This window comes from Pagrus major, chromosome 20 (assembly GCF_040436345.1).
Source record: "Pagrus major chromosome 20, Pma_NU_1.0".
Classification (NCBI taxonomy): domain Eukaryota; kingdom Metazoa; phylum Chordata; class Actinopteri; order Spariformes; family Sparidae; genus Pagrus; species Pagrus major.
This window is the reverse complement of record NC_133234.1, coordinates 10,614,721-10,686,809: the sequence shown is the minus strand read 5'-3', so window position 1 is coordinate 10,686,809 and position 72,089 is coordinate 10,614,721. Positions and strand designations below refer to the sequence as shown.

The 72,089-nt window shown below is 42.1% G+C and overlaps 4 protein-coding genes across 4 annotated transcripts in view; 3 read left to right on the top strand and 1 right to left on the bottom strand.

The window, feature by feature from the left end:
* tex2l (testis expressed 2, like) overlaps positions 1 to 3,537 on the bottom strand; it is a 12,834-nt gene extending 9,297 nt beyond the window's left edge. The window contains exon 1 of the mRNA XM_073490171.1: positions 2,128 to 3,537. Within this exon, the coding sequence (XP_073346272.1) occupies positions 2,128 to 3,537 (1,410 nt within the window). The remainder of the gene's footprint in view (positions 1 to 2,127) is intronic.
* A 9,151-nt stretch (positions 3,538 to 12,688) lies between these two features.
* neurl2 (neuralized E3 ubiquitin protein ligase 2) lies at positions 12,689 to 14,800 on the top strand. The gene is made up of 2 exons (XM_073490332.1): positions 12,689 to 13,519; positions 14,477 to 14,800. The coding sequence occupies exons 1-2, from the start codon at positions 12,730 to 12,732 to the stop codon at positions 14,590 to 14,592; spliced, it is 906 nt and encodes a 301-aa protein (XP_073346433.1). The 5' UTR covers positions 12,689 to 12,729; the 3' UTR covers positions 14,593 to 14,800.
* A 1,105-nt stretch (positions 14,801 to 15,905) lies between these two features.
* msrb1b (methionine sulfoxide reductase B1b) lies at positions 15,906 to 18,693 on the top strand. Its single transcript, XM_073489538.1, has 4 exons — positions 15,906 to 16,051; positions 16,919 to 17,061; positions 17,199 to 17,316; positions 17,736 to 18,693. The coding sequence occupies exons 1-4, from the start codon at positions 15,997 to 15,999 to the stop codon at positions 17,750 to 17,752; spliced, it is 333 nt and encodes a 110-aa protein (XP_073345639.1). The 5' UTR covers positions 15,906 to 15,996; the 3' UTR covers positions 17,753 to 18,693.
* Positions 18,694 to 37,980: 19,287 nt separating this feature from the next.
* On the top strand, positions 37,981 to 61,571 carry LOC141015543 (heparan sulfate glucosamine 3-O-sulfotransferase 6-like). The gene is made up of 2 exons (XM_073489663.1): positions 37,981 to 38,783; positions 59,669 to 61,571. Exons 1-2 carry the CDS (start codon positions 38,305 to 38,307, stop codon positions 60,285 to 60,287), a joined length of 1,098 nt encoding a protein of 365 aa, XP_073345764.1. The 5' UTR covers positions 37,981 to 38,304; the 3' UTR covers positions 60,288 to 61,571.
* Positions 61,572 to 72,089: the final 10,518 nt, after the last annotated feature.

The following is a 72,089-nucleotide window of genomic DNA, read 5'->3' as shown; positions in this document are numbered from 1 at the left end:
CGAGGCCACTGTTTGAGACAGTGTTTTAACGATTAAATATATTTTTAACAAGGCTTCGGGACAATTTCCATCCATCTTATTCGTCGACAGAACCAAAACATGATCTTCTCCTAACCCTAACCAAGTCACAACATAACACTGAAAACTGAACCCAAAGAATCTGAAAGGTACAACATATAGAAAAGTAGTTTCAACATATCTGAATTTGCAGAAATGTACATTATTCTGCCCACTGGGTTGAGCTCAGGATAACGCTTTGCTCGTCTGAAATGCATGCTGAAGTGTTCATGATACATACAATGTATTATACATGCTTACATTTTGTGGTTTAAGCCTCTGGCCCTCCCTCAGATCAAACATCAGAACTGATCTGTCCTCTGATTACCCTGCAACCTTACAAACACCTCACAAACCCTTTGGTTGACTTTTACACTGTAACAGTCCTCAGACTGAAACCAAACTGCTAATGACCAAACAGGGGAATTATCTCGCAACACCGAGACAGTATAAAACCCCCATTTCCAACCATCACCATCAGCCCCATTCTCCTGCCTCCCGACATGACAGATTACAGCGTCCTCCTGTCTGTATCCAACACTAATTGCCTTTGGAACTGACAGAGTCTGGCTGGTAGTTGTCCTGCCCGGTTGCCCTGTGTCAAACTCAACCAAGAGGAGAACAGTAATTACCACTGCGGCTCCGGCAGTTTTTATTATCGAAAAGTTTTAATTGCATTCTGGGTACCTTATGCTACTGCACACCACTTTCAGGAGCTTTAATCTTTGAAGGAAACAGTCAGCAGAGACACTTAGGTGACACGCCGGCTTGACACCACTCTAACTGGTCTATTTGCGCGGCTGAAAACTAATTAGAGGAACTCTTGATGCTGTATTTCCTGTAGCCCTTAAGCAACCTTTAAAAGTTCACTCAGAAATCAGTCACTCTCACTAAGTAGGTATTTCGATGAGTAGTCTGCAGTTATGCTATTATGGCGCGGTCAGAAAGATATTAAATATCAGTTTGTTTTGAACCTTTTTTCACTTCAAAGGCAATTTCTGCAACAGTTATCTTGTACCTCTTGGTTTCAAGGGCATTACTGAATAGGAGAAAAAATGATTGCTAAGGTGTATTCATATTGAAGTTGCTATGGCAACAATACCAAACTGGCCATTCTTTTAAATGACTGTATTACTAAGCATGTCACTTAAACATCTGCTGAGGCCTCTTAGCCACTAGGGAGACAAAAACATCAGGTATAACCAATAAGACAGATAAGGAGAGTGTGACCCCAAAATACATATACAAACATAAATGCCATTTTTCCATCACAAATTTCCACATAGTTTTTAATTGTTTGAGGACTGTCATTCTGTTAATAAAGTCAGCTTGTTGCACCCTCTTCTTCTGCAGTGGTCTAAAGGATCTGGACAGGAGACTTAACGCCACCACCTGTTTATCTCAATGCACATCACCGCATTACAAAAATGGATGGAAACTCAATCAATCAACTTCCTTTTGCTGATTTTCCGAAAAATTAGTTAAACATTTGCATTAGATTTGGATGGAATCGGGACTAATCTAACTTGGAGAGAGTTAGTTGAGAAGATCAGTACCACTCTTATCTCTGTCCATTCAGTATGAAGCTGCAACTAGTTAGCTTAGCGTAGCATAAAAACCGGAAAATGGGAAAACGTCTTGCCTGGCTCTAGTGTGACTTACTGTGGACTGTTGGTATAAGCCTGACATGGAGAAATTTGAAATTCTGAAAAAATTTGGAGGCAGCCAGGCGAGCTACTACTCCCTGGCGCCATTCTTTGTGCTAAGCTGATCCTTATATTTACTGGACATACATTGGAGTAGTATTGATCTTTTCATCTCACTGTCCACCAGAAACTGAAGTATTTTTCCCAAAATGACAACTAATCCTTCAGGAGAAAAGGGCAAAAGGGTTGGGTGGAACAAAGAAATTAAATTCAAGACTTCATCACACCTATCAGTGCTTTCTCAGATGGTATAGATTGAAAACATGTTGAGAAATGTGTTGGTGTTGGAGTGAGACTGAGGTGGCTGAAAATAAGGTGAGAACAAGAGTGTGACATTTTCTTCCTTCATGACTCATCCATTTACCTTGAGGGTTTCAGGCTCACTGCTGACTGTGCCTCCTGTCAGAATCCCCTCCCCCAACAGAGTCTGCGGTGGTCTGTATGCAGTATCTGAGCAGCGAGATCTGGAGGAACCCATCCTGATGAGCAGCAATCCTAACAAGAATCCCAATGCTAATCCCAAAGCCAGGCCAGAGAAGTATGGACTGAGAGGCAAGATGAAGTAGCCGTATGACAAGACTGCCACGCAGAACAAACTCATGCGTGGGAGAGGATGAGGGGGCTGAGGAAGGGGAGAAGTCCTAACCGAGGGTGGTGCAAGGACCTGAGGACCAGCAGGTGATCTCCTGGCCGGTCGGTAAGTCTCAGTGGCTAATACTTGCATCGTGTCACCGTCTGTACATATTTCCAGCTCCTCATCTCTGTGGTGTTGTCTGTTGCGATGCACTGGGCAGTGGCTGCGGTAACCTCTCCCAGGATGTCTAACAGAAGGCCAGTCAAACACAGGCAAAACATCAGCATCCGTTTTTCTAGTGTTCCTCACAGGAGACTCAGAAAGAACCGTGTCCGTGCTACTTTCACGACCCAAACCTCTGGGGCTGGCCTGATGAGCCCCCTGGGTCTTCCCCTGGTGTTTGGGGCTGCCCACACTCTCCTCTCTCATGATCTTACTGAACATGCTGCTCAGAGGCTCGTGCACGGCCTCCGAGAGCTTCCTCTTGGTGTCCTCTAACTCCATTTTGAAGAAGCCCCCTTTCAGACCCTCTGCACTCGGGGAGAGAGAGCTAGGAGAAGGGGGCGCAGTGCGAGAGTCCCCATTGCTGCGAGTTTTTGATTGGGTAAGCTGTTTCCACAGGTGGAGGTTGAGGCGGGAGTCCGATTTGGACTGCGACACCTCGGGCTCTGAGCGGGAGATCTCTGTGGAGATCGACTTCACGAGGCTGAGAAAGGGCTTAGGTCTCAGGGTGGATCCTTCTTTAGGCTCCAGCTCTGTGGAGAGAGACTTGACCAGGCTTGCGAGGGGTCGGTGGGTGGGTGAAGAAGGACCTGGGGAGAGGAAGCTGGGGCCAATGGCAGAGCAGTTGCTGAGAGAGCCAGGAGACGAGGGAGAAAGAGGGACGTGGAAAGCTTGGGACTGCAAGCCTCTGTCATCCTCAACAGAGAGCTGCCTGTCCTTGGAGAGAGATATGGAAGGGTAGTCTTCATCATGGTCGAGGGAGAAGATAAGCTCACTGTCATCCAGACTGTCCCAGTCTCCCTCTGTCCCAGTCAGCTGGATCACAATCCCTCGAGGGAGATGCCTCTTAGTCCCAAGGGAGGGGGTGTTGACTGGTGAAATGCCAAGATTCGGGCTCTGGGGCTCCTGTCGAGGTCTGCCACCTCCTCTTCCTTTATCCTCACCTCTTCTCTCCCCATTTGTTCCACTCTCTGCCATTTTTTGACTTTACATCGCACAGCCAAGGCACCTACGAGTCAGTGAAAGAGAACAAATAAAGAACATGGTCAGCTACATTATTAAGCTTCGGAGGCAGAGCAAATAAAAGCAGTCAGGGAATGAGCCGTGGAGAGAGAGGAAAAGGCGTCTTTTCGTCGCCCGTGCGTCACTTTCACAGAAACTGCTTACCAGCGGCAACTACGCATTAACGTGTGAATGTCACGTAGTTCAGCTCAGAAGAGTTGTGGGAAATCAACACTATGAAGACTAGTGAGCCCGAATCCGATCCAAGTAAGTACCTCTCCCAAAGCTGTCGCTCCACATATTGAGTGAGTTTCAGAGGCAAGCAAAAATAGACAAGACAGTCTGTCTCCCCCAAATGTTGCACAAACTAGGGCAGTTCTGGCTCTAATGTCTTTTGGGGCTGATTGGAAGTTTAAATAGAATTCATTCAATCTATGTGGAGGCAGTTCGTCTGCACATGAACAAGATTATCATGTGAGTGAAGGAGGCAGCCTTTCTGTACAAAACACAGACATTATATTTATGGCTTTAGCAAAATTGTAATGCCCAAATAAAACACTAAATAAGCATCACCACATTCACTCTCTGAGGTAATATTCAGCCCATCATCTCCCTGAGGTGACGACTAGTGTCTTCCAGGCTCATTCCCTAAAGAGCTAACTGTCAGCCTTAAAAACCCAGAGTCTCAACCCTCCCTCTCACGTCTTCCGAGCTGTTTAAAGACTTACTTATGTAACCCTGAGATGAATAGTGAGGAGAGTTCAAAGATGCTCTCTGTCATTCCCCCCGAACTGGCTTTTGTGTGTCAATAGAGTTGCACGTTTCCCACATAACACATTATGCAGCCACCACTCTCTGACATGTCAAAATGATACCAACAAAACCCAACACAGAACAGAGAGGCGATGTGTATTATCAGCTGTCATTTTGTGGGAGAAGAGAGCAGTTCTGCATCGCTGGACACAAGCTGGAAAAGCAGCACAAAGGCCCGGTGGGGACCCTTTTCATTCGCTGCCTCTCTGGGTCAAGTGCCCTGCTCTTTATGCGAGTTAAACCCTACCTCTGACTGGTCAGATTTACGTAACTGTATTACAGCGCTGTGTGGCACAATTTCAACCAATTCCACAGCAGCTGGTGGATTCTGTCTAATCTGCTCTCACCCAAAATGGACGGTGGGGAGATAAACCCTCGCAGACACACATGCAGCCATGCGGCATTAGACCTTCCTCTTGGCTTTTTAACGGGGTGGGAAGAGGGGCCAGAACCTGCGAGGTGCCAGAAAACACAAACACACACGCACAACAGGAACGCTAAACTACTGTTAAGCTAACAATGTTTTGTCCAAGCTAATTACAGGACTGGAAAATGTTGCCATATTGTCTTGCTAGTTATGAAACTGCTGTATATAAGCTCCAGATGCTGCTAATCCAAATGTTTTAATATCAAATCAGTGCAGCTACAAGTCAGGTTGTTTTGCAACTGAATAAGAAATAAATCTTTTTCTCATAATGAAAGAACCAAATCAACAAGTGAAGGTATTTTTTTTTTTTGCCTTAAGTGGTAAAATCCACTGTGGAGTGAAAGTAGGCCTGGGGCTAAAACAGTATCATTCTAGCAGCTCTTTGAGGTACTACTCAGAAGTGCTTTGAGCTATCTAAATGCTCACATCTGAAAACTTCAAATTTTCGCAACGGCGGTGCTAACATGCTGATATTTAGGCAATATAATGTTTTACCATGTTCGCCATCTTATTAGCATGCTAGCTTGCGAAAGGAAAACTCTAATTAGCACTTAACATAAAGTGAAGATGATGGGAATGACATTTGTTTATGATATATTTCCAAATTAACTGAAGTAGTGGACAAAATGTCAGGATCAACAAAGTCAGTAGGATTAATCCACCGGGGACCATGAATGAGTGTGCAAAATGAATCGAAATTGTCTGGACCAAAGGGATCCACTGACCAACATTGGGCCACGCTGCTAGCATAGCTTAAAAATGTTCCTATTTCTGTTTTTAAGTTATAAATCAGTCTGTGTCTGGTATGCATCATTTACTAGTCCCTTTCAAAATGTTATATTTAAGCTTTTATCCCCAAAAGAAAAGAAAAAAAACCCCAATTTATTGTAAAGTGTTTGTGTGGGCTCTGCTGACTCTCCTAACTCCGTCCTTTGGGTTTTGGTTTAACTGCGTTGTTGAAAGAATTCAGCTGTGACAACCCCGGAGGCCAGGAAGCTGAGTAAAGCTCTGGTTTAAACAAGGACAACAAAGAAACCCAAGAAGAGAAGGAAGAGTGGGATGAATGTGGTACTGTATATTTTTAATCAATATCTGCTTGATTGTGGGACTCCATGGGCCGGTGGTCACTGGGGCTTAACATTCATGTCAGGTCCCTCACAAGTGTGATGCTTGGTGATAAGAGAGATGTGAACTGTTCCATAAGGCTGTTTGTGACATACAGATGGATCATGTGATGACCGTGGCACGAAACACAGCACACATCTGCTCTGAGTTCACTGCAATGTGTTCGATCAATCCTTTACATTCTCAATGAGTGATGGTCAGATAAGCCTAACAGCGTGTCTGTGACTGTGTGTGTGTGTGTGTGTGTGTGTGTGTGTGTGTGTGTGTGTGTGTGTGTGTGTGTGTGTGTGTGTGTGTGTGTAGGGGTTTGTGTGTGTTTGTGTGTCAACCTCTGATCAGACACAAACAGTAACAATCTCAGATTAACATTAATGCAGGGTTTTACTGTGAAATCTGACAAATCACGTAGCTGGATTAAGGTCTAAACCAACATTTGGTGGGGTGTATTTCCAAGCTTGCTCATCTTCATGACCCAGTGTTGATTGAAGTTATTATGACATCTCAATCCTTCAGAGTCCTTTTACTGTCACTGCGCTTATTCTTATGCTAAAAGACATATGCAGACGATTAAGGACAATTCCGAATAAACGAGCAAAAAAAACGCATGCAGATATTTCTGTACCGCACACAGGGCGTCCCTGAGTGGTTTGATGAGTTGTTGACCGATGGGAACACCTGCAGAAGATATTCAACTGAAATTAAATGTTTTTTCGCATCAATTATATTAGTTACAGGGTATGTGGGCTGTAAAAAAAAAAACAACATTTCCTTGTTCAGCCTTCTTTTTCAAGGTCATATTGATTGAACACTTTTGTATAGAAAAATCACTTTTCAAAAATAATATGTCTACAGAGCTTCTAGGAAGGCTTGAAAAGAAAATATATTTTTCTCGTAGTGAAAGGACCAAATCAAAAGGCAAAGGTATTTCTTTTGGCCTTGAGTGATACAATAAACTGTGGAGAGGACTTGAAATTGTTGGTTTCTGTGTTAGCGTTCACAATGTTAGCTAGCGGGCAAACTGGCAACCACTTGAAGGGGCAGATGATTCAAACAACAGCGGTGTTGTGACGTGAATACAAAATTAACACCTTTAAGGTTATTACAAAGTAATTATTGAATATGTGATCAATAATGGACTTTAAGCCGTTTTTTTCAGTACAGTCTTACTCTTAAACATTTGTATCCTTTTATTATTACTGAAGGATCCAGGCATAGGCATTCTGTATTTTTAAAATATATACATCTAAAATCTAAAGAAGTATCTGATCTAAAACTTTATTTAAATGTTTATACACTTATTTATTGAAAATATACATGTTATATAGACTTTCCCTAAAGATACTGTACGTTTAACCAATTGTGTATGAATCCTGAAATAGAAATAGAAAAGTTCAAATATATCCCTAACTAAATTAACAATAACAATAATAATCACGTGGCAGTTAAGTCATTTTGTTTGTTTACCAAATATCAAATTGTGTGTGCAGCGGGGCCCTAAAATAATCTGAACATATGTCTACTGTCATCTTTCCATTTTAATCCGGCCCTGCATATATGACAGTAAACCACTGAGTTTTGGACTGTGAGGCAAATAAAACATGCAACTAAAATGTGGTGGAGTACATTGACAATCCAATGTGTGGTAAACCTGGAAATAATAAGATAGTTTTGATTCAGCAAGTAAGTGAACGTGTCAGAGTCAGATCATGGTTAGACTCTAGGTTTCTAAGGGAGCAGTGCCTCTTTACAGAAACTGGACCAGTTGTATCCAGAGCGCGACCACACCATCAGCGGATCAAAAAATAAAGTCTAGTTCCCTGAGAGAAAGAAAAGCAAGTTCATCACAGATACAGAATTAGCTAAATAAACAACTCCAATCAGCAAAAGTCCTGTCAGAGAGAGCAGCTGTCTCATAATGATCTCAGAGGGCGACTAGCACTTTCTTAACTACTTCTCAGGAGGTGAAACAAGATCAGAGCTTGAGGATTTCACGGTGGATGATTAGAAAGAAAGTCTTATTCATTTATGATTCCAAGATAGAGATTTATAGCAGTAACAGAGGGCGTATGTAAGGAGATGGACAGGAAACATGGTGGTGGGAGTATTCAAGTCTGGGGCTGTGGGCACCTGCACATAATTGACTCCACCCTGACGAAGTCCATTCTTCAGAGACATGCTACACCCTCTGGTTTGCATCTTTTTGGAGACAGATTCATTCTGCAGCAGGATAATGAGCCCAAATACACCTCAAAGAGTCATTTTACAAAGTATGAATGCACATAAATACAGCATGTGGCCCCTAATTTGTGTGCTAACACCTCTTATCTTTCTCTTTACGCACGACTCATCCACACGAGACAAGTGAAGACAGGAAGGAGAAGTTAAAGTGACCGAGAAGAAACCGCTGTCAGTGCGCGCTGCCAATAAAAAGTGTGTTTCATGCGCACCAGACCTTCTCCATCTCTGACTTTTGGATACAAATACAAACATCTGCAGCGCTGGTGATGTTTTGCACAAAAGAGAAGAGTAACTTAAATGCAGATTAGGAAGATATACTCACCGGGAAAATATTTCTGTGCATGGAAATGTGACTAAACCCGCCGCTCCTCCGATACTTCCCTTTCCATTTGTGTGCGCAAAGACCGCGGACTGAGGAGTCTCATCGCCCTCGCTCTCTCTCCCTCTGACTCTCTCTCTCGCTCTCTCACGCAGTCACACACACACACACACACACACACACACACCCTTATAACCGACTGCCTCCATCCAGATGTGTCATGCGCTGCCGAGAATCACAGCTCACCAAACTGATTATAAAAAAAAGCATGGCCGCGCTGCATGGTAATCCAGATTAAGAGTCCTGCAGCCCCAACAGACTCATCCACACGACTCTGCATCCAGAGTGTAAATGCTGCCTAATTGTACAAAACATGGCGAGAGCTAAAGTTCAGCCCGGGGATTAAATAGTGTTGTTTTCTATTATGGTGAGCATCCGTGCAAAAACTGTGTAATCACCTTGTAATAGAGTGGAGAGAAAGAAAGAAAGAAAGAAAGAAAGAAAGAAAGAAAGAAAGAAAGAAAGAAAGAAAGAAAAAGGAGGGTAAAAGAAAGAATCGACCCCCCCATCTATGGCCCTCCTCCCTCCATCTTGGCCTACATAAAACACAGTGGAAGCCCCAGATATGACAATATGAAGAACGGGGCAGGGTGGTGCAGACTGCAGCTGGGGTGAGAGACAGTAACCCCCCATCCATCACTGACTAGGGGAGATGCTCCTGGGCAGCCTGGCTGGATGGAGGCATAGCTGACAATACTCACTCAAGACTGCAAAGTATAAAGTGTGGAGATTTTAATCACTTTCACCCTAACATTCTCTCTTTATCTTATGTTATTATCTGTTTACCTTCACAGGAAAACAGCAAACAACACATTTTTCTGATAAAAAAATAACTGAAGCAGATGGGGACTTTAAAACGTAAAAAAAAAAACAACTGAAAAAAATATATAAAGTGGTTCAACTCAAGAATCGAAGTTTAGTTGAAAAGATGTTATTTATACCTTTGACATGCGGTTGAACTCATGCACCCAATTCAAACCATGGACCAAGTTATTGCAGTATATTAATGAAAAAAACAAGTAACGTGCAGAAACTACAGACAGTCTTAAATAAATACATCATAAACACGTCATTATTAATAATGAATGTAGCTGCATGTGATACTTGTTGACTCGGTATTTGAAAAGGTGTGACAGTATTTTCATTCAAAGGGGAGGGGCCCACTCAGGCCTCATATGGGCCCCAGATTTTTGCGCTACACCCCTGCTTAGAAACAATGTAAATGAAGGCATTGCAGTGGTGACATTCTTTTTTGTATTATATGTTTAGTTCACTTCATAATCAAAGTGTTATTGACACTTGTGCTTTATTCCACGGTGTCTACACAAGGGTCGTAGTGTGATAGGATAGTAGCAGAGCAGCAGCGTCAGTCCACAATCTAATCACTGTGGATACGGGAGTAAAACACCTTGAGGTGCTGCTTAAACAGCAGGGGAGCGAGTGTGAGGTGAGATGTAACTGCGCTGAGTTGACGACAGAACTGCCAACGATGGCGGAGACTTGTGAAGGAGCGTGAGCACTTGCATCAGCTCAGAAGTAGAACTAAAATTAATAATGACTACATTCAAAAATATGACAAATTCTCCTCTTACAGGCCACCTTTAACTATTTCATGTAATTGCCCTATAAGACAAAGTGATTTCACGCTGCATCTCCCCTGTATCACCTGGCAGGTGTGACAAGGTGGAGGACTTGGCTGGCAATTAAGGTCAATAAGAATCATCCTGAAATCACTCGACAGCCCAGAGAGGAAATTGCCACCCTGAAGAGGTCTGGATCCAGATTCCTGCAATATCATGAAGTGGAATGGATTTTTCTTTGATGAGGATCACATCTAGCTTAACTTTGAACTCCTGGATCAAAGCCTGTATGCTTACATGGAGGACAGAAACTACGTGTCCCCATGGCAGAGATGACTACAGGCCTCTCCCACCTGAGGTCCAGGGGAATTATACACGCTGACCTCAGACCTGACAGTTTTAAGGTTGTGAACCAGACATGAGTTGAACTTACTGACTTCAGCTTGGCGCATCCGGTGTCTGCTGTTCAGCCTGGTGTCTGTGTGCAGACCACCAGAAGTCACGCTACAAATTAAATAGAATATGTGTCATGACTTCTGGTGGTCTGCACACAGACAGGCTACTGAGGCTGCTGGGTACTCGCTCTGTCCTGGGGAGATGGATGACCATGTGCTTCATTGTAGAAACTCAGGGCCAACCAGAGGAACATGTGCTGCACTGTGGATATGGAACATATTGGTACTTCCACAGACAGCAGAACAAAATACAAGATACACAAATCTCTAGCGTTTTGAAGACCTGATCACTGACAACATAGAGTAGTATTCGGAAAGGTGACAAGTAATAGAGCATATAATAGTATGCTAATGCTAGTGACCACGTAATGTCATTTAATCGCAGTATTTATGTTCATTTTGTTAAAGCTAACTAGCAATAGCCACCATAAGTTGGTCAGTACTCACTTATGTGAGTTAGTGTGTTTTATTTCTCAAAAATTGGTTTGAATTTTAAAGAATTTTATTTCCTTTTTCAGAAAAGTTGCATAGTCTCATAGTCTTCATCCGCAAAACAAATAAGGGGCAACATATCAGCAGAGTTACCGCTGTCTGCTGCAAACTGTAGCTGCCATGAGCGGGTTAGCTGAGTTAGCTGCGCAGCTAGCAGTTTAGACTCGGAACTTGGTGACCAGGGCCAGGACCAGGATGGCCAGGGCTAGCTGGCTAGTATTCTAATGCTAGGTAGATATCTCTGCAACACAATACACAGACGTCATAATGTCATAACTTCTGTTTCTTCACAGGCATTTTTGACTGATACCACTAAAATCTTTACACATTGCGCCTTTAAAGCTCCAATCCAGATCAGTGATCTCTGTCCCACATCCTGCACGGAAATCATTTCTTAGGATTGACAAAAAAGACAAATGACAAATGACTTCAAATTCTAACTGATATGAGTCAACAAAACTAACATTATAGCTCAGACACACCTAACCAACAGGAAAGACCTAGCTGTGGTAAAAGCTGACTGTTGCGTTGCCTCTTGTTGCCAGTGTCTCGGCCAAAAAGCTGCACTCGAACGCACCGCAAAGGCTGCAGCCAACAGCAGACTGCATGAGAGGGAACAACTCTCCATACCACCGGGCAGCAGTAGTTTGTATTTGTCACAAGACTCCGGACTGAGGATATACAAACCATTGTTATGGTCAGGGAGGACTTTTTGACACGACTCTCCCTAATATAGCCACTTCTAATCAAGCCTGATAAAAAGTTGCAAATGGCGAAGAGGCTCGGATTAATTCTACATGCTCAATCAGGCAAAAAGCCGCCGACAAGGACCTTTTGGTGCTGACGGTGCGGGACACACCACAACAACTGGGGCCAGAGATGCCCTGTGTGTCGTATCCCTTAGACACATATGACAGAACTTATATATATCAAGTGACATAGTGTGCAGGATTCTCCTTATATAATGAATATAAAGCATCTGCTGTGAGATTTTCCCTTTTTAAATATAACTCCTCTTCATACTCTTAATCTATAATTCCATTATCACAATAAATTTCCACAAACCTCTTTATCTTGCTGTAGTACTTCAATTGCTGCTTTACATGAGAATCAAATCCAGACTGTATTTGCATGGCACGACTATATTTAGAGTGGGAAGGCCTGCTGTTTAACATATCTCCCTGGCATATGGTAGTATGATAATTACGCAGCTATTACTTCACTACATGGGTTTGACAAATTGAATGAGCGGCAGGGCCCGGGGGGCTTTGTTGCTCCCCACCCCAATCTTTGTGCGTGTGAATGACTGTAGGCAAGTGCATGTTGGCCACCCCCCTCATCACATACACACACACACACATACCTTGCCATCTGTTGACATATGCAGCGGTTCAAAAATAGCCCTGTACCAGAAGCTTCTGTGAGTGGCCCACAGATAGGCAGAGCAGGGATCTTGTCTGTGCAAGTTGTTGCGTCTCCACTCGGACCATGTGTTGGCTGGCAAACCCGCTGCAAGACTGTCTGACTGTAGAGTTCTGGTGAGTTTGTGTCTGTTTGTTGTGTTGTTAGAGAGCTATCCAACTGGGTATTTCTTGATCATGGTCATTTCTTTCTCCAGAAATAGAGTGACTGCTTGAATTGGTGCGAACATAAGTGAAAATGGAGCCCTTTTGTGACCAGTTCATGGAGTTCCACCCCATCCATGGTACCAACGTCAGACTGGACCTCTCAGGAACCAAGGCCACCCGGGTGGAGAGCTTTGCAAATGGAGTGTGCTTCAGCAAACAACCTCTGAAGCCGGGGGAGATTTTCCTCATAGAGATCGAGGATAAGGAGCTGGGCTGGTGTGGCCACCTCCGGGTTGGCCTGACTGCCAGGGACCCCAGGGGCTTAGAGGTGGTACCTGAATACTCCATCCCAGACCTGACGGACTTAGGAGACAGCTGGGTGTTTGCCATCACTCGCAACCACAACAAGGTCATAGAGGATGTTGTAGCAGAGGCTCCAGAGGCTGGAGACGAAGGACTGGCTGGGGGCCACAGGCTCGGACGAGGGGACGTTGAAGATGCAGCTGGAGGTGGAGGCGGAGATGCAGGAGGAGGCAACGACAACAGTAAACCAAAGACTTTCTTCGCTGATTCTCACTTGTACATTGAGAATGTTCGGATCCCCAGAGACAAGCTGGTCGGTCGTAGCAGGCCCGGACGCTACAGCCACATTTTGGATGACTTGTATAAGACCAACGCCCTGCCTCCCACAGCCAGACGCAGCCGGATAGGAGTGCTGTATGTGCAGAAAGGGCGAGACCTGGCTGACATGCACATCATCATCAATGGTGAGGACATGGGAGCTTCCGCAAAGGGGATCCCGGCCGTCCAGCCTCTCTATGCTGTGGTGGACGTCTTTGCTGCTACTAAGTGTGTCCAAATCGTCCAGGTGGAGTATGGATGTGAGTGTCGCAGTGATACTTTTAGTCATGGACTGATAATGAAACAGTGGGCCCCTGGGCACAGACATGTTACAGTGTGCATACTGACAGAGACTCTTTCAACATTTTGCGGGTGAGCCAGAGCTCTCGGACACAAAAACAACTCAGAGATGTTGTTTGTAGTTGTTTAGCATCTCTTTGTGGTTGCCTTGTGTCTGCATGGTTGTTTTGTGCTTCTTTGTGGTTGTTGGAGTCTTATTGTGGTCACTTCACATCTCTTTGTAGTTGCTCTACATCTCTTTGTGGTTGTTTTGTGTCTCTTTGCAGTTGTTTTGTGTCTCTTTGTGGTTGTTTTGTGTCTCGTTGTGTTGTTTTGTGTCTCTTTGCAGTTGTTTTGTGTCTCTTTGTGGTTGTTTTGTGTCTCTTTGTGTTGTTTAGTGTCTTTTTGTGGTTGTTTTGCATCTCTTTGCAATTGATTTGTGTCTCTCTGTGGTTGTTAAGCGTCTTTTTGTGGTTGTTTTGCATGTCTTTGCGGCCATTTTGAGTCTCCAAGGTTGTTTTGAGTCTCTTTGTGGTTGTTTTGAGTCTCTTTGTGGTTGTTTTGCATCTCTTGCAGTTGTTTTGTGTCTCTTTGTGGTTGTTTAGTGTCTCTTTGTGGTCATATTGAGTCACTTTGTGGTTGTTTTGAGTCTCTGTAGTTGTTTTTATTCTCTTTGTAGTTGTTCTACATCACTTTACGTTCCATTAGCGTCTCTATGTGGTTGTTTGCATCTCTCTGTGATCACTCTGAATCTCTTTGTTGTCATTTGACTAACTTTGCATCAAAGAGATATATTAACTGGCCCAGGGACCCATTCACTAATTCATTCATGCTTCAAATACATTTCCAGTTATTTACTGCTAATTTCTCATGACAACTTTTATCCTGCTAATCCATTTCCTCTTTGTCTTTTTTGGCCTCCGTCTCTGTTGCTTCAGTCTCGTCCTTGCAGACGTTGTGTAGGAAGGCCATCCAGAAGCACATTGTCCACAGGATGGCCATTGACTGGCTGGAGCTGCCAGAGGCACTTAAGCACTACTGCAAGTACGAATGAAGGATACAGACCTGCAATGGACAGATAAATATCATATGAGCTCTCTCCCGGTTTCTACCAAGAAACGGATATTAATTTTCATGATGGAACTCTGTTTTATTTATAAAACAACATGCAAACGGGGTTATGCCGTTAATAAAAGTCTGGCACAGATAATACCGGCATTCATCTGGGATGACAGCTACTGAAATAAATTCATATTATTGGTTCAGTGTGTGTCTGTGTGATTCTACCTTCCCCTCACAATATGTACTTTAGGAATAACTGTGATATGAGTCATAGTTTCTTTCTCCCTTTCAGTAACCTTAAAGAACAGAGTACACATTACATGTTACATGATGATGAAAGTATATTTGTTTCTAAATGATCAAACACAGTTTACAACAGAACTGAATGCATGGTGCTTTTTAAAAGATCTGTATCATATGATAAGTAAATCAGTTCATCACATCACATGCACTTATGTTCTCTTAGCAGCTTCGATGGGGACCTGTTTTAAAACACGAAACGGGGTGCATGCTAACTCTTTTAGCTACAGCAGCTACAGTCATTTAGGCTTAAGATGGGGTGTAAATAATGTTTTCATATAAACTTGCCATCTCTGTGCTGATTGAGACTTTATTACGCCGGACATGGTTTATGGAGCCATAAGTCCCCATCTACTTCAGCTGTTTAGGAGAACGCTGCAAAGCTTGTTTCGCCGGGCCACAAAACTTCACGACTTTCCATCGGCATGAGGGTGAGTAGATACTGACTGCGTGATCATTTTTGGGCAAACTTATCCTTCGACCCTGAATGTGACCAGTCCAGATTCACATAGTTTTTGGGGGAAGTTTACATTTTTACATGAAATGTCACCTGAGGATTTGTGTTTTTACCAGAAATAACATGAACAAATTGACATTGTCAGAATGTTATATTAAAAGTTGAACAAGAGGAAAACATATGTTAGGGTAACAGAGACAACAGTCATGGTGAGCTTACTGGAAAATATGGACATTTGCTACAACTCAGGGAAAAACAATTAACCGTAAATGGATGGATTTAAGAGGTGGCACCTGATGACAGCTCAAACCCAGATGATATATTCTACTGTAAATACAGATGTTATGGTCCAAAATCAAAGACATAGTTGGAAATAGGAGGAACAGTGTGTTTTAGTCTGATCTTTCCCTTCAGTGTTTGACTGATCTTGGCTCCAGTTGTCCTCCTGCTGTCCCACACCGCCCTCTAGTGTCGGAGCTGATCACAGCGGTGGGCGGAGCTGCTGTTATTAAACCTCCAGCCTGGATCGCTTCACACGAGACAACAACACGGTGTCCACCGGTCGGCTGTCGACCTCCACCTGAAGGAAAAACTAACCCAGATACGGATTTATCTGACCTGCCTCTGATCTGTGCAGACATGTCTTTCTGTCGGTTCATCGGCAGCGAGATCTACAAGGATCATTTCAAGCTGGGTGAGCAGGCTGCTGATCTGGGAGCGGTGTTGTGATGTAACCTCCATAACGACGACGAAGGGCAGGTGGTGTGACAGCAGTCGGGGTTCTGGGCCATCCATGACGAGCAGTCCACCTTCACTTTGTTTTTTTTATTTTGTAATAAAGTTGTACTAGCCTCAAAGCTATAGTTAATGGGAGTTAAATGGCCCTATTACAGTGTTTCTAAGCTTTTCTTGGGAGTGTGACCCCTGAACATTAAAGGTGCAGTATGTGAAAATTGGCCTCCTGTCTGATTCAAAACAAATACGGGGCGGCATATCACCAGAGTAGCTGCTGCTAACTGTAGCTGCCCTTAGCTAGCTAGCTCAGTTAGCCGTGTAGCTAGCTCAGTTAGCTGTGTAGCTAGCGGTCCGGACTGGGAGCGCTAGCGCTGGAGCTTTTGACCGAGCTCCAGGCGAGGCTAGCTGGTTAGCATGCTAACTTCTGCGACACCTATATACAGACGTCATAATGTCCAACAAGGTTATTTCTTCACTTTCTGCTGACAATTTGAGTTCATTTTTGAATGTTTTAAACCAAAATTCTCACATATTGCACCTTTTAAGCAATTTGACACAAGTTTTAGCTTTAGTTTTTAGCTGTTCAGATGAAGTTTTTTCTCCCTCTCAGGTATTTCAATGAAAGAAATGCAAAAAAAAAAAGCTAAAAGAAAAAATAAATAAACACACCTTTGCTGGACCCCTCAGACTTACCTTGGCATCTATCTGTGTGTCCTGATACCCATGCTGGTAACCACTGCCCTGTAGTATTACTTTATCTTCAGGCATCTTTTTCAGGTTAAAGTGAAACAATGCAAAGACTGTTAACAGTAACTGTCCCCTGCAGGTATGTATGTGTGCTCCCAGTGCAGCCATCCGCTGTTCTCCAGCCGGTCCAAGTTCCCCCACTCATCTCCTTGGCCGGCTTTCACCGACACCGTCCGAGAGGACAGCGTCACCAAGATGATGGAGACTCTAACAGCCTTCAAGGTACAACTTAAGATCTCATATCTGCCATCAGTGGGTTTTCTGAGCCCTCTCTGTTTTACTGCTGCTGTGTCATTCACAGATTAAACATCTGTACCATCACAGGACATCATTGATGTGATTGTGTTTCATGCGTATAGGTTCTGTGTGGCAAGTGTGGGAACGGTCTGGGCCACGAGTTTGTAAATGACGGCCCACAAGAGGGAGTCTCGCGTTTTTGAATATTCAGCCACTCGCTCAAGTTTGTCCCCAGCAAAGGTAAGATGACCACAGACATGAGTGAGGCATAGCCAGGTGAGATGTGTTAGTTTTCCCAAATCATGACAGTAATCTCACTATCCCATCCCTAAAACATGCCCAGGGATACAGAGAACAGTTTTAATCGGGACGTGTTTTCATCCAGAAGTAGAAAATAATGAAAAATGGCTCCAACAAGCGCGTCAAATTCTTTCAGCTAAGCAGGACATTGTTTCTAGAAAGAGATGTTAGTTTTGTGATTTCTCTACAATCCTTTGTGCCCCAAGCACCAATGAAACACCACTCACCTCCATTGCTCCAGGGTTGTAGCAACAAAGTGTCAGAGTTCAAGTTTTGCTTTGATTGTGAATCCACATTCTTCTGACGTCACATGCTTGCAGAGTGGCAGTAAGTGTGTTTGTCTTTTGTCTCCGTCGCAGGCAACGACAAGCAATAAAGAGCGAGGTCTGAGTTTTCACTCCAGCTGCTGAATCTGCTGCTCAGTCCAGGATCAGTGAACAGGTTTGGTCAGCGGGTGACGTGGACAGGAGAAAGGCCTGAGAGGGACGACCTGTCCGCTGAAGAATCTTTGACCGGCCCGTGACACGGTGACGGGACCTCACACTGCAAATATTCCAAAAAAAGTTACATTCCTCGAATACCTCATCGTTAAATACATATTAACTTTGATTTATTATTAGTATTATATCGTCTTAAGAAAAGTATGAGTAGACGCATGTGATTTTAGCAACAAAACAGTTTTAAAAAATCATTTAGCAGGTTTTTTATCTGTTTTATTTGACATTATATTGCGTCATTTACTTTCTATTACTTCCCGAAGACAATTGTAACCACACACGTATGATATATGCACTGAAGAATCCAGATTTCTTGTCAGGCTGCACTTTTGTATGCTTATTTCACAATTATGCAATAGCAAAAAAAACACTGTCAATCTACTGAATGAATCAGCTATGTTTTTATTTCTGTTAGTCACCTATTGTAAGCCGGTTTACTTGAACCGATATGTTTTACCTGTAGAAGAATGCAAAATAATCAGTGACAGTGTAAATTGCGCCCCCAAGGTGCATAAGAATGTAAATAAGATGAAATTAACAGCCAGCCAGGCGGTTTTGACCATCTGTCAGTGTCCCACTCCCCCCCTTGCATTTTTGCAGCCACCCCATTTTCAGTGGCCCCCTCTGCCCCGTCCCATAAAAAAGATTTCTGGATGCGCCCCTGCTGTCAGACCTCTTGTGTATTTGCATTTTACTTTGAAAAACTCACACCTGAGTCAAGAGTTTAGTATGAAAAAAGGACCATTTGCATTTGTCCTCTACTGTCAGTGTATTCATATGGAGCAACAAACAAATAACAGAAATAAATTATAGTTTGATAGATTTTTGTTTTGTCTCTCATGATTTATTTTCTACATGTAGGTATTTCACTGCAACTCAGAGGGAAATATAAGATTTAACACTCAAAACAGATCATGTTTTCGTGTTTCATGTTTCGAGCTGGTCGAGACCTGATTAAATTGGACTGTTGGGCCTTGTCAGAGGTATGTGAGGCAGTCTTGAACTTTGAGCAGACGAACTGATGTTCTCCAGATTGACCTCTAGATGGAGCTCTCATCCTTCTACGTCACATCCACCCCTCCACAGATGGAGCAGGTTCCCCAGTTTTGGCCGTTAATGAAAACTCTGATTTCAACAAAGTGTGATACATGCATGTGGTGTACTACCTGCATGTTCCCACTGCTGCACGTGTAGAAGCTTCCTTTTATATATGAACACAGACTGTGTTTGTTGTCTCGCATTAATTATGATATTGGTTGTGTCAGTGGCGGACAGGGGCTCAGACTCTCTCTGTGGCCCAGCTGCAGGCCATATTCTCTGGGCTCCGGGGGCTGGCAAACACCCTGAGGTTTAGAGGAGTAGCCTGGCCGCCTGGAGAGAGACTGAGGGCTATCATTACAAAGGAAGTACACACACACACACACACGCACAATCCCAGGAAAACGTGTGCCAATCAACACACTGTCTGCCATACTCCTCTTGGACACCACACATCTCTCACGTCTCTCTTCACCTTAAGTTACCACATGCATTGATGTATTGATGTCTCACATACAGTACTCACACACACACGCGCTAAAACACACACAAATAGACACACAGTCCTCCGTTTTATTGCTCTCACCACAGACAAGTAAAGTTTGAAGCGTATTTTCTTTCAAAACATCACTTCTTGTAGTGTGCAATTACGAGAGGTCATCATAACATTCGTACGATGCCGTTGAACTCTCAGCATCAACAATTTGAATATTCTGGAGCGCCACTCCACATCCATCCAGCTCGACTTCTGCACGCTGCCAAAGGTATTCAAATGAATTTCAGCCCTCAGTGTGGTGGAGGAGCCCGACCTTGCATTGAGGCTGTCACGGCTGAGTAAATTTCCTCTTTTCTGTTGTCTTGGCAGGCGAACGCTCGGCAGTTTATTCTTCTAACACAGCGTAGTCCATTTGGTGGATGTTTTTTACCCAGCCTGCCTCGCTGCGCTGTGAGTGCATGAATTTTTAGCATAGGTGGTCCCGCTAGTAATCAAACCCACAACCTTGGCAGCGGCTGTGTTATGCTCTGCCTGTCAAACTCTACAGTAGCCCGGTGGCTGTGTGAGATAAGCATAAAGTGCGTACAGGGAGACGAGAGTGTGATTGCCACATCAGATAACTGAGGTGAATTCTGTAATTAAACACAACCCTTAAATCATCTCGCACTGTTATTCCATCAGTCTGTGAAGTTTGGTGCATTCCAGCCGCAATTCACTTTTTTGATGTACTGACTGTAGTTAAACCTGTCATTTATTTTAGGTTCAGTTCTGCTTCCCACAACAGCTTTCCTCAGGATTCTCACACCAACTCTGTCCCCCATTCTCCTACGGTCACCTCAAGGTGATTGTTGGGGCCTTTTGATGTGGGGTTGTATGAGGTACCCAGCTATCACTTCAAGGGTGTCCTTATCAATAAAACAACAAAAACAACAACAAAACAAAAGCAAGTTATTATTTTAATCCAAATCTTAATTTCCTTTCATCTAACTGGATAGTTTTGTTACCTTAACCTAACCAAACTGCAGCTGAAATATTTTCTGTTAAATACCTGAAAACAATGAATTCACTGGGTCTAAAAGTAAAATAAGGACCTCTACCCACACATGGGACACGATGTTCAACTACCTGTATGGCAGTCATGTGCAAGATCCACTCAACACAGCTTACTGTAAAAAATGTGCATTACTAAGGTTACTAAGGTGTTTTCATTATTTTTTGTTGTTTTCCTTCAGTCTCTACTTTTCCTCTCGACTCTGAATGTTCAAGTAGATTCATCCATGCCATTATGTTGCTGTGCTTTTCATTTTTAACTTCATCATTGTATCTCTACTTCAGTTTGTGATCTTCAATGATTCCCAGAATGCTTGACCTTTGATTCTTGACTAACCATTCTCTTTAATGATTTTCTTTTCTTTTACCCCCGTTGTCTTTTTTTCATTCTTTTTATCAACAGACAACTGACTATATTTTATTTGTATTATAATATTCTCAGGAAAAAGACAATACACACGTGTGTGACACGTGTTTTTTTTTTTTTTCCTCTCAGGTTGACATTGATAAATGATAGCAGCCTTCCCGTCACTGCTTTACAAGTCCATTTCCAGAATTCAAAGGGAGTGTTTTGGCACTAACAAGGTGTCTCGACCACAAATATGCTAACTACCAAACAGAACTGAACAGAGATGCGGTTCATAAAATGCTTCCTCTTGGCATTTCATGCTCGACTACGTGACAAATAAATGAGCGTGGTTTACCTTCTCATCTCTATTAAGAGTTTGGGTTTCACACTGTGTTTTCTATTGACATCCACAGAGAAGAAATCTTTTTCTCAAAGAAGTGTGAGCTCTTCTTTTCCACAGAACTTGGGGTTAATGGTGAATCTCCACTAAGGTCAGACAGTACACTGTTGGGTCGCTCCAGCGCTGCATTAACCTGGCGGCCCTGAGACATTTAAAGACGGGTTAATGTTTGATTCAGTGAGAGAATTTTTTTTTTTTTGCGTAGACATGAAAGAGCTAGCTACACAATAAAAGGAAAGGCTATTCAGAGGGCAGCTGCACCTCCTAAAGGGTCTTTTCTGAGCATTTTCAACATTGTGATGCATTCAGGGACCTTCACCTTCCCTTTCTGGGCTGTACAGGTGAACCTTCCATTAAACACAAACAGCTTAGATAGAAATCCCCTACCACAAAATGATTGAAGGAGTAAATTAAACTAAATCTGAGTATTTAATGAAAACAAACACTTTCCCAGACTTGATAAACATTATTTCATAGAAACAGACTTGAAGAAACACAATTTTTCCCAAAGTGGATAAACCCCCAGAGTATTTTGGAATAGACGACTTTTCACATTTACAGTCTGTAATTTCTTTCGGGTTTCAGCTCATGAGCTCCAGATCAGATAAGATGATTATCCAAAATTGTCCCATCAGTCATCGCTGCCCCCGAGCCATAAAACAGGTGGATGACATCATGGTTATTAGGGCATATTAGAGGGGCACGGCTGCCAAAACACACACAAACACTCAAACGCACACACACATTAAACATTGGGATGGAAATGTCTCGACTCATAGGGGCAGCTGCTTCACACGGAGGGGTTTACCACACCGGCATCGGGGCGTGTTAGAGGTGTCGTGCCTGACAGGAAGTCAAGATAACCTCTGTTTTTAGGATGATGTCACAAATGTGTTGTAATTTACATTTTTTGGAGTGATGATCCCTCACAAATCAGGCCCAAACTTGCTGTCAGTCAGAGGTGTGTGATGTCATTTTGCGTAAAGGTAATTATATAGTGCTTAACGGCTGTTGGCAGCCAACTAGTTTTCCATCAGGGTGGACCTCTTATACTTTGATGAATGTCCCCGGGTATGATTGTTAAACATTGGTGCAAAATGATGCAATTTGATAGATGCAAGAGTAACTTAGAAGTGCAATGTGAGACAGTGTGATATAACTTGAGACACAAAATATGGATATATATCTGATATTCTGACTTTTAGACTCTAGTATGAGTCAAGGTCCAGAGGTCGGGCGCATACTGGACAGGGTTGCAAAGTGTTTTTCTCCATTCTGTGTTTCCATTCAGTTTTTTCCTTCTAATAATATCCTCAATGTTGCCAAACATACAAACACAAGACTGTCCTGGAGAATGAAACAGCCATTGAGCTTCACAGCAGGATCACCAGTTATAATAATTTCAAATCTGTTTCTGAGAAACCATGTTTTACTGTTAGTCTGATCTTTGCGGAAGGTTTTTAAAAACTATAATTGTCATAGTTTGGGGTTTTGGTTAGTTATTTCCTGTTTTATTGTGTCTTGTTGTCACTTTCTGCTTCCTGCTCACTTTTGTTCCCAATGTACTGTTTCCCTCCTGTGTTCCTGTGCTCCTCGTGTGTTCCTGACCTGGTCCCTGTGGTTTACTAGTTGTGTATTTCTTTTTTTTCCTTGGACTTTCCTTTACTTGTCTTTTGTTACCTGCATTTTGAATTTTGGATATTTAGTTTTCGTACTTTGGACAATAGCTCATTAAAGCTCGCTTTTTTGTTATACTGCCTGCCTGTGCATCTTGCATCTGGGTCCTTTTTGTGTAATTGTGACAATACCCAGGGCCTTCAGCTGCCATCGCCATGAAGACGGACCCATAGCGCCATAGCTGCTGAATTCAACTAAAGTGGAGCCTAATATCAGCAGTGAACTGATTCAAGCTTCAGATTACAGAACCAATTTCCTCAAAGACACTCGGTCTTATCAATCTGCTTACAAATAACACAACTTTACACTTTAAATTCATTGCAGTGCAGGAAGCCAAAGACCAATTTGCTTGCAGGTGATTTGCCACTCCTTCCCATAACTTCTGTCATCGTGTTAACATAAATGAACACATAACAGTCACAGTTTGGTTTGGTTTAGGTTAAACAGAACTACTTCGCAAGGTTTAGGAAAAGATGACATTACATATGAGATGTAAGTTAAGTATGGTATGAGTGTTAACTTACAGACGCAAGTGAAAAGAAGTCAAAAGTGTTTATTTGACTCATGCATCAACCCCAACCCTGAAATATCAGGTTCCACAAACATTAAAGTCTCAAGTCAAATCAGAGACAACCCTGCTTTGTGCTACTCAAGCATATGTGGTATTTTAAATGAGTAAGCTGACCTACAAAACAGAGAGTGTATAATCAGAGATGTGTGTGAGATTTTAATTCTGACACCTAAACTGTTGATATTATTGACAATAAAAAAAAAGAAATCGGTTCCTACTTGCACGATGAGTTCAGAAAATAAGGTCTGTTAACAAAATCTGTACATTTGTCTGAAAAAGTCAAACTGTCAGCTAACCAGTCCATCACTGGGACAAGAGTCACTCAGCATCTGGGCTGAATTACCCCCAAGCCTCTGGACGCAGAGTCTATCTGTACCATCCATCTTGATGTCCTGACACGTGGTGCCTATGGACTTGCAGCGCCCCGGCTCACCGGGACTGCTGTGTCCCCAGCGTCGGCAGCGTCTCTCAGGTCCCTGCGGATCCCACAAACGCTTCATCATACATCATCCTCGCAGATCCAGAGCATTGAGCTGCTGCTCAATAAGTCAGCGAACAGGCGGCGCAGACGGCGACGTATCGACACCTTTCAGCTCCAGATGGGATTTGAGTTAGAAAGCTATGAGGGACTTTACTGACATATTGCCTTTGTCTGATGTTTCACAATGGCTCTGATTCAGTGTTCATATGTTCTGCATGTGTCTATATGTAACCACAGTATTTCACAATATTGCTGTTTGAGAGAATTGTGTTTTTAGATGTTCACCAAATGTATTTTTTCCCAAAAGGACTAGTCAGCAGCGACTCAGTCCAGAGAAATGAAATGGACAGCAGTTGGAAGCTGAAGGCCAGAGTATACTTAACAATGTCATCCAGCGATGTCTAAAGGCATAATACACTGTTTCAGATACTCGAAGGTGCTGCGAAACACCCTGTAACGAGGTCAGGGAGCAGTAATTGCTCTAATTTCAGACAGTCTTTCCTTTTTCCTTTTTTCATGGTGCTGCACTTAGTTGTACAGACAAAAAGTAACAGAAGTTCTTGAGTGTAGAATGAAAAAAGAGCTCAAGAGAGAAGTTCAGACCCTGCTGTCTTTCTCTGGGAACGTTTGTCAGAATGTCAATATCCAAAAGTTGCAAAAATGGTCACACATTGGAAAGGTGCGCAAGAAGGCAGTTTCAGATGCTGTCACTTTATTTTGAGCATACTGACGCCTTGACACCTTCAACGTTGCTATCTAGAATCCCTCACTCTGCTGCTGTTTCATTTTTCCGACTCATACATTACTTTTTTTTAGAAAGTCTGCATTCAAGACACTAATTTTAAAGATTTGTATACTGTTTGTTTCATCTAGCAAGTCAATATGTTGTTTTATCTTTGCTTACAGGGTTGATATAATCTTCCATTTAACCATAGCACACAGTCAAGCGCTTCTGAAGTCATCAGGGGCTATTTTTTTCTTGGTAGAAAATAGCTGTGCTGAAAGACCACAACATTGTTTCTGGAAAGATAAGCTTTTAAAATGATTTTGTTGAGTATTTTATGCATTTATTGGATCGTTAAAAGTAGACAGATGACAGCCAGTAAAGGAGAATGAGATGACAGACAGACGTGCAATAAAGGTCCAATGCCAGACCTGAGCTGAACTGGTGCAGTCACCTCTGTTTCAGTTTTTGAAATGTAAATTTTGGATGCTTTGAGAACCAAAAGAAGAAAATCTGCACTTCTAAATACTGCTCGAGAAGTCTAATTTGGGTGAACTGACCCTTTAACAGCCATCAAATGAAAAACAGGAGCAGCTATGAACCGATTCAAAGTTTACACAAAGTGCTTTTCGGCGTGTCTGGCAGTCGCAGGTAGACGCGCATCCAGGTTTCACGCTACATCTGCCCGATCATCACCGTCTCATTTACTGTCGGTTGAGCAACATTTCTGCTTCACCCTGAATGCCTCCTGACATCGCCGCTGACTGTTTGTAAACACCGTCTCTGAGTCCTGTCCAACTGCGTTATCTTCAGCGCCGAGTGCTGATAACAGCCAAACACAGCGACCGGCTTCAAAGCTGCCGAGTTCCCCGAGCCGGAGCGACGCACGCTCTGAAACTATTTAATCAGGAGCTTTTCTTTTGGCCTCCTGCTGCAGACCTGGAGAGCAGACGCTGGTGTGTGTGTGTGTGTGTGTGTGTGTGTGAGCATTGTTTGTGTGTGGTTCTAGTGGTTAAGGGGGTCATGTTTGTTTAGGCTGCCTGTCTCTTTCAGTCGGTCAGGCTCAAGCTCATAGAGGTATAATTCTGTGGTGAGACTGCTGGAGATCTCACTAGTTTTCGAAGTTTTCCTGAGGCCCCTCGTGCACCACAGTCCATTGATTTCTGCAGCTTAAAGCGTCGTATAATCAAATAAAAGATTCTAAGGCGTGCTGATGAAGTTACGGCTCTAAAAAGCTCCTGTTTTTTTCCAATTTTAGGCATCCACACAAACACCACGAAAGACCGATGCGAGCATTAGTCATTTTTATTTTGTCCTTGGGTTCTGCAAGTACCTATCAGATGGTCTACCAGCCCGGCGTGGCTCTATATTTACAGCCGAGTCCAGAGTCTGATATATCATCCTCCTCTGTGGAATTTCATAGCAGAGAGAAGAAGTGACCAGAATGATTATAGGCCAGTCTTTGTTGCATGAATGACATCATGACCATAGATCATGGAATCGTATGGTTTTGGAAATCCTCTACACACGGCGCAGTAAATCGCACAGGAGCTGTAGCGTGCCGTCCAAGATTCTTGGCTTAAACGTTTGATTTTGATGTAGAGGGAAAAAAGGTCAGCGGGGAGATGCCTGCACGCGAGAACACACAGGCAGACTCACATAACCTGTGAGCAGGGCAGCTCTAATCGGCGCATTTTACACGGTGGTCTTATTACCTTTAGTTACACCTGTTAGATAACCTATCAAAGAAGCTGATTGCTTACTGCTGCGGAGTGGAGCACAGATCAGCTGATAGCTCTGCTGTCATTAAAAGGGTCTGACGTCACCTGTACTCTAACCTCATTCCTGTGTTTAGCTGTTGGCTGGTGACCTAACTTGTTTTTGTCGTACTTCACATGAAGATTCAAGGTTAAAGGAATAGTTAAGGGTGAGGCTGTTAATCGATTAGTTGCTGACTATTAAATTAAAGGTGAATATGTGCAAATTTAAGTTGAAAAAGTTCAAAAACTAACTAATAAGTTGACTTCAACAGAATTTAAAGACGTAATTTCCCTGTTCCGCTGTCTATGATATGTGTAGCAGAGATTTCAACTGAAGTTAGCGTGCTAACCAGCTAGCCCTGGCCCATCCTGTCCACAGCCAGTGGCGTAAACCCCAACACTACCCTGGTGCTCCGAGCTCCCACTCTGTACCACGGCTAAATGAGCTAACTAGCTAATGGCAACCACGGCTAAATGAGCTAACTAGCCAATGGCAGCGACAGTAAGATGTCACCTTGATGATATGCTGCTCTGTTTGTCTTGTGTCAGAATCTGACAGGTGGCTAATTCTTACATATAGCACCTTTAATCGCCAACTTTTTTCATAGTCAATTAAAAAAAGAAATAGTCTTTGAGTTAAGCTTCTAAAATGTGAATATTTTCCCACAATTGAACCATAAAGTGCTTATGCGTCTTAAAGACGGCAGTTGCTAACAAGTGGCTAAATGGGACTACAGAATATGATCACGGACATTAAACATCATCACGCCGAACACAGAGACTCATCTACTCACTAGTCCGTCTTTACAGGCCGATTTTAGTTACAAACTATTCTAAATTTAACTTAAAATTTAGAATTTACTGACAACGTGTATAGTAATTGTGTAGTAAAATGCTTAGTGGTGGTGACCCTTTGAGTCATGCAAGCCCAGTGAAGTCTGTTTAAAGCCAAACATAACTTTTTACCTCTTATTATTTAATTAAGTTCATCTGTGAAGATGATGTTGCTGAACAAAACGTGTCAGCATCATAAACTTGTGTTTGCCTCCGAGAATTTTATCTGCAATCATCCAAAATCCAATGGAAAAATCCCATAGGCTTCTTGTCGACGGAACCAGGGCGATGCTAACTTCAAGGTTAGCGTACAAAAATATGTCATCCCTACACCACTGCATAGCTTCAAGAAGGATATATTCACAAGGCCTCTTAAAGCATCTTTAAAATTTGTCAGCAAGCAACCTACCTGTCCTTTTCCAAATCTTTTTAATCATGTTACCAATAAAAAATAAGGAGAAAGCAAACCTGGCTGATGTTGGTGACATTAACCTAAACATCCTGTAATGTTAGCTTACTGTTATACGTTAGCTACCAAGGTAACTTTACTAAGGTTTTGCTAACATTGGTTAACCTAAGATATTACTGTATACAATGTGATGTGTCTGTGAAGATTGTGGCATCAATATAACGAGACTTTACATCAAAATGTTACCTTTGAACAAACATAGTCTGCTGATGGTGTTGATGTTCAGCTGATGGTGAGGTCTACCGCACAGCCTCATCCACTCTTTACATCGAGGCCATGGTAGTGGTTTAGAAAGGGTCAACTAACATGTTATATCTTGTTTCATCGGCACTAAAGTAGCAAAAAATGTTTCTATCTCCTTCTCCTTCTCTATTTTTTTTTTCTTTTTTTATCAGGCAAGCTGTTTTCCCCTGCTCGCAATCTCCTTTCACAAAACACCTGATCTTGAAGATAGAAATCAATTCTTCGACAGATGAATGCAGGCGGATAAAGACCTTGCAATTCCAGTTTTGGTGCTATTTGTGTTAGTTAAAGGACCCTGTGTTTTGTATGGAGACAGGAAATTGTAAAAACTTTGGGTTTATGAAATCTTTTCAAACCCTCAAAAATGCACATGGCTGGAGACAGCTGTATTCTGTCCTGTTCCAAAAAGTGGACATTGTAAAAGGAAGAGTTTTAAGACAAGAAAACATCCCTGTTTTCAACTCGTATGGTATGGTATACTATTTCCGAGGACTGTTTTTTAAAGCTTTGTTAAATTGCAGGAGAAAACGACTCCTCGTCTCAGCGAATGTAACGTTTTGTTTCAGCCACTTTCTTCTCTGGACCTTGTAGCAACAGAGATGTCAGATGTCAAGTGATAAGCTGATTTCTCAGTTGTTTTGTCTGGATCTCAAACGCTGCATGACACACCTGAATCTGAATAGTGTTATCTCCTCCTGCATTGTTTGAATGGGCTCAAAAATAGCTGAAGCCATACGATTGGTCAGCATGCTGTCAACACAGATCAACAGATTATTATGGATTTCCCCCAATCCTATTACTCAGAGAGGATGTTTATAATAACAAAATATTTTTAGTGTTCCGCGAAGCAGGAACCATCTGAAGTCCATCTGTTCCCTCCAGTTCTTCTCTCAGCCAAGATGCTTTTTCCATCACAGTTTACACAATCAACAAATGAAAAAAAATCATAAAAATCTGTCAGGAAATAAACACAGAAAGGCTGCTCCTGCTCCCTTTGACCAATGCATATAAACTGTGAAGTTTCATTAGGGACAAAGGCCGCTGTTTAACTACAATGACCTGCAGTAAAAGTGGAAATATGATAAGACAGGAGGGCATCAGGTCGGGTTTCATGGAAGCAGCTACACTCACCTTTTCCCTCTGTGATGACTCATCTTTAAAGGGGCACTATGTAGTTGTGGAGAAGAAATTCAAACTCAGAATTGTAATATTTACAATATTAATGAGGTAATAATACAAACTCGGAAATACTTATTTGTTCCATAACTGAGTAAACAAGCTGTTCTCAGTGGAAAATAAGGTCCCCAGAACACTGTTGGAAGCTAGAAAGGTGGCAGGGTCCGCCACATATAAACAAAGTAATGTGTTGTCCTTTAAGGTCAGTTTGTTTATTCAGTTTATTCAAAAGAGAACAAAAACAGTTTGTTTATTTAGTTTGTTTAGGCATAAAAAACAAATCAGCCAGTGAAGATCTTTCTCTTCTGATTCAAATTACTTCCCTAAAGCTACGTAGTGCACCTTTAAACTGGCAAACTGTTTTTATAGTTACCCCCAAGTTTCCCCGTGTCACACAGTGAGGCGACGATCCTGTGCAGGCATGCCTGGCACTTTACGTGCCGTCTTTACTCCTCACTTGAAAACAATTTTCGAGCAGCGAGCTCGTAGCCACACCCATGTGATAATGTACAGTGCTGCCGTGCCCTATACTTACCCAGCCCGCCGCAGAGCTCTGCCCTGCAGTTATGGCTCAGAGTATGGCCCTGCCACTGGCTTTCACACAACACACAGTCACAGTGCACAGATGCTGGGACTGTATGGGCTCTCCTATTGGTTGATGTCTGTGCTTTGTTTTAAACCTGCAGGGGTTTGTTGACTTCAAGACGTACATAAATTCCTGCGGTGTTTTCTGCGCCTAACGAGATTAACTGTCAGTCAAAGATTTGCAGTAGCTGCTGCAACATTTTTTCCCTGATTGTTTTGTTGACAGAGTTAAGAGGTGTGTCCAGACCAAGTTTATGTCCCAGGTGGGGCATGGCACTATCGCAGCAGGGGGTTAAAGCACAGTTGTATTCACAGAGCTGGATACAGCCAGAAAAAGAGCATTGTTGTCATTTTTCCTAGTGGCAAACCACGCTACGCCAACTATAAAATCCCTGCGGCCCAATGGTTTTTTTCTCACAGAGCCCCATTAAACAAGAATCTTCTGTAAATCCTTTGACGGTCGGTACGTCCAACAACAAACAAGCTCAATAGTATTTAAAGTAATTATAATAGTAGTAAGTGCAATAGTAATTATAGTGTAAATTTCAGTTATTTTTATCCATACTGCCAGCCTGAGTCCAGTGATGTCAGGCAGACAGTTGGTGTATTCATGTTCCCTGTTTGTAATTACAGAATTATATACTCTTAATGTACTTAACAGAGGGGGTATGAGAACTATGTTTCAATGTATTGCGTTCCTGTTCTTTATAATAAGTTAATAACCAGTTTGCTGATGTCTCGGTAGCTAACTAGATAGTTCGCTAACGTTACATTGTCATGGCCGATTTGTGCATGACAGTCCCACATTCTGGCGTATTTCAATGTCGCATTCTCCCCCTTTGATGGCGCGTGACGGCCGACATTTAACCCAAGTCCATCACTGAAGTTGCTGCAATTGGCACCGTTCCTCTACAGACTGGCAGGGTAGGAGCACTGGTTGCTAATGTTAGCCTGTACCGCTAATGTTAGCGGCGCTATCAATCAAGCGTGAAATTGTGAACGAATTGCGAGCGTCCATGCTTCTCTGTCTCCGTCAGATAAACGCCAAATGGCATTGTGATAGCACCAGGATCGCCAGGGTATCACAAGAGAAATCACCACCGAACATGCAATATGTCAATGTGACATCATCTCTATGTTAAGCCTATAAGCAGGGGGGTCCGGAGAAAGAGATGCTAATGCCTCCAGTATATACAGTGGACCACACAAGTCAGGAAATGAACTAACTCTCATTGGAAGGAGTTGGTGCCATCTCTGACTTTGATTTCTAGTTCTAATAATAGACTCACGGCTTGTGCCACATACACGTCAAAATGTTAAAATTACAAGCAGCCAAGGGAGGAAAATCTTTCTCATCCGTCTAGTAATTACGCATCAGGGATATCTGGAATTTCTGACAGCTTATCTCAACAAACTTGTGGTAATATGTCAGCGAAGCCACCATCACTGGAAGCTACGTTAAAAGAAAATGGAATTTGATTGAATAAAATTCAGGATTTGAGAGAACTCAGGCTTTCATTCACTAATTTTGCTACTTATCAGTCAGATGAAGCGGGAGTCATCATGGTGACCCTCACTGCTGATCATCTAAAAATGAACTGCAGTTGCTGCTGACATTTAAAAATGCTGTGACTGTCTGAACACGAGGATTTCAGCCCGGAAAGTGAAACAGCTTCTTCCAAAAATTTTGGATTGAATCTCTTGGACTGACTTTAAAAGGGAGCCCTGCATGTAACTCTTCCTTTAATCCTCTCTGGCCTTTAATGGTGATGATGTCTGGGTGGATTTAGTGACAAGTTTCCATGTGTGTGTGTGTGTGTGTGTGTGTGTGTGTGTGTGTGTGTGTGTGTGTGTGTGTGAAGGAGAGAGACACACACATTCCATCCAGGTGAGTTAACAGGCCATTTGAAGACAGCTCTTCACATGTATTGTATCCTCAGTGATCCAGTACAACACCGGGACAATGCTTTGTATTCTCCGGTGGGACAATGACTGCTACGCCCTTCAGGACAACTTGAGATGTCTGGTGTATTCACTTTGACCTGAAACAGCGTGGGGATTTACTTTTGTGAAGAACACAAAAACAGAAAGCCTTTTTAAAGGAGACACAAAACAGAGCGTCTGTGGAAAATACATACATCGGTTTAAAACTCATTGAACCACTGAGGGAAATCTCTCTATAGAGCTTTTTGAATGGCTTCGTCTCAGGAAGTGAGTTTCCCATTCAGTCACTCCTACATGGATGTTTCCAGAAAGTCCTTTTATTAAGAGATTTGAAGGGAAATGGAAAAAAAAAGGTACAAGACTGTGTACATAATTATCTCAAGAGTGAAGGACTACTCATCCCATGAATCATTGCGAATGATTCCTCACCGACTTTCAACTAGCAAACACGACTTTCGCAGGTGCAGTAACCATTTCCACAGTAACAGCCGGCTTCATCCATCAGAGACCTCACACCTCACTTAAGGATTGTGGGTAGTGAAGTACTTCTCTGCGACATTGCGAATGACACTTATTTGTCTAATAACACAGTTGATATACTGACTTCTGCGGGAGTGTATTACATTTTTTCCACAACCTTATAGCTCGTGATAAGTTTATCTTGGATGGTTGCGACATTATAGATAACAATCAAAATCCTCAATTCAAAAAACGAATGGGAATTTTCACTTCTGGAACCTCACTGTTGAGCTTCATTAACAAGTTCACTTTAAGTGACTAAAATTTAAAGCAACATTATGTAGAAGTTGCCATTTTGTGCGATTCGGCTCCCAACACAGTTTCTGATTGCAATGTTACGTGTTGAAAACTTGTATCTTGATGTAAACATGTACATAACGCTGTGATGCTGCCCTCTCACTGAAGTTAAAACCGCAGAAACGAGTGATAAGATAAAGACACTGTACCGTCAGAGTGATTCTGAAGCTGCTATTTTAAGGTTTAAAAAAAAGTTACATAACACTGCTTTAATCGGCCAGGAGAAGACTGGCTGATCAACATTTTCACACAAATGAATTGGTCTCACTGTCAGAGACTAAATATATATTTAACTTTGGGTTGAGATTATTTAATCACAGTACAGTAGGGTACAGTTGTGTTGAAGTCTGAGCACCAGAGCCCAGCTGAGCTCGCTGCCTCAACTGCAGACTGATCATACAGTAGTTCGGATTACCAACACGAACCTGCCAAGTCCGAACTTCCGAACACACAAGTCCGAACTTGGACCGATGTGCATTGAGGAAGGCGTCCTGTCATTGAAGCAGCGCTGCAGGTCGTCACAGGGACTTTACCGAGAATTACAGACCAACACAGTCACTGAGCTTTGTACAGCTGTCTGCCTTCCCACAGCTCAGACCTTACACAGGCGGGTAGGAATTCAACACAGGAGGATGTCTGTCACTGACACAGGTGTGTGTGTGCGTCTGTGGGAATACCTTAGTTCAGGTGTTCTCCTGTAAACTGTCAAAGAGAGTAAAGTTCCCATACATCAGACTGTCTGGATTAGACAGACATTCCTGCAGTATTTGTCTAACCCAGAAATTATTTCCACGTTGTTAATGATTTGATTATATGTTCTGCTTTATAGCTTATGTTTAACTCAAGTTTTAATGTCTCACAGGGACATTAAATCAGCTTTGGTGTTACTCTCTGGATATTAAAATTTTTTTTTTTTTTTTTACAGCATCTTAACTTTTTTGGAAACGAAGTTGTATATCAAGTGCTCACCAGCAAGCTAGCTTTTTTTCCTCATATTTTTATCTATATATATAAAATATAAATGTTGATGTGATATCTTGATGACTCAGACAATTATTCCGCATAACTAGATGAGGCATTAGTTAAATTCAATCAGGAGACAAAACCTTGCTAACGCAAAACTCCTGCTCAAGATATTTAGTGTTTGACTCGAGTGGAATTCTTACAATTTGGTGTAATCAGTCTTAAAATCACGTATTTATTTATTTGTAAATGAATTTATTAGATTGATTTCAGTATTAAAAGTGTATGGATAGACAGTTAACTAGCAAAACAGTGATACATTTAAAGGTTAAATTCACTCAAAAGTGAAAATTCAGTCATTATCTACTCATCCCCATGCTGATGGAGAGTCGAGTGAAGTTTTGTAGTCCACAAAACATTTCTGGAGCTTCACAACAAAACAGTGTTGCAGTATTCTGAACAGCTGCAACTGAGGTAGCTGGGGACTTGTTTTAAAACTGTTTTAAAACAAATTCATAAAAAAAAAAAAAAAAATGTTTCCACCCCTTTTAAAGCCAAAATCTTAATTGTAGCTAATAAGCTAAAAGCGTAAGCACACATCTGAGCTGGGTGAAGGAGCTGGACTGCATCTTATTAAATCAATTCGGGATCCGGACACTTGGATTACACCAGATGAGCTGTATTGAGCCATGACTATCTAGTAGATACAGCTATCCTTTAATTCCATCACATAAATAATCATAATAATGTACGTTTTAAATAATGGAGAAGAATGCTGAAAGAAAATGTGTTTGTAGATTTCAATTTTGAATTCCTTGGTTATCTAAAAGCAGATGCCTGTTAAAAAATGATCTTTGGGACAAACATATATGAGGCACAAAAAAAAAAGAAAGTGCCTTCAAAAACCCAGATCAGCTCTGTACGGCACACATTAAACAACACAAAGCAAGCTCACATTATTGATCACTTTGACTACAGAGTGGCACGTCTCCGATTGTTTTTCAACATCACGGCGGATCAATACGGAGGAGAGCTCGGAGAGCACAGAAGGGTAAATGATGCCTTCTCTGTTTAGAGACTTGGAGAAATTGACAGCCTGCCAGGTTGGAAGAAGCCTCGGTCGATGGATATTGTCATCCCCTTCAGATTTATCATCCATATGGATGCTCTGCCATGTAGCACCTCACTTATATTTCAACATGTAAGGTGGAGGTGCCAATAAACTGTGATTTATACTGTAACACATTTATTGTCAAAAACTATGTGGGGAAAATGAAGGCGAGGTGTGAACTTTAATAAGATCAACCCAAGATAACTCAACCACGGCACGATGAGTCTTTCCTGAAACTCTGGCCAGGGTTGCACTAACAACACACCTGCAAAGATCCCAGCTGCTGCTGTGATGCAGGCTGGTGTGTTACGGTGTCTGAGGGACAAGTCAGTCTGTCTTTGTCTTCTGTGACTGATGTCTCCTGTATGGTTGTTCATCATCTGTGTCTAATGGATAAGATAAGCTCTGATAAGACATTCTGAGGGACTGACAGCAAAACCTGATTTTTAGACTAATGTTTGAATGATGGTTTTCACCCTGTCACTGTCGTGTTCTGCCTCACCTACCCGTCAAACAGCTTAGCAATAACTGTGACGCAACATCGCCACAATGGTTAAACTTTCAAAATAAAGGGATCAAAATTATTTGGTTAGATGAAGGAAAATATCCACCCAGCCGACCCCGACCTCCTCCCGATGCAGACTTTCTGACTCTTTATACTCTTTATGTTCGTCTTTTGCTCCCGTCATTATCGTCCCCTGCAGTTGCACCCTTCACGGTAAAGCATAGTGTCATGCTCAGACGCTTTCCTCTATCAGTAGACTACTAGTAGATCAGCTGTTGTGGTGCCAATTCCAGCGCCAATACAGCCTGGCGTACAAGTTCAATGGTTAACTTATGTAGAGTGAGTTGTACAGGAGCCTCCTCTCTTATCTGCGGTCTGTATTCTTTATCAGCAGTTCACTGTGCCATCCAGTTCAGTGGACTCGTGTGTGTCTATATGAGTGTGTGTCACATTTCCACACAAGACTGTGATGGTGACAGTGGCGGTTAAAGTCTGATTTAGAGAAGACTGAAAAAGAAACTGGTTGGACCAGATGTAAACTGCAAGGATCATCAGAGATCATTTTCAGGTTGCAGGAATAAAGCAGGCGGCACCTCCAGTGCACCGGTATCACAGGGAGGGACCGAGACATTTTATCTGACTGTGTCGCCGCCGCTGAAAATATAATCTGTGTCCTCAGGCTTTCTTGGCAAAGTTCAGGAACAGATTCACTGGGAGATATAAAGGATTTTGCCTCAAAAAGCTGTGTCTCAGTAAATGTCTCACATGGCTGGCACATTTTTTTCTGAAAGGGGCACTATGTAGTTACGGAGAAGAAATTCAACCACAGAATTTTTATATTTACAATATTAATGAGGTGATAACACAGACTCAGAAATATTTATCTTTGCCATAACTGAATAAACAAACTGTCCTCAGAGGAAAATAAGGCCCAAGACCACTGTTTGAAGCTAGAAAGGTGGCAGGGTCCGCCACATATAAACAAAGTAAAACAGTATGAAATTGTGTTGTCCATTAAGGTCAGTTTGTTTATTCAGTTCATGCAGTCATGAAACCGAAGATTGTTTGTTTACTCAATTTGTTTAGACATTAAAACAATCAGTCAATGAAGATCTTTCTCTTCTGATTAAAATTTATTCCACAAAACAAAACATTTAAAGGGGCTCTGTGGAGCTTCTATGCTGTGCTTAGAGCTGGTCGTTAGTTTATGTTGGAGGACTCCATTGACTCCGTTAGCTACTGTTGCTTTTTCTTTAACCGGGCAGAGAGACGAGGCACTTGAGAACATGCATAAAGCCACATCCTTTGGACTGTCAGGGAAAATCCAACCCGTCCTACACAAAGAAATCCACAGTGCAGCAACTTTAAAGGGGCCATTTGTAATGTATGGCCACCTGTCAAATGTATAGGGGGCAGCATATCACCAGAGTAATGGCTAACTAACTGTAGCTACCCTGAGCTAGTTAGCTTAGTTGGCCATGCAAAGGATACCTGGAAGTCATAACATCAAAAGGGTTATTTCTTCACATGATGTTCAAAATTTTGTTCATTTTTTAACATTTTCAACTAAAATTCTTACATATTGCACCTTTAAAACATTTCTTTTTTTTAAAGCCATGAGCTAATTGGTGGTAGCCAGCTACAGCCAAAGATAGCTTGCAATGAGTAGCAGCTGTCGGTTACTCTGGTGACATGCAGCCCCCCTATGTTTTTGGAGTTACCTATGAATCCTTGCAATATTCTACAAATTACACCTTTAAACAACTTAAACAGACCATCCACAGGCTTGTATACGCAACCGAGGGAGACGGGAAGGTCTCGTTTCTGACGTCACGTTACAATCCGCTCACATATGGCCAGTTGGAAAATGACTAAAGGTGCGACATGTAAGCATTTTAGTTGGAAGCATTCAAACATTTACGAAAATGATCAACAGAATGTGGAAAAAATGACAGCTTTGAAATTATGACATCTGTGTCTTGTGTCGCAGAGATATCATCTGACGTTAGCATGCTAACCAGCTAGCCGTCACGGTCCAAAGCTCCTGTGCTAGCGGTGTAAACACAAACACTTCCACGGCGCTCGGAGCTCCCAGTCTGGACCGCTACCTGCACGGCTAACTGAGCTATCTAGTAAACGAAAGCTACAGTTAGCAGCAGTCATTCTGGTGATGTGCTGCCCACTACATGTGACTTGCTGCAAATTGTTACATAGAGCCCTTTTCACAAAACTGCCAAGATTCAAGAAACATAAAGATCTTTGTTCTGATCTTTAACAACATGTATCTGCACTGCACACAAGAAACTGATAAGCAGAGGAGCTGATGGTGGCCTGTGTAACTTCCTGTGAATTAGGGTCTCATGTGAACACACATACAAGGGGAGAAAGATATTAGAGAAAGCTGATGACACACCTGTCTGTCCCTGTTGGGCCGGAGTGTAAAGGTTAAATGTGTGTGTCATGGCTGGCTCCATGGGGGTGTGTGGTCAGGAGGGCGAGCAGACAGCAGGTGGCCACCGGTCCCATCAAGATACAAGCTGGAGCTCAGAGCAGGGAGGCCTCTGAATTGAAGGCTCCACAGTGGATGTGGTGATTTTAAGGGGAAATTAGGGGAAATTGCATCCTCGGTCTGCAATCAAAAACTAATATCCCTTCTTCAGCATGTTCCAGATATCTCCCTCCTCTACCAGTGCATTAAATACAATTAAACTAACGACTATATTTCTCTGGAATTGCTTTCAAAACAGAGTAAGATGAGACTTGGAGAGGGCGCAGCGCGCCTGTTAATTATTTTTCTGCTGTTGTTTCAGTGTCGCACGGGCTGCGGGGCGGAGGGGGCGTGTTGGATGATAAACAGGGCGTGGATTTGGCAGTGAGACGGGGAGAAGAGCTGCTGAGGGTTTCCTAAAGAGACGCTGCCAAAGGAGCCACGGGAGCGCACAGGAGGCACGGAGCGCTGCGGGACGTGGACACAGCCACCTCACTGAAAGATCTTAGAGTCGTCTGCGATGCTTCTGAAGGACCCAGAGAGAGGCAAAGGGCGTGTGAGATAAGCCGAGGAGCATGTGGAGCCTTTTGACGCGCGGGGGGCGACTTCTGCGCCACTTGCTCTTGCGCACCGAGCTCGGTGGTTTCTCTAAAGCGCTCTCAGTTTGACCTAACTTTCACAGTCTTTAGCATGAAGTCCTCTGATATGACATGTTTCCTGCGTTGTGTCCTCGTGCTCAGGATTGCGACTCATGGGATGTAGTAAATGGAGAGCTGCGTTCAACTTTGGACACCTGAAGGTGCAGTCCAAGCTGTCCGTCTTCTTTACCATGATCATTCTCTTCACTTACCTCTTCTACTGCCTCAACGGATACTGTGACTCATTGCCCAGGCCTGTTTATGACCAGCAGAGTAATTATCACAACAAGATCGTCGTAAATGATGGACACCAGACGTCGGCGCAGCAGCCCGGCGCGTATAACGCGTCTCAGGTGTCGTTTGTCCGGGAACAGCTGTCGGACTTTACGAACAGCGATGCTCCTTCTAACAACATCTCTATAGCCAATAACTTCGGCAGCAAAAAGTTTCCTCAGGCCATCATCATCGGGGTGAAGAAGGGTGGCACACGGGCTCTGCTGGAGTTCCTGCGCATCCATCCGGACGTGAGAGCCGTCGGGTCGGAGCCGCACTTCTTTGACCGCTTCTATGATAAGGGGCTGGAATGGTACAGGTGAGCAGCTCTCAGTCTTTTATTTTTATTCCATGATACATAAATGTTAACTTTAAATGAGGTGTATTCCTGCCTGGCAAATGAGCGGAACAGTAATGAACTGTGAGGGTCAAAGTTCAGGGTAGAAGTCACAGACGTCTGATTAGATTAGTTGGAGCTGCTTACTGTCACTTTCCAGAGGGAAATGTCTGGAAATGAAAGTTGAAGTTAGAGTTTTAGATTTTATTTTCCTTTAAACAAAATCTGTATAAACGTACAGAAGACTTTTCTCCTTTCTTTTTCTCTATTAAATGGGCACTAAGTAGTTTTGGAGAATAAATTCAAACTCTTAATAATTACAATATTAATGAAGTGATAATACAAACTCAGAAATATTTATTTTTTCCATAACTGAATAAACAAGCTGTTCTCAGAGGAAAATAAGGTCCCCAGAACACTGTTTGAAGCTAGAAAGGTGGCAGGGTCCGCCACATATAAACAAAGTAAAACAGTATGAAAGTGTGTTGTTCGTTAAGGTCAGTTTGTTGATTTAGTTTGTAAAGACATTAAATCAATCAGCCAATAATCTACCTTCTATCTTTCTCTTCTGATTAAAATTTCTTCCCCAAACTACATATGGCACCTTTAAGGTGGTTCCTCCAAAGCTACAAATATACAGAGAAGTTGATTTAGGGTGAACTCAGGGGTTGATGATACGGCCTTGAATTTTTTTTGTGATATTTTAGGCTAAATTGCGTTATATAATATGCTGCATATCTCCATTTGAAACCTCCTCAAAAGCACTTCATGTCAATTTGTGACAAAATTGACTATTTGAACTTCCACAAAACAATAATACAATAAAAAAATTTAATCAATAATCATCAGTAATGTGGATATAATGACAAAGTGGGTAAAGACGAGTATTAGAACGAGTCGAACCGTCTGGTAAGTTCAGAAAATGACATCACTTTACTGTAATGCAGCCTTTAAAACCAGGAAAAGACAACACGATATAACCATATCCAAAAACGACAACGATGCAGTGGGAATTTTAGTTGGCTGTACTTTTAAAAAGTCAGGGAACCAATTACCTCAGAAGTACCAAGTCGGGTATTAAACTTAAGTTTTATGGGGTTAAAAAGTTTTAACAACTTGAATTTATTAATCTACTTGGTAATTGTGAGGTAATCTGTTCCTCGACTTTTTTTTCGTAAAATCACTTTACAGTGTAGAAAGTCTCATATCATGATAACGATATAATATCAGTATATTGCCCATCTCCAGGTGAAGTCTTACAAAGCTCAAACTATTCCTGTGATGGGTTTTACATTGAATTAGACTCAGTAGTGTTAATGTGCAGTGGTAAAATCAGACCATGCAGAGATCAAGTAGACTGAGGCCTTCACCACAAGTGTCCAAAAAGTCCCCTGCTCCTCTCTATTTCCTTCTAAGTTGCTTGAAAATATGCATGATATGTCTTTTATCTTTAATAGCTGCACATTAAGCATCTTTAGTGGATCTTGTCTGACCAGTCTGATGAGGTGGATTATGTCTGATGAGCCGGAGCGAAATGTGAAGAGCTCCTTTCGTTTCTTTGGAAACTGTTTTGAACTTCAAATGGAAAAAATGTGTTTAAAAAAAGGTTTATACGTTGATAAATGTTACGGTATGAGGTAGGGCTTGGCAATATATCAAGTTATATTGTTATCGTCTTGACGACTGATGACTTAAAGGTGCATTATGTAGTTTTGAGGAAGAAATTTGAATCATAAGAGAAAGATCTCCACTGACTGATTTTTTTATGCCTAAACAAAGGAAATAAACAAACTCTCTTTGTTTTCATGACTGAGTAAACTGAATAAACAAACTGACCTTAAAGAACAACACAGTTTCATACTGTTTGTTTATATGTGGCGGACCCTGCCACCTTTCTAGCTTCAAACAGTGTTCTGGGGACCTTTTTTCCTCTAAGAACAGCTTGTTTATTCAGTTATGGAAAATATAAATATTTCTGAGTTTGTGTCATTAGTTTGAATTTCTTCCCCAACACTACACAGTGCCCCCTTAAGTGTTGTCTTTTCCTGGTTTAATTGGATGGATTACAGTAAAGTGATGTCATTTTCTGAATTTACCAGACTGTGCTTCTTCTTCTATTACTTGTTTTTCCCCACTTAGCCATTATATCCACAGTACTGAAGAGTACTCAGCAAAAATCTTATTGTGTTAGTATGTTGTGAAAGTACCAAATGTCATCCTGACAATGTTGTTGTTGCAACATTGATGTTCTTGGTCCAAAATATTGTGATATTTGATTTTGCTCTCCAGTCCACATTTTTCATGCCTATTTTCTCCCAATCTACGACCACTGTGAACAAATCAGGCCTGTATTATCCTGTATTTTCGGGTCCCCTTATTACAATGAATAATGAATTATTTGCGACTGAGCATGATGTAACAAAAACAGAGCTAATTCAAATGCACTCTCCATTTAGTCCACAACAAAGTGTGTTTTTGTGCTGGCACACACACACAGACACACACTCACATCATCCCCTGCTGGTGTGATCAGTCCCGCTCCTCTCTTCATTAATATCTCTCAGCACCAATAAGAGCCTCTGCTGATAGCTTCCAAGCATGGCAGCGTATTCAGTCCCCTGCCAATAAATTGCTGTTTATTGAGCTGACACGCTGCCTCCCTAAGTGTCCACCGTTGGTCCCCTGAGGGCTTCAATACCAGCCTGATCACAGAGGGAGGATGGGTTGTGGTTGTGGATGGTGGTAGTGTGGATGACCCCTCAGTCAGGTGGTCATGTGTTTGCTTGAGGATCAGCCAAAATGGGCTTCTGAAGGTGGGTTTTAATTTCTCCCCATGAAACGCAGCAGGGAAGAGGCAGAGAGGGACGGACAGAGGGAAACCATTACGGAGGAAGAACGAGGAAAAAAGATCCGGGGAGTAAATGACAGTTTGATAAAGAGAGGAGGAGGAGGAGAGAGATGAGAACATGGAGGTGTGGAAGAGAAAATGTGGGATGAGAGAAAGAGACAGAGAGACGCAGGGAGAGATCAATACAGCCGGGTAATGATCTGTTCACCGTGAGGCTCAGGTGCAATACCACTAAGTGACATGTGAGATCAAAGTGTTGGTTTGCTTTCTTATTACTTAGCGCGGTTGTCAGGAAGTGGAAGAAGCTGGGGTTTTCCTGCTGCACCCAATATATGTGATGATGATACAGACTTGTTTGATGTAGACAGCAGCCTGTTGAGGCAGTTTAACTTTGAGTGTAAAGGTGAATCCTCTGAGAAGTTTCAGTTGTTTATTCAGGTAGTTGGAAAGCACAGAAGCCAACGTACAGGATGATCTGAGAAAAGCCAGAGTTTTTGGCTGTCTGACTGTCTTCCCGCTGTATCATTGATAGGAGAAAGTGACACGTTATATCTGCACAAGAAATTGTGGGTTCAAAAGGGAGCAACGGGGGGATTTCCCAATCTCCTACAGTGGTTTAAACTGATATTTTTGAATGACAGTTATTAATTTATCTGCTGATTACTTAACTTTTCCGCCCATTAAATGTCCGTTAGAAGGTGCCATCTTCAAATTCAAAAACATATTCAGTTCACTAACATATGAGACAAAGAAAAGCATCAAAGTGTCACATTTGAGGAACTGAAATCAGATAAAGTATAAAATAATCTGTATAATTTATTAAAAAAAGAAAAAAAAATGTGCATAAGTCTCCAATTTCAGAATATAAAGGAGACCACCAGACTACAGAGCAGCTTCTTTCCTCACAATGTGAGATTCCTTAAAGGAGACATGTTATGCTCATTGTCAGGCTCATAATTTTATTTTGGGTTACTACTAGAACATGTTTACATGCTTTAATGCTCAAAAAACACATCAGTTTTCTCATACTGTCCAGTGCTGCAGCTCTGTATTCCCCCTCTGTCTGAAATCCTCTGTTTTAGCTCCTGTCTCTTTAAAATACCCAGTCTCCTCTAATTGATCAGCTCACACATGCCTGAGCACGCATATATAAAGTTGCTTCTTTAATGAGAGTATTTTACCTCAAAGGAGCAGGATTTGTCATGAAGGAGAACTAATACTTCTTTGTGTCCTTTTTTAATTGTTTTTTTTGTTTGTTTTGTTTGTTTTTCTGTCTTTTCTGTGCTATTCTCAGCAGATATAAGATCATACTTAGTGGAGGGGTTTAAAAGGGAAAACTGTAGAGAGAGCCAGAAATAATAAGCAGAAAATAATCCTATGAAGCGAAAGATGCTGTAGAATACATCTGAACACAAACAATCTAAAGAAATAAATATTCTAACCTTATATCCCCATCCTGTGCAATATTTTCCACCAGGTTTCAGATGTTTTACTAATGTCCTGATAGATTCAGACAGATTATCAGAACTCCCTGACATCAGAGGAGCACAAATGACCTCGTCTCTTCAGTAAAATACCAGAATCCCATTGGATGTATGATGTGGAGGTGAGCGCATCTGGATCAAAGCTCAGTTTATTAAAGGTGCAGTATGTGCGAATTGCTCCAAACAAAGAGCAGGCAGCATTTCACCACAGTAATGTCAAACATGTTACTTCTTCACATTTTGATGATCATTTCAGTTAATTTTTGAATGTTTTAAACAAAAATTCCTACATATTGCACCTTTAAAACTTGGCGGGAAATCGGTGTTGAGCTCATCGATACTTTCCAATTGTTGTTTTCTTTCCTTGTTTCCTGCATGTTCAGCATTATTTGCTCCAGTATGTCGGTGTGGATAGTTTTTGCGAGGCAATAAAAACAAAATGTTAGAAGCATCAAAGACAGTTTTCCCACTCGTTTAGATTTACCTAGAGTAATAAATCAAGAGTGAGGTGTAAATATAAAAATTAAATGCCATTTCAGCTGAAGCAACGTGCTGTAGCATCTGTACTCATCTGAATGCTGACAAAGCATACTACACACTACAAACAGAGACTTGTGACCTTTGCATGTTCCTTTAACTGCTTTCTGTTGTTGGAAACTGACCTTACCTTGTACTCTCTTAACACAGACATGACGTACTCGCCCCTCTTTTTTCTCGGCCTCTCCTCTCTTCTGAAGTCATAATGAAACGTGTGTTTTTGCTCCGTCCTAATCCGCCGACAGCTCGTGTCAACACTGTGTGAATTGGACCGGTGTAATGACAGGTCAGGCATTAACATGGACAGCTCAGGGACGTGCGGAGTGGCTGAGAGGGATTAGGCCCCCAGTCGCAGTTAAACAAGGCCTTATGAAGCATTAGTCAACACCCCCGACCAGCCGCCCCCTCAACTTATAGTGCTGGTTTATGATGAGCGCTTTAGTATTCCAGCTACACCTCAACCTTTAGTGCTATAGGGGAAGCTTATTGGACCCAGGGGCTGTGTAGGTCACTGGCTCACAGACAAGCAATAACAGTTGCCGGGGCTTTTTCTATTTTTATAGACAGATGTAAATGTTTCAAAGCATGTACAACTACCCTCTGGTCCTGTTTCCCAACCAGGAGTACTTGTACTTGTTCCAAAAACAAAAATTATGATTTGATTTAAAAAATACCACATATATTGAGTCAGCTGCATCATAGACACTGTTTCAAGAAGTACTGTAGGTATTCGTATGAGGACACTAGATTGTTGTGAGTAAAGTTCGTTGTTAGGAGCTACAAAGTTCACAGATTGATGACGTCAGGATTAATGTGAATGGATGGCTCTTTTGACCATAACCATAACTGTCCCTTAACCTTAGCCACGTGGTTATTACTGTAACCATGACGACAAAGGTCCCATAACCTAAACAGCGTAGTAATTTCAACCCAAACCCCGATGTTTGCCCAACACGATGTCCAACAGGAGGTGTTCTGGACAGCAGAATACACTTCAGTGTGTCGTTACAAACAACATTTTTAACGCTTCTTGGAATCACCTGAACGCTACATATTGCGAGTAAGGATGCATGAAAACTAGCCTAGTTAGCAAGCAAGCACAAAAGTCCAAACAGCTATCTCAAAGTGTTGGATAAACGGTTCAAATAGTTGTCTAAAAGTATATGCTAAATTGTTAATTAGCACAAAGTATCATGGATAAATGGTCAAAACAGCTAGCTAAAAGTAATGGATGAATTAGCTTTAAAAAAATAAAGGATAAATGGTTGAAATAATTACCTAAAAGTAGGCTAATGGATATGCTAAATGGTTCAAATAGGTAGCTAAAAGTAGAATAGATGAATTGCTAAAAGTAACTACTTAAAAGTTTAATAGTTAGCTGCTGTAAAACTAATGGATAATCGGTTTGTTTGTTAAAGTAATAGATAAACGGTTAAAATAGTTACCTGGTAGTAATGGATACGCTAAATGGTTAAAATAGCGAGCTAAAGGTAATGGATGAGATAGCTACTGTAAATCTAACAGATAATTTGTTGAAATTGTTTGCTAAAAGTAATTGTTAAAATAGCTGGCGAAAAGTAGGCTAATGGATATAGTGTTAATTAGCTAGAAGTGATAGATGATTGGTTTAAATAGTTAGAGATAGTTTAAAATTCCAACTTCTGTCACTCCAGGTGCAAACCAAACAGACCTGAACATTAACACTTTCAAAAAAGTAGGCTAACAATCTCCACATATATATATAATATAAAGTTAAGAAAATATAATATTTATATAATTTTCAAGAACGTATGTTTAACATGACAAGTGGTGTCAGTGAAGGGGCATTTAAGTTCACCTGACGGGGCTGTGGGGTTACATCCACCGTCTCTTCCATCACTTCACACAAAAAAATTAATGTAGCGTAATAATGTGTTGACTATTGACTGACATATCTCAACATCAGCTTGTCCCCACATGTTGTTCAGTGGCTTATAAATAATCAGCCGACACATCGGACTTCCCTGCTTTTCCTTCTCTTGCCTCCCTTTCTGCCCTCCTGCCCACTTCACTCCTCCCGATATCAAATGTAGTTGTAAAAATATTATTAATTTAGTGCAATTACACGTTAAGTACCCTGTGATTCACATATATCAAACTGAAACAGAAACGTTACATGTGAGGCCAACAACATCATCTGAAACTGGGGCTGGAAAGTATCACTTAAACATTTATTCTCTGACGGCGCACTTCGTTTCAAAGTGCTGTCTGTGTCTGTGAAGCCCCGGAGAGCGAGAGCCTTGGCCCCTGTCTTCAGCTGGTAACCAAGTAAAACACATGGACATCCTTAAAGGAAGCATTTGGCAAATTGTTTGAGAAAAAATGCTTATATGTGGAAAAGCCTTGGCTTTGCCATCTACTGGAAACGATTCTGTGGTTTGGTGGTGGGGAACGAGGGTTTAGACAGCCATGGTGTGAGTGGTGAGTGAGTGTGAGCATGTGTGTGTGTGTGTGTGTGTGAGAGCTGGGATTCATTCACACTGCTGCAGCAGCTCTACCTGAAGTCCATCCACTCCCCCTGTTCCTCTCAGCGTCTCTCCACATTTTCTTGACGCCGTAAATATCCAGCAGATATAAATGTCATTTCCCGATATCGATCGCCTAAAATAGGTTCTTTCTATTGATCCCCCTCTCTCTGCCTTTATCACGCTGTTGCAGCAGAAATTAATTAACTTCTGAATATTCAATCTTGTTGACAAGGAGCTGTTACTCTGCTGACATTTACGCCCCACAGCCCGAGTGTTGCTGGAGTGGATTTATTGGCTCGTTCAGGTCACTCAAACTGTATAATGTAAAGCCGCTGGAGTCCTTGCCTTTTTTCTCGTCTCTCTCTAAATCTCTTTCCTTATCGACTTGTTTCTTTGTCTCGTAGAAAAATGGCTGTATCATTCGACAGAGCTCTACCTAGACAGGAATGTCCAGGTTTTATTTCCTGTTAGACTCTTCTACCAATCACAGGGGATTCCCTGGTTGAATTCCTCCCTGCTCACATTCTTGGAAGCTGCATGTTGCAGAGGCTGGGAAGAGAGGCTTTCATGGAAGAATTCGGAAAAATAGGAAATGTATAGATCTTGCTGGAAGAAAGAAGGCTTTGTGCAGGAGACAGGGTTCAATGCTCTGCGAGTATTCGAAGCTGCATCCGCCAATGAAGGAAAAACTAGTCGTCGTGCTTGTCCACGACCGTGAGCAGCACTATCTGTCAGAACTCATAAACATGACGCGGCACACGCTGCGGTTTACATGTAAAGAGGTTTTTGTCAGGATTAATACAATATGTAAATGAAGCCGGAAAAACTGTTAGGATATAATCAAACATGACTTGATAAATTGGTGCAGGATAGGTATGGATTTATACATGGTGAAAAAAAAGGGTCTGATCCAACTCAGTCATCAATATTTTGACAGCTTATCACTGGTCGACCTTTCGCCTCACAGCGTGCCGCGTCTCATCCAATCAGACGTAATGGCCTCAAATGACTGGTGAGAGAGGAGCACTGGGGAAACTCTTCAATCACAGTTAGAGAGTGCAGAGAGATGAAGTTTATCAAATGTTTTAATCTCTTGGATTTTAATTCCAGACTGTCAGACTGAGAGAGCTTGTTCCTCGGCCACAAGTCTACTTTTCCTCGTTAAACAGACAGACAGAGATGAGGGGAGCTGATGAGCTGCCATGTTTACTGGACCAAAACGAAATCATCATTCTACTTCCTCCAACTTACAAACAGGAAGTGGAAGAGGAACAGAAAATGATGCCAATCACGTTATGCACTTTTTAATGTACTTTCACTAGTTTTTACTTTTTATTCGACTGCTACTCTATTGTCACTTGATAAAATGTTTTTGATTAGACAGTTAAAGTAAAGATTCAGATTTTTTTCCAAGTCGGTCTTTAAACAACAGCCTCGTGCCTGTGTGTACATGCTCACTGTGATCAGCTACTGACCATTAACCAATTATCGTTTATCCAAACGCAAAAATGTACCCTTTGTGTGTCATCAGAGTGTTTCCATGCTGAGCTCCAGCTGAGTTAGTGTTAGTTGGATAGTAACACAAAGACGGGATTTCGTGTTAAAAAAAACTAAACGATACTGACTTGATTTGTCTGCTACTGGAGCTTAATATTAGCTCACATTGAAGTCAAGAATGTGCAGAATGAAGATTGTGGATTTTGTCCCCCATCACTTACATAAAAAGGGATCACTTAGTGGCCAGTGTGGACAGAAGAAACCATTAAAGTGAACGAAAACTGTTTCATGGCATGTGAGTTTAAAGACAATGTCCCAACATTAAACTGCTTTTAATGTATCACCAATAACCATCCAATAATACCACATTATATATACTATATGTAACATTTAAGAAGGGGCAATTCTCTGTAATGAAGGTTTTTTCTGTTATATATATATATATAGTTATTATTCTATAGAATTAGCGCATGGCTGATACTGGATTTTTGTGGCTGATTCCAATATCAATATTAGGAAGTAAAAAAAATGTGACACACATAATGTGTACATAAGCACAATTTTAACAATAGACCTGTGATTTAATATTTATAAATCACCCCAAGCACCTTTTTCTGCATTATTATCTGTTAAAAAATAAATAAATTTGACACATATCACAACTTATACGGCTGAAACAATATCGGACGATAAGGTGAAAAATGCCTGTTAAGATTTCCTAAAGCCCAAGATGAGGTCAAAACAGTCAAAAATACAAGATATCTAGTTTACAATGATGTAAAGAGAAGTTTGGCACTTTTGCTAGTAAAATTACCTTTACAAATACATCAAAATATGAAAATGGTTATAACCACAATTTACTGGGAATCTAATTATCAATTAGTTGTTTCAGCTCTACAGTATAATATAATCAAGATGATCATTTTGATTAATTCTGTTGCCTTCAGGCTCTCTTCCCGACTGTTTTACTTTGAGTAAAGCCTCTGAATATAATACCACATTTAATTCATTCAATTTCATGAATATTGTTGTCAGTGAAAGAGGTGCATACTGAAGAAGATATGTGAATCCATAGTTACAGCTTTTTAGTTTCGATAAACAAAACAGTGACTTAAGCCCACACCCTGTTAACCATCACTGGTCTGTCTGGAGAGGCTGATAATTATTGACTGTGTGTGTGGCAGCAGACCTCTCGCTGGTGTCTATCTCTGTTTAATGTCTGACTCTCTGCGTGGAGGGGGTGGAGGTCATGAGAACCTGCAGCCACCCTGAGAATCCCTTCAGTGAAACACACCTCTCTTTGTCTGCCGCATAAGCGTGCTAGAAAAACTCCCATCGGTTCGACTTAACCAACTTAGAGGAATTGGTTAATTGTCGGTGATGTCTGCACTGGTTTCGAGAGGAAATGAGATTAATTACGCCTGAAACTCTGGCACCGAGACCTGGAGCTGAATTGGAGGACAAGCAAAAACATCAAACAAGACGCTGTGATTGGAGGAAATCTGGAAGCCAACACCATCTCCCGCTTCATGTCCATCCAAACTCTACTGCGTCCTGCATGTTTGATGTGTGTGTAAACGCAGCCAAGGCCCAGTTGAGTCCACTCTGATGAGCCTGATAGATGGCACTAATAGCAGACCGCTGAATGGACTGTTTCCAGTTGTAAAAGCTGTGCCTCTGCCAGCAGTGATTTCCCTTTTGCAGCTTAAGACGCTGCTAACAATGAGCTGAGAAACCACAAGGAGTGGCAGGCTGGAAGTCTTCGGAAGTGGGTTTTTTGGGATCCGACAGTATTGAGTGTTCTTATTGGTCGAAATCTGGGGAGTTGCCAGACAAGCAAACGTCCATATTGAGTCAATTACAGTGTTTCTGAGGTGTGTGTGTGTGTGTGTGTGTGTGTGTGTGTGTGTGTGTGTGTGTGTACTCATTTAGAAAAGCTGTTTAATTAGTGAAACGTGGTTGTTTTCTCTGTCGCCGGTGCAGACTGAGGGTGGAGGGTAAACACTGAAGTCTGTACATGTTGTCTCATGGTTAATCTTTAACTGGACTGACTGAACTGAAGGCTAAACAAATATCTATCTATCTATCTATCTATCTATCTATCTATGTATCTATCTATCTATCTAAGTAATAACATGCTGAAAATGACAAAGGACAATAAACATCAATATATTTAAAGATGCAATATGTAAGAATTGGCTTCCTTTGAAACATTGAGCGAGCAGCATTTCACCACAGTAACTGCTGAGTTACTGTGCTGCTACGGGTCATGGCTAGCTGGTTAGCATGCTAACTTCTAAAATGAATATAATCATAATAATAATAATAATAAAGACAACAACTCCCATGATCGCACCCTATTGACGTCTCTTGCTTTGACTGAGAGACCTTTAGCAACAGAAATTACATACTGTGCCTTTAAAATGATTAAACAATCAGAATAGTTCCTAATCAGTTTTCTGTCAGTCAGCTAATCGAGTAACTGACTTTTTTATTGTTCTTGAGGATTTTTACATTTAAATGACCAGTTAACTAAACTAAACTCAGTCCACATTCATTCCCACCTCATCACACCATCTTACTAACAGCCCAATTATGTAACTGTGGCGAGGACACCATGACATTACAGGGTTCAGGATCTACGCGATCTATCCGTCCGTCCCCCCTCCATCCTGTGTTCAGGAGATCGGATGAAGGCAGGGCGGGGCCCGAGGCCCCTGGTAGCTGGGAGATAAAGCCACACAAGTAGGCCACTGTGGGCCCGGCAGGAACACGACTGGAGATTTTCCCATTTGATAAGTCGGGAGGGGTGGGAGCAATCAGTGGCAACATGCACACACACACTTCCACTCGCACATATGGACACATTACACTCATACATACACATTCAAACACACAACAGGCTTCATGTCAGGTCATTACAGACTGTTACACTATCAGAGAGATACAATCACGGCATCCCGTCTTCCTGTTCTGTAGTTTCTCTTCTGTTTTTCTTCCTGTGATCATTAGTGGTTGTCTTATTATCCTGTTAATTAAAAGAAGATGTTCATAGAAGCTTTCAAAACAGCAGTAAAAGCAACAGTATGGTCATTTTTGCCAATTGTTAGATGAGAAGACCGATACCACTCTCATGCCTCTAATATTAAGCTACCGTTAGCATTCAGTTAGCTAAGCACAAAGACAATAAAAAAGGGAAGTCGAGCAGTTAGTTAGCGAAACACAAAGACAGTAAACAGTTAGTTAGGCTCTGTTTGAAGGTAATAAAATCCACCTTTGTCTTGTTTTACTTTGTTTTATGGGGTCTTGTGCCAAACACAAGTTGCCATAAATGGTGAATTGTTATGTTTCAACAGGTTTCGTTCTGACGACACAAAACTTGCCATGCTACAGTAGCTCACTCCCTGTTTCCGGTCTTTATGCTAAGCTACGCTACCAGCTCTAGCTTCACATTTAGCGTACAGGCATGAAGAACGATATCAATCTTCTCATCCTACAAGAAAGCAAATAAGCATATTTCCCAAAATGCATTTCAAAGGGAATTTAAACATTTAGGAAGCTAATGCTAAAGGTCCATACAGCATTCACACACATGAGCACACATGTAGATCTCTAATCTGTCATTAGTGCTGCCCTGGTTTCTCAGAGGAAACTCTGACTGACCACTTCTGATTTACTCACTCGCTCTCCGGCGCTGTGATGTCTCTATTAACTGTTACGCCTCTATTTTCCCCTCAGCTAGACACATTCTTCAGCTCTTTCCTACCGACCTACCCCAGTGATGCAAACCTCCTCGGTAAAAATACTCCTCGCCACCCCGGTGCGTCAGCCAGACTGTAACCTTCAGAGTGTGTAATAGTCCGCCACACACACGCTGGAGTGAGATAGAGCAATATGAGGTGCTAACAATATGGGTTTATGTAACACAGATATTGTGAAAGGGGCTGATGGGTCATATCTTGTGCCAATATGAAGTGTCAAACAGGGTATCTTGAGAAGGTCTTTAAAAGACCAGGGAAGGTAATAAAAAGGATTGTTCTCGATTTTTCTCTCGCCTGCCATAGACTATAAAATGAGTTATTCTTGATCCAGCTCATGTGACTTATATTACAAGGAGTTTTGTTAGATACAATAGGTCCTGACAGAAGTGTCATAAAAGTGTCAATTAATTCATAAACCTCATACATTAATGTGGGCCTTATTGTCCCGACATGTTTTCTGATATTCTGTGACCATTAGAAAAGTATTAAATTGCATTCTGGGTGGTATTTAAAGGGGCTCTATGTATTTATTTATTTATTTATTTATTTGCAAGTTACATGTGTTAATCACTTTTTTATTGGCAATATGTGCACTGATTGCAACGTGACGTGACAATGACACCTTCCCCGTCTCTTTCGGTTGCGGACGTGAAGTTGTTCAAAGCTGCTGGACTGTACTCGCATTTTTCATGGCGGTCCAGAGGATGCGACTTCATGCACGTTCTCCAGTGCCTCGTCTTCAGTGCCTCTCTCCAGTAAAGGAGTCCGCTAACGTTGTCTAATAAACGACTGGCTTCCAGCGAGACACAGAAGCTCCACAGAGCCCCTTTAAGTTCTGTAAAAGTCTTAGATTTTATTATATGTAGACACTGCTGAAGTTGCCTCCTTTTTTTTATTACTGTTAAAACTGTACAGACATTTTCCACCTGAATTTTCTTCTTTACAGGAAAAGCTTCTGAAACTCGTCTACAATGGAAGCCAAACGCAATTACTTATCATTAATCACTTTAGGCTTGATTTGGCAGCCTGATAACCAGACATTTGAGTACCTGAAAAAATACATAAATATCCTGGATGGAAGTTTTCTCTATTTTTACAAAGCAATGGATACATTTGACAAACGGCTGAACATTGGCCATCCAACTAATGCAATGGCCCGACTCCAACAGACACAAAGAGAAGTACTACTTTACCTCCTCCTTTATTGAGCTGCTTACAGTCCCCGCTGACTTCTAATCAGCCCACCGAAGCTCCTCAGCCCTGTATTTGCCGTCAGTAATGACAAACCTCTCCCTCCACGCAGCAGCTTGTACAGATCTTTGGGCACACACAGGCACACTGTATCTGTCTTCATGTGTTTCTCTGTAGTGGTCGAGGATGTGTTTTAAAGTTCCTTCACACATGTCAAATGTATTCACAACAGTCTCGTTCTGAGGGATACAGTAGAGGCCAAGTGGAGGCTTTGAAGTCTGGAGAGGGAGATGAGGAAAAGTGGGGGAAAAAAGTCCAGGATGTGAGTGAAAGAGAAACGGAGGGATAAAAGGAAGGAAAAAGACATAGCATGTACGAGAGCGAGATCTGCACATGATGACATGTTGCATTACATGATCCCCCGTGATCCCCGGTGGTCTCGCCCTCTGAATCACAACCATCTGCCGCTGACCTTCAGGATGGAAGAGTCCATTTCCGAGCAGTGCAGGCTGGTGGGGATTAAGAGGGTCCGGGGGTCTGGCCTGTGGCCCAGCAGAGCCGGTACGGATCACAGCTTTCAGAGCTCCGAACCCCAGGACCAGAGGGAAACTTCCTAAACCCAGAAACACTTCCCTCATCTCCGCCATACACACACAAACACACATGTACACTGAGGACTTCATTGCTCCCAGATGTGGATCCATCCTGTGAAAGGCATGTTCAGATGGTTGTTGTGCGTATGTGTGTGCGTTGTGTTTACGTGAGCGAGTGTATGTCATAGTGAAAAGCACAGAGAGAGAGAGAGAGAGAGAGAGAGAGAGAGAGAGAGATGGGTGGTGTACAAACAGAAATGAAAATGACTGGAGTTTGTGCTTCCCACTACAAAAGCGATAATAACCACTGTGTTTACGGTGCCTGCAGGTGCCCTTTTTACTCTAAACTACACACACAGTCACACATGATAAGCACTTAAGTTGGTGAAACCCGTCATTCAAGGCAGCAATCTGCCTCATAAAGTCACTTCAGAAACAGTGAAGATGACAGGGAGGGGTTTTCAGGCTGCCAAACAGATAGACAGGCTGTGATGCATTTTTTAAATGCTCTTTTCCATCATTTTACCCCCAAAAATTCATTTGCATGACTACAGATAACAAGTCTACAAATGCAGATGCATCCTGTGTTTAGAGTTTACAAGGAAAATGCAGTAGCTGCAGTCCAGACGTGTTCTTTGAGTTTTTTTCTTAAGAGAATAGATTATTTTCTATTATTTATACTTAATAGTTCATTATAGGGGTGTAACAGTACACAGATGTTACTGCTAAGTCGGTTTAAGGGTCTCAGTTCAGTGCAAGTTCAGTACAACCAGAAAAAAGTCACAAAAATTTTCAACAGACATTGGTGAATTTACAGTTTGTTCCACCTGGTTAAGACATAAGATATTTTTAAAATTGTATTTATAGAAGTAAAAGTTACAGATACACCCCCTGTAATTCTTTGTGATCAAGTGTATCTCCTTTTTGCTCTGTCTAACATTTCTAATTAACATTTATCAAATGTATACGATGATTTAATTACCATCATCATTTAATAAAAGTGGGTACAGACTTTTAAAACTTTTAAAAGTAAAGTCAAATCTACAGAGCTGAGACTTTAACTCCCAAGTATGAGTCAAAAACTCCCAAGACACTTTATCCTACATTTCCCATAATGCATCTCAATTGCATTTGTCATACAACTTAATGTGTCTGGTAAACACCCATCTCTTGCCCCCACTTTGTAACACTTTCCGTAAAATATGTGTAGCCTGGTCTCCAGGTGGAAGCTGAGATGACCCTGATGACATCACCAGGGTCATTCTTCTCAGACTTTAAAGGAGACCTATGATGCTTTTTTTGTTTTTTGTTGTGTGAACAGAAAGATGTCAGTTCAGCGAAGTTGATATTTTTCCAATTACAGCTAGTAGCTAGTTGTAAGCAGAGAAGCTAAACATACCTTTAGCTAAAGCTAGCTGTGTGTATCTGACCACTCGCTAGCTTTTAGCTGCCTCTCTGTGGCAGAGGGTGCAGTAAGTGGTTGGTGAGGCCAGTTTACCGAGCCGGAGTGCAGAGTGCGGTTTGGCTTTCATTTTACTGAGGCTCCATTTTGTAGTAATTGCAAATTCTGCATAGCGTTTCATGGAAATGTTACACTTTTATGGCGTAATCATTTTTATGTCATAAAAATGTCAAAAGAATCAAGTGTTAACTCACTTTTGACCAAATATGTCGTTACCTCAGCTTGGCTTGCAGAAATGGAAAATGCCTTTTTAAAAGATCTGTCTACTACCTCCGCATTAAGTCGTCCCTGCTCGTCTCCTGTCCAGCCTGACGTAGGTCCGCATACGTCCTCATATCTACTCATAAACAGTAACCTATTAGCCTGCAGTCCTTTACACGGGCGCTAATAAAGCCCGGCCCACCCACACTGAGCACAGCCAAACGTGAGCGTGTGAGAGCGTCTGGACACATTTGTATGCACAGATAAACGCACATCTGCGCACTTTCAAACCTCGACTGCATTCCTGCTCCAGATGCTAACAGTAAAGGTGTGATGAAAACAAACATCAGGTCGCTAGGTCTCCCTAAACTCTCTTTGGAAACCACACAGAGGCGGCTCACAGCAGCTGATATCAGATAAACAGATCAAACACTTTTTATCTTCATGAGAGAAGACGAGATTAGACGCTTCTGAACAGTGGCTCCAGGTTAATGAGAGGATTTTGAGCCCTTTTGGAGTTCTGCTGCTTTTTTCCTCTCTCCGTCTGTGCTTGTACCTCTCATGCCGCCTTTCTTTCTAGTCTTGCCCACTCTTCTGCTTTGCTCCTCTGCTATCGCTTCCCTGCACGCCCTCCTCCCCGTACCGCTGTGTGGCCTCCTCCTGTGCTTTCTGTTGTAGCCAGGCTGTTCTGTGATTACAGGCCAGTGGTCCGAAATGTAAACACGATGTCAATGGAAGCCCCACTCAGCCTCGACTGGAACACCGTGGCTTCCATTAGACTGATGACACATTCACCAAACAGTGCAAACACACTGGCACCTCAGTTGTTTTGTTTTCAGATCTGGTTGTGGGCTTGTGGATGTTGCTGTCTGCAACCACAGAAAAATACAAAAATACTAAAAATATCTTGCTCTATCCCACATCTTACATATTGCTGTTTGGTAGTGTGTGTTTGTTTTGTTTTTTCATATTCCTTTGCATAACATTTTTTAGATGATGCTACAGTCACAATTCTACAATCCAAAACATCAATCATACCATCAAGTATTAGTCCAGAGCAGAGGGATTGTTTCTGCAGCCGCTGTTTTGCACTAATGTTCGAGAGTCATACTGGGAGAAATAAATCAGAAATCCAAGTATTATTATTATTACATACAATTTTAATAATTATTCATTCAGAACATATGCCAACCCCAGCCGCTGCTGTTCACCCTGCTGACGCCTGGCAAGCGATACAGAAGTATCCACTGCCGAGACTACGGAGCAGCTTCTTTACTCAGGCTGTAGTTTTTCATACCGTCCGTTATTCCCCCTCTCTCTGTCTGAAACTCTCAGTTTTAGCTCCTGTCTCTTTAAGGCCCCCCCTCCTGAATACCCACTCCCCTCTGATTGGTCAGCTCACACACGTCTGAGCCAGGACCGCTAACAACAACAAAGCAGCTGTGGTGAATTAATTCTTACAAGCCGAACTAGCCGCTAGGCATAAATTATGCAAATATGTGACATGACGTAGTGTGATCTCACAAAGTCACGGAATTAAAGGCGGGAATTACTGACGAGGCGTTTCAGGAGCAGTGTTTTCTGTGGGAGAGAGGAGCTTCTGTGGTTCTGGACTATGACTTTCACATGCACAAGACCCTGTTAAAACACTGAAGGAAAGAAAGAAAGCTTAATAGGGCTCCTTTATCTCGTCTCTACCTCTACAACAAGTTATACAACCCTACTGTAAAATGATTAAATGAATGAACGTTGAATTTTGTCAAAAAAAAAGCAAACTCCACCGACAATTACACCGAGGAATTGCAGCCCTAACTGTGTCGATTAAAGGATGCAACTCTCCCTTTTTCCTGTCCTGGAAGTACTTAATTGCCAGGCATGTTCCCTTGGTGCCTCTTGAGAGTTACAGTCAGTAAAGTGTAGGAAACACAGGTAAACAAGGCGAGCTGAGGAGAGAAGTGGATGAACCAAAAGGGCACGCACAATAACCTCACAGACTGATGACACGTGAGGGTAACAGTATCCGAGCCCGGAATTTCCTCTCGAAGCCAGAGCTGTTAAACTGTCCTTGGATCCAAAATCAGAAATTTAGCTTCTTGAATCTAGATTCATAAAAACTATACTGCCAGTCACGTCATGCGGTGACCAGAAATATGCCCGTCGCAGAAACTTGGCTTCAGAGCGAAAGGTTTACGCTCTGGCCTGACATGCTCATTGTAAAACATCCCAGTGTGGAGTCTAGCCATAGAAACAGTATTGTTTTTGTAAACTTTCTCTCCCTTTTGTATTTGATGTGTCTTTCTCCGCTTTGTTTAGCCCCGGCCCTGTAATACAACTCAGAGGTTTTCTCATGAATACCATAAGTTGTGTACTTGGTGTTACCCTCGTAGCCTCATGCCAGGGGGACATGCCGGACTTGGAGCTGACTGTGTGTGTTGGATCAGAGAGAGAGGAACATGGAGTCGGCTCCATCACCACACACCAGAGCTCAGAGCCCCATAAGCCCTTCACTTACAGACCAACCACGAAGTCTCCGACCCAACCATCACCACATGCCTGCTGAGGAGGGAGGGGAGGGAAGCATGGAAATTAGCTGAGGGATCTTTCACAGTTGCAACACTGGAATTCCTCACCGCTTCGATTTCTATAGCACAAACTCAGCCTGAGATCTGAATCTCTTCTTTAAACTCAACTAAAGGGGCTGTTGTTTTTTTTAAGAGAGGAAAATTGGCAGGATATTTTCTTATAACGGAGGTTATTAGATTCCATTTGAGTGTTACAGTAGCTTTTGAATGAAATAAAGAACACGAGATAAATAGGTTTTCCTTTCCCTCCCATTTCCCTCGTTTTATATACAATCTGCTCTGGCACGTTATGAGGACTCTCAGTCAAGCACAGACATCGGTGAACTCTTTGAGGTACTACTACGTCTTCTCAGCCTCTGAGTCATCTAAGTAGGGGTAAAGATCAGGAGGAAGTGGGCAACCCAGTGCATAAAAGCCAAAGTGTGCCTAGAATACCTCAACCACTGACGATAATAACCATCAGAGGGCCAAAGGCAATACCCAGGATTGAGTGCGAACACATGTCGACCATAAGCCGATATTAACCTGTTTGTCACAGGACACTTTTGGACTTGTGCCTGTTTTTTTCTGCAGCCAAAATATTCAGTAAATTAAATGATAATTCCAGTGTATTATAACTTGGGTCTTATTTTGGTAACGTTGGCCATTATTTCTATCAGTAATGATAACAGTATACTCAAGTTAATTCATGGGAACAAGGCAATACCGCTGTAACAAAGTCCAAGAGACAAGAGGTCAAATGCCAAATACACCAAATGTTTCGCCAAATTATCCAAACCACTTTATTCTGAGGTAAACCTGTCTTTTTCCTCCTCTAAATGTGGCTAACCCAAACATTTTAAGCTCCCTGATGGATTGCCCTGCCTGAATTTTCCAAATTTCAGCAAAAGACCTTTTATTCACTGACATGTCACGAAAAGCACAGGTGTAAGTGATAAATTAAAGCTGCTGTAAGCGCTGTCATTGTTTCAGCTAACTTTCCGTCCGTTTTGCAGTTAACGATCCCCTCCATCCTTTCTACGTCGCCGCGTGAAAACTGCTATCACCTGCTGTTTTTCCATACTTTTATACGAGACACTGAGATACATGTAAAAACAAGTTCACAGTCATTTGTTATTTGATGTCCAGTGTTGGGCAGAAGCACATTATTAAGTGCGGTATTACAATAATGTGATTACAGTTGGAAATAACACTAGACACTAACTCACCGTTAGCTTGCTAGCTTGACGCAAGGGCTACCAAAACAGTGGAAACGTGCCGTCCAGTAACTCCAAGTTGTCTTATTTCCATGTAGCGTGTTCTTAGCTAGCTTTCTATCGTTAGTCGCTGTTAAAATACATTCAGGAATTAGTTATTTAAGCTAACGTTAAGCTAGCTGTTGATGGTCCGTAAATATCTGTAAACAAGGTTGGCTACTTGTTAAACCATAATGTCATAATGACAGCTGTTAAATACTGAATATGTGACATGTGTTGAGCATTTGGAGTTGTTTAAAGGCGCTGACTAATAAAAGTCATGTTAACGAGTCATGTGGCTAACTTTTATTACTTTTGCTGCTTATTTATTAGTAAAGTAGTGTCAACGAATAACATGTAACAATTACATTTTTTAGTAACTTTCCCAACAGTGTTATGTGATAAGGATTAGCTTGCAGGGCACACTAAAGGGGAAATCATTTAATAACTTCTCCAACCCTGCTGTAAGACTACAAATACCAGCGGTATGACAGTAATGTGGCCGTTACTGCGGTCCTTTGGGACGGCGGCGGAGGGAGAGCCCCGGCAGTTATGAGTCTGTTCAGGAGGAGGCAGCGGATGAGAGGAAATTACTTTTCTGAGGTTAATATAGCCTTGCGGTTTTCCTACAGTAGCCACTCGCAGACTCCCTCCCGGTCTGCGCTGACACGGTCACTCCATCAATGCCAGAAACCTAATGTCATGTTTATCTCCCTCTAATCACAGATTTACCCCAGTAATTACAAAGCGAAATCAAAAAGCCTTCGAGGCAAGAGAGGCATCATCAGAGGAATGCTTTGAGAATTATGAGAAAATCAAGCAGATGTATTAATTTAATCCTGATGTACGGATGTAATTTTTGATGGAGAACATGCTGTGCAGTGTGTTGGTATTTTCTCAAGTCGACGCTCACGCTATGTTTAAAGTATTAACTCTCTCTCTCTGTCTTTCTTCTTCTCTTCCCTGCAGGAACCTGATGCCTCGCACTCTGGAGGGTCAGATCACTATGGAGAAGACTCCCAGTTACTTCATCACCAAAGAGGCCCCTCGCCGTGTCTTCTCCATGAGCCGCCACACCAAGCTCATCGTGGTGGTGCGTGACCCTGTGACCCGGGCTGTTTCTGATTACACCCAGACTCTGTCGAAATCTCCCGGGCTCCCGTCCTTTCAGAACCTGGCCTTCCGCAACACCACCACGGGCCTCATCGACACGTCTTGGAGCGCCGTGCGCATTGGCATCTACGCCAAGCACCTGGAGAACTGGCTGCGCTTCTTCCCGCTCTCGCGCCTCCTCTTTGTCAGCGGAGAGCGCCTCGTGACGGACCCGGCGGGCGAGATGGGCCGGGTCCAGGACTTCCTGGGACTCAAACGCGTGGTGACAGACAAGCACTTCTACTTCAACCAGACCAAAGGCTTCCCCTGCCTAAAGAAGCCCGAGGGGAGCAGCAGACCACGCTGCCTGGGGAAGTCAAAGGGCAGGCCCCATCCCCAGATCCCCTCCGAGGTCCTGCTCAGGCTCAGAGACTTCTACAGACCCTTCAATCTCAAGTTTTACCAAATGACTGGCCACAATTTTGGCTGGGACTGAACAGCTACTCACCAAAGCTCTTAAAAACTGTTAGTAGCGTTCTTCTGAGGCCAACTACCAAAACCAGACAGGGATACCTTGAAAGCATTTTGTGCAACCAAAGCTTTTACTGTGCAAAACATGCCTTTCCTTCATTTCCTACACTATGAAAGCTCACTATGAAAACTCCTGCCTTCCTCTGGATTTACAAGAGCCATGTTAAAGCTCCTGCTTGTCAGTTAGATGACAATATGACGACTTTAGGTTTCCGAATTCATCAAATACTGATGCTTTGGGCTGGCGGTCAACCCGACCTACAATCCTAAAGCGTGAGTATTTGACGATTTCGAAAGAGACTCTAAAATCAACTATCTTACAAACAGGAGCTTTAACAAAAGATTGTGAGACCTTGAATCCCCTGAGCCACTTTACAAAGCAATGCTGAACAAAAGCTTGGGAGAAGCGCTGGTCGGGGCTCACGCTGCTGCTGCTGTGCGACAAACACAAGCCACATTGAAGCATAGTGCTTATTTACTTTAAATTGGAACTTCTAGCACTTGGCACCCCGAGTGCCAGAGGTATGCAAAGCTCTCATTGCTGTCCAAAACACTTAACAGCACAGCCTCTAAATTGAAAATAACATCGAAAAAGACTCCACCACTGCCAAGAGATGTGACTGAAGTTATACCAAACGGCAAATGAGTAACAAGGCTTGACAGCAAAAAGCTTCAATAAACCAAATGACATGTTGAGGAGCTCTGCTGAAGAAACGATGCAACAGTGAGGAAAGACGCAAAGGGTTTTGAATTACGCACAACGGTACAATCAAAGTAAATGTAAATGTGTGTTGTTGAGACGTAAATGTATCTTTAAGGATCGCTTAAATCCCTTCAACATTGTTCAGTTCACTGCTGGGTAAATGATAGACATGTTTATACAGACTACGCAGTTATTGTTCTTCAGTTCATTCAATGCGAGCTCCTTTTCCCTGACTGTAAAAAAATAAAGATGTAGCAAATGCAGGAGGATACCTGGCAGAGGTGCAGAGAGGTACCAGAAATGTAAAACACAGTCCACCATGTGCTGTAAATCTGCTCTTATTTAAGTTCTTTACACACAACCTCTGTTTCGTGATCGTTTCCTACTTCACTTATTCAACACTCACCTCCACAAGCGGTACTTACATGCAACTGTGTATTTCTAAAAGCCTAATTTATAAGATGACAAACTATTGTTGAGATGTTTTCCTGAGACTTTTGTATTTGAAATATTGCTGGAAATTCTGACTAAACTTTTATTCTGAAACATGTGTTTTGGCCTCATTTCTACAGTCAACCTCAGTTCATCCTCTTTGTATTTATTCCAAACAAACCAACATTGCTGCTGGCCGGACTACGCAATACATCTGTTTAGCAGATGATTTTCATTTTTCCTGGAAGCGACCAGCCAGACACCAGATGATTAGCAAAGAAAATACAGTTAATCAGCGTTGTGTGATTTTAAGGGATGACTTGTTGGAAAACGAACATTTATTTACAATGAAATATTGTTGAATGTTACTTTAATCTTTAACCTGCACTCACAATTATAAAATCAAGAGTTTAACACACAAACAGCATGAGTACATCAACAGCTGGAGCTATAGCAGCCAGTTAGCTTAGCTCAGCATAAATCATGGAGACGAGGAAACAGTCTGATTGTTTCTGACCCAACCAGTGTCTCTAAAGCTGACTAACTAATCAAATGTGTTTTATTTAATCCAGATTTTGTTACCCTCAAACAAAGCTAAGTTAGCTTTCCTTCTGTTCCCAGTCTCTATGTCGAGCTAAGCTAACTGTAGCCTCATATTGAACTGACAAATATAAGAGTGGTTTCAATGCCAAAATTGAGTTTTTCCTTGAAGTGAGCGGTCAGTAAATCTTTGTCAAACACTTCCAAGTTGAAGTGTGCGGAGACTGAATGAAGTTGGTGGAGAGTGTGGGCGATTGAGTGGGGGGGGTTAGGTGGGGGTCATATGGCTACAGGCATCCAGGGCTAAATTTGAAGCTAACACAAGGCAGTGGCGTTTCTGATGTGTAAGCAATCAATTCACTGGGGTGATTGGAGACCTTTGGGGATGGCAATCTTTGACCTATTCACTCCCCCTTGACCTGTGAGCCTGGTCGCCATAAACTGCTGACCGCCACCGCCACGCCGGTTAATGGAGTCGCCCTGCATGAGCTATGAGCGTGATCGCATGCTCTCACACACATGCACACACTCGCTCAGAAATAAACACACACAGGCATACAACAACTCCCCCCCCAATCCATTAATATTGCATTCTCAACCTCTGGGACCTCCAGTGAAGGGAGATGGTCCGGATCAATAACTGCCTGTTTAGTTTATTGGCGGTGTGGATATGTGCTTATACGTACCATGTCCCACTGTCACTTTGATTTAACTCAGGGGTCGAGCACGGGTCGCTATCATACATTTGTAAAATATTATTTAACGCCTGATATATCTTCCATACATCTGTAATCGATGCAGGGCGTGAACACATACACAAGGGTGCAAGCATGGATGCTGGACCAGACTGTGAGCGGTGAAGAGTTATCAGCAGGCAAGCTCTGCAGGCACAACTGGTTTGGGACTGGTTTTTCCATTCCAATGTGGTGGCCAGGTGAATGGCGTTGCCTACCTTGCTCAACTTGAACACCTGTGGGCGGTTTCTAGCTGCTGACATAATCAACAGTTAGCCCTTGGTGCTTTCTGCTGTTCCATTCTCGCTGCCTCGTTGCTTGCCTATGACGAAACGTTTCTGACTCAATCCATGTGGCGACACGGCTCCATCGCGGGGGGGTTCGTTCCTCCCTGCTAGCAAGAAGGACCACAGCAGCGCGGGTACCCCTGCTGTGAGACTGTAGTGGACACACACAGCTTGGCGTGGTGCAGCTCACGTGGAACGACCCAGGCCAATGGAAAAACTCTCTTTAACTCAATTCCCAGGTTACGATCCCTCACAAGGTACCTCCCTGAAGAGGTCATAAAGTTGTGAAATTCACCAGAGAAATGTGGGCTGGAATCACAAGGTTGAATTTACAGTTTTTGTGGAAACATGACCTCTTTGGACTGTTATAAACGTTGTCAAATGGTTGCATTTTCAACACGACTCCACATGAATTATTATGATTCTGTTAGATGAGTAAAGCTGCAACTCTTTGCTCAGAGCTTTAATATAAAAGGTTCGTAAAATGTTAGTGTCGTGCTCACAGCTTGTTCCCAAAGTGGCTAAAGAATTCATTATTGCTTATTAAGCCAAAAACAGGATTAGAAGACCATTAACACCAACAGGTCAAGAAAAGTTACCTTTTTATTTCAAAACTCAGCAGCCACTTTCGCAGCCAGCTACATTTTCAGAATAGACCTCAGATGATCCTCAGTTACCTCGAGGGAATTTCAGTTAAAAGTTTCTAGCGTTTGACAGGTGGGTGGTGTTCATTTTCCACCCTGCATACTCTCCAGTTATAGAATATCCTCAAGTCACACAACCCCATTCATGGGTGAGGAGTGCGTAAAAGGGAACCAGTCGGCTATGTCGTCGAGTTTCCCGCTGGTGAAAAGTTTCCTTTATGTCTCTCTCTGCACCAAAGAGCCCTGAGACTTGAGATAGCAGCAAATCTCTCATTCATCAGCTGACTGAAGTTATTCAGGCCTGAAAGGTATTGATATGCAAACAAGATGGTTCAGCTGCAGGTCTGCAGAACAGGCCTTTATCCAAGAAGCCCTGGCTCCATTCCTGATACATTTCTCTGTCGCTCTCACAATGACCCTCCTGTCAGTGGTCCATGTGAGCGTCTGGCTCCACTGAGGGTGCATAGGACTCAAACACACATGGATTAGGCCGAACCCGGATATTGGGATGGATGGGCGAATGTCACCCCTTCAGATCTTTACACCCCTGATGAAAGCGACTGGTGACCCTTACTGAGGAGGTCAAGTGTCCTCGCTCGGGCGGGAGAGGAATGGCTGCTTGGGGACTGCCTGCCAGTCTGCCAGGCTGCTCACAGGGCAGCACATGGGTTCAGTCAGGCATGGAACAGCTGGAGGACAGGGGGAAGTTTTTAGGAACCGCAACACTTGCCAGACAGTTACACAACTTACGGCAGTGCCTACTGCATGTTCACACTGATACAAATTCATTCTTATGGGCCTTTCAGACACAACACGATACGAGCAGTGTTCACCACTGGGCTCAGCTCAGTCAGGTGCACTGGGCCTTACAGAATCATTGGAGCCATTGGAGTGCATACCTTTGCCAAGGAAAAGCAGTTCCCATAGATACCAGCCACCCAAATGTGTCTGTTAAAGGTAACAAAAATCTTGAAAATTTCACAATGTTAAAGAAAATGAGAAAAATCCTCAATTCGTCCCTTTGTCTGGATGTGCACCAAAAGTTAATGGGGTCTATTCTGGGCTGAGATCCATCCTTCATCCAAGTTTCGTGAAAATCCATTCAGTAGTTTTTGTGTAATCCTGCCTACAAACCAACAAACAAACGGAAAACGGGAACAGCTAAAAACATCGGTAATAATGCCTTTGTTGCGTTGTATCTAAATGGGCCTTTAATTTATTTGTTTAAATTTCGCCTTCCATCCCAAAATTTTTGTGTATTTATGTGAGCTATGCAGTTTTTGGAGTCCCATGTTTCCACTGTGATCAGATTTATTCACATTGGATACCTTCCCTTACAATGAGTGAAGAAAAATTCTGGCATCACATGATCAAAATCGAGACCAGTCCGTTTTTTTCATGTGTATCATCATTGGTTTAAACAGGACCTGAAACATTTGTTCTTTATGTACAGTATCACCACAACTGAGTTCCTGAACAAGAACAAAACATGAGCATCGGCCACAAACATCTTCCAACGGACACAACAGTTATTTTCATACTGACCACGGACATGCACATGAACAAGAGGCATGCTAGCATCTCTGTGAGGCTGTACTTACCCACTGTAGTGTTTTGAGCTAATGCTCACACTGACAATGCTGACATGCAGCAATTATAACGTTAATCGTGTTCCCCCTCTTATTTTAGCTCACAATAGCTAATTAGCGCTTGTACACAATGTACAGTGTACAATGTACAGCTAAGATGGATGGGAATGTCCTTAGTTGTGCTTTGGTATTCGGTCATAAATTAAACTATTCACCTAATGAAAAATATGGCCGGATGACAGAAGCTACATGGAAAATCAGGGGATCATCAAAGTTATTGCAATTCAGAACGAACTTCATGGTTATCCATCCAATACTGTTTGAGATGGACTTCAGCCAAAACCATACGAGGTTGCACAAGAGGACAAGTCTGGGAATCATGAAAGTCAGAAGAATACATCGTCAGGAAACAGTTTATAGTCGTACCAAATCTTATGGCAATTCACACGGCCGTTTTTTTAGATATTTCAGTTGGGACCAACCGACAGATTTGCCATTTATAGGCTTAAAATATAAATATGATAAAGCAGTAGTGTAAATTAAATACAGTGACAGCTGTGTCGTAAGAAAACATGTAACTCTTAAGTTCTCACATTTTCAGCTGAAGGACTTCATGCTCATTGTAATAGGTTGACAAAATCCTGCCTGCTTGTTCTCCAGAAACTCACTGAATAAGACCTAGAGTCCTCAAAACAAGTCTGTTTTGTTCCCACAGCAGAGCAGCCACACACAGTCCACCTACTGTCCACATTCCCCTTTAATGACCCAAACAACATCTCCTCTCACTCCCAAAGTGACTCGAGCAACTGGTCACTGGTCACTGCTCGGCTCTTTCCTCAGCGGAGGTCAGGATCAGCCCTCTGGCCTGCACAGAGGTCAGAGTTCAGAGTGCATTCCACCACCAGGGTCGCTCATGGTCATCTGACCCTCATGTGCAGCGGGTTATTCTCAGACCTGATGAGGGGAAAGTGATTTCAATCTGTTACTGTCCCCGGTAATGGACTCATTTGCTATGAATGATAGAGCTAAATTGGTCATTATTGAGGAAATTGTTCAGGGAGAAATCCTTTAGTGTGACATTATTATGTATGAACCCAAATGTTTGGCCAGATTGCGGCTGAGTGCGATTTCAATCAAACACAAAATAATACGTCAATATGAAATGTAGGTCACTAAATGTAACATAACCCTGAAAAGAAGCATAGATTTAATGAAACAACTGCCAACCAGAGTGGTTTCTGTCTGGGTGGGGTGTGTCCTGGTGGTCATCTGTTGCCCTTTGACCTCAGAGTATGGAAGTGTGAGGGAGAGTCTGCTGTCAGCCAGACATACCTGAGTCTGACACCTTAACTCTACCACTCTCAACAAGAAGATCCTGTATTAACACGTACCACATTTTGTCTGACGTTATCCTGATTTTTTGTGTTAAGCGCTCACTATCGTATGTAACTTTCCGATTCATTTTGTTGATAGAAGCTAAATGATTTCTCAGGATTTACCACCGAACGCTGAGTGTTCAGGACTGCCCACGGGCTGGAAACATTTTCAGATAATTATTACGTGACGACTTGTCACAAGTTGAAGGACTTTTGGCTAGTTGATATCAAAACATGTATTTCTGTTGTAGAAACCATGACGATCTTTGCGCAAGATACACACACACACACACACACAGCGCACACCCTTGAGAGACTTGGCCACAAAGAGACAACAAAGAAATAAATGAAATTGAGATTAAAGGACTGCAAATAATGCAAAATGACCACAAAGACATGGAAAATGAGTACAAGAAGAAGCAAAACAAGAACAAATAGATACAAGTTCACCACAAAGAGACGAAAAAATGATCACAAAAAAAACACAAAATGACCACGATGAGACGCAACCTGACTACAAAGAAAAATACATGCAAAACAGCAACAAAGAGACGCACGACTCACACCCTTGAAAGAAAACAAAGAAACAAAACGATCTGAAGATTGAAGGACTACAAATAATGCAAAGTGAAACTAAAAAGACTCAACCTGATGACAAAGAGACGCAAAACAGCAACAAAGAGATACAAATTAGGAGAAAGAAAGCGACTGCAAACACTTTGTAGTCGTTTTGTGGGGTTGTTTCATAAAGTGTCTGTTTGGATTCACAAACAGCAGCTTTTTATTGATAGTTTTTCTCATTTGAATACTGAGACACAGAACTATCTGTAATATACAGTTTATTGATGCCAACGCTTTAAATTTGAGTCTTAACATATTTTTGCTCATTCCAAAAAACAAATCAAACGATTTCGAGCAGACTACACATGGAGTACAGTGATTGAACCAGGGGCCGGTCCGTCTGCTAAATCTCACTCGTAGCCCGCTAACAAGAACTTGGTCAGCTCCAAAGGGAGCTGGAATCAAAGCCTTCGACATCAAAAAGGTGTCCTTCAAAACTCACAGTCCTGCTGTTGTCTGTTTATCATAATTGTCTGAATGGATGCCAAATCATACAGCCTGTGATCGGTTTAATATGAGGCCTTCTCTACTTTGACGAGCAAGCTTCAAATTAGGAGAAAACACTTGGTTTTGGCTGCAACAGGCGCATTCCTCCAGCAAAGCAGAGAGGATTTGCACCCGAGCTTCCTCTCTAATTAGCAGATCAAGGGAAGAACAAAGACATGTAACGTACATTAATTACAAATCACTGGGAATAAACCCAAGTTCCTGTGCTACATGCTTGTGTATGTTATTTTCCATTTGAAGGGCCTCCCGGTGACAGTTTGCTTAATGAATGGACCCTCTCATTGATTCCACCATATGTTCAGCAGAGCCAGTTCAATGAGGTTTTGTGTTGCTTCGGGTCCAAGATGTTTGGTGGTTCAGTCATTCAGTGTTTCTGGAGTGGAAGAGGACGGAGAAAGTGGAGGATGAACAGAATAAAAGATTGGAGTGGATTTCACAAACTTTGTAAATGCTGCTGAGTCAGGCACAAAGGTAGAAAGCACGGCAGACAACCTGCCCTCAGGGAGGGTCATTAACACCTAATGAAGCTGACCCCACAGTGGGTATCTATGGACGACCTTTGACCCTTAAAGTGCGTGTCGCACTCCTGAAAGAGGCGTTCTTGGAGAAAGGATAGTTGCCCTTCTGGGGATATGCAGTTGTTTTTTGATAATGAGCTGTGTTCATTAATTATTAAAGGAGCACTATGAAGACATTTACTTCAAATGTAATATTTACAATATTAATGAGGTAATAATACACATTCAGAAATATTTATCTTTTCCATAACTGAGTAAACAAGCTGTTCTCAGAGGAAAATAAGGTCCCAGAACACTGTTTGAAGCTAGAAAGGTGGCAGGGTCCGCCACATATAAACAAAGTAAAACAGTATGAAACTGTGTTGTCCTTTAAGATCAGTTTGTTTATTCAGTTCATTCAGTCATGAAACCGAAGATTGTTTGTTTATTTAGTTTGTTTAGACATAAAAAATCACCCAATGAAGATCTTTCTCTCCCGATTAAAGTGTCTCCCCCAAAACTACATAGTGCTCCTTTAAGTATACTGATAATTACTTTTCTGAAATTGTGGAAAAACCGTGTAAAAAATATGATAATGTACGCAACACAACTGTCTCTGCTTCCCAAAAATGATTATGCAACAACACTGGAGCACAGGAAGTCATATTAAGGTTATTCTCTTTGATCTGTGCTTCTAACAGACATAAAGGAAACTAAATAAACATTCAGTTGTTATTGAATTCATTTATAATTACTCCTTTATTCATTATTTAATTGTTTGTATTATGATTTCATCTTTTGTTTTGTTCAATTTAAATACTTCTCACCAAAGAGCTGAATAAACTGACCCCCCACCTCGCCTGCTCCCCTCTCTTCCCCCCTATAGTTTACTGGGTGTTCATTAGCCTGCTGTGTCGGTGTGTAACTCCATGTGACAGACCTGCCATTACACAGCTGTTTCTGGGCCTGCACTCTGACAATTCACCAGGCTGCTCGGTCGAGTTTACTTCACAGGCGACGTGGGAGACTTTCCTCGAGTCGGTCCGCACGCTGCAGAACGCATTCAAGTCGTAATCTGCGATATCGCTGTCGTCGTGTGTTATTAGTTTGACTGATCCGGGGCTCCAGCGGTCTGTGATTGAGAGTGTGTGGGCTGTGCTCTACACTGAAGTTTCTTTTCCTTTTTTTATGCACAGTCATAGAATTATCTCCATTACTCATTCTGGTCAAACATGTCTTGAATCGCTAGTCGTGGTGCATAAATTCAAGTGAAAATTGTCAGAGGCAGAGGCGAACACACACATACAGACCTCTATTTCCCATCCCTCCCTCCCCCCCTCACTCCCTCCCTCCCTCCCTCTCGTCCTTTGTTTTTCCCTCGGCACCAAAAGGTAAATTAGATGCCACTGAACATAACAGATGTCTGGGGAGTCAGGTCTCCTCTTGTACACTGGAGTCTCTCTCTGAAGGCTCTCTTCGGTCAGATGGAGTTTCCTCTCGCTCTCGCTGAGGAGACGGAGAGCGTCTTCAGGGGCCTGATCGTCTTTCAGCAGCTCGGAGAACGATGCAGAGAAGAAAAGTAAAAACTCCTTCTGAAAAAAAAAAGCCCTGCTCATTAATATCATTGCTGCTGCTGTCGCTGTTATTGTTGGATTGTTTTTTTTTTTTTAATTTATAAGACAAATAATCAAGATCCATGAACTTTCTGCTTGTTAGTGTGAGGTAATCCAACCAATTTATATAGCCTATGTTAGTTTGCAGATTTTGGTTATTTTTAAAAAAAAAAAACATCTAAAATTGTCAATATTTTATTGCTTAAGTTATAAATTATATTATAATTGATTAGAAGCTCATCTCTGACACTGAAACAGAAACAAGGAGTATTTATTTTTCTTGTCATTGTCCTCGTGTCTTTTGATTTTATTCATTTATTTGTTGCTCTTTTTTTTCCTTGTTCAGTTGAATATGTGCGACAGGCCCCCTCCTTAAAAGAGCTCAAAGATAAACCTCAAACATTTGTTTATTTTTCAATCAATTTGGTTTGTAGACTGGAGTTTTATTTTAGTATTTCTTTTTTGTTTCAGGTGTTTTAAATACTGTTTTAAATTCTATACTACTGTTGAGCCCCAGAACTGACAAAATGCATCATCACACAGGTCAAACTATATAAAAAGGTCTTTAATTATTATTTTTATTCATTTTTATTTTTTTTAACCACCAATCAGTTAATGAAATAAATTCAGACTTAATTTATTTTAATCTTCTATTCATCTTTTATATTTTTGTCTTTGGTGTGTGTGTGTGTATATATATATGTGTGTGTGTGTGTATGTGTGTGTTTGTGTGTGTGCATTATCAGAGGACTAGTCGAGAGGAGTGCATGGCTAGCTGGCTGAAAGATATAATATGTAACATTTACACATTAAAATCTTTAAAAACAAAATACAGAGAAATCTATGATTGAATTAAAGGTGACAGTGTGCTTCATCTGCTTTCCATGTCATTTGGTCAGCTCGTCATCAAACTTGTTTGTTTGTTTTCATTTTTTTGATTGAGAAAACCCTTCGTGGCAACAATTAGCAACAATAACATATTGTGCGTTTAACCAAAACCTACAACAACTACAGTAAATTCTATAAGCAGTAGCATTTTAAGCTAGCCTAGCCGAAGCTAACCTTTGTCTTAAAGCTACACCAGCTAGCGAATGCGATGCTAACTACGTCCTGTGTGCTGCTGTGCGTACGCTGTAGCATCAACGTATTAACTCTTGTAACAGTAGCTCAGGCGTTTTAGCTGGTACGCTAACACTCACAAAGTTAACGATAGCTTGCTAACGTCACGTGAACTTTCACCGGTGGGCTACCATGCTTCCATCTTCTTAACAATAAGTCTAGTGCTCTTTAAAATACATATTAGTTTCATTTTCCTTTCAAAAGCTCATATTGGTCAATGTGTGCTCATGCTGACTGAACGTCAGCAGTTCAATCTAAGCAAATAGCATCCATCGGTATGAAGATGATCAAGCTTTGTTATCTCCAGCGCTTACCCGAGCACACTGGAGACTGTGTCCTCTGCCTCTTCCTGTGAACTGCTGAGAGCCAGGCTCCAGTTAATTCCCACTTTGGAGCCAGAGATGGGAACAATATCACATCTCATCCCTCGGGGGGCCTGACAGGGGACCGGATCACCTACCCGGGTCTCATTATTTAATATCGGAGCGCTTTACTCAGAGGCTGCGAGGAGGTCAGAGATTTATGGCCAGTGTTCAATAAGAAGCATGTCACACACACGGGAAAACGCCAACGCAGACACACACCAGCCCGCGATTTACCGATACTAGTTTTGCCACAGAGACAGAGGAAAAGAGACGGATTGATGCAGATTGAGGCGGCGCAGACGGGTAAAAGGGTGATTGAGAGAGAGCGGGAGAGCAAAAAGATGAGACGAGGGCGATTAGGGGAGGATGGAGGAAGAGGGAACGAGTCCAGTGTCCAGGTCAGGCCTTCAACACCGTGGAGAAAAATGAGACGAGAGGTCCCAAGAAAAATAGAAATCGTTGGCCACACACATTTTCCATCTTTCTTTTCCTTTCCCTCCATGATAGGAAAGCAGAGATAGAAGATCACAGACTATAACTACATACAGATGTGGATATCTTTCACGATTTAAATCATCAATAAAAACTATATAGTGTGAAGATACTGACAGTGTAGTCATAATTACTCTTTATCTTCTCCTCAGACAGACAGCACACTGACATCCGTTGGTTTGAGGGATAAGACAAGCCAGATATTAACGAAGGGAAAATTATATATCCATTAAATTGCCATTAATCCC

Coding starts and splice junctions, on each gene's coding strand:
- neurl2 (XM_073490332.1), top strand. CDS start 12,730: ATGGAGCCCTTTTGTGACCAGTTCATGGAGTTCCACCCCATCCATGGT. Junction 13,520..14,476: donor CGTCCAGGTGGAGTATGGAT/GTGAGTGTCGCA, acceptor CTGTTGCTTCAG/TCTCGTCCTTGCAGACGTTG.
- LOC141015543 (XM_073489663.1), top strand. CDS start 38,305: ATGGGATGTAGTAAATGGAGAGCTGCGTTCAACTTTGGACACCTGAAG. Junction 38,784..59,668: donor AAGGGGCTGGAATGGTACAG/GTGAGCAGCTCT, acceptor TCTTCCCTGCAG/GAACCTGATGCCTCGCACTC.